This window comes from Bidens hawaiensis, unplaced genomic scaffold, assembly GCF_021521415.1.
Source record: "Bidens hawaiensis isolate Kalapana, Puna unplaced genomic scaffold, B.hawaiensis_p1.1 tig00008968_1, whole genome shotgun sequence".
NCBI lineage: Eukaryota > Viridiplantae > Streptophyta > Magnoliopsida > Asterales > Asteraceae > Bidens > Bidens hawaiensis.
In genome coordinates, this window is record NW_027491654.1 from 245924 (window position 1) to 318012 (window position 72089).

The 72089-nt window shown below is 36.8% G+C and overlaps 3 protein-coding genes across 3 annotated transcripts; 1 reads left to right on the top strand and 2 right to left on the bottom strand.

Annotated features, from left to right (window-relative positions):
• Nucleotides 1–29565: 29565 nt before the first annotated feature.
• Nucleotides 29566–30027, top strand: LOC143530645 (uncharacterized). The gene has a single exon (XM_077026125.1). It carries the CDS (start codon nt 29566–29568, stop codon nt 30025–30027), a length of 462 nt encoding a protein of 153 aa, XP_076882240.1.
• A 5022-nt stretch (nt 30028–35049) lies between these two features.
• Nucleotides 35050–35559, bottom strand: LOC143530646 (uncharacterized). Its single transcript, XM_077026126.1, has one exon. It carries the CDS (start codon nt 35557–35559, stop codon nt 35050–35052), a length of 510 nt encoding a protein of 169 aa, XP_076882241.1.
• Nucleotides 35560–37829: 2270 nt separating this feature from the next.
• LOC143530651 (uncharacterized) lies at nt 37830–44147 on the bottom strand. The gene is made up of 6 exons (XM_077026130.1): nt 43866–44147; nt 43707–43771; nt 41229–42010; nt 40380–40521; nt 38349–38749; nt 37830–38270 (listed from the first exon to the last, which is right to left on the bottom strand). Exons 1-6 carry the CDS (start codon nt 44143–44145, stop codon nt 38150–38152), a joined length of 1791 nt encoding a protein of 596 aa, XP_076882245.1. The 5' UTR covers nt 44146–44147; the 3' UTR covers nt 37830–38149.
• Between the last annotated feature and the right edge of the window lie 27942 nt (nt 44148–72089).

Genomic DNA, 72089 nt, shown 5'->3' on the forward strand with positions numbered 1-72089 from the left:
GTAATCTATAAACTTTGGAAATCTATGAACATGGGGAAAACCCATTAACTCATGGAGATCTAAGAACATTGGAAATCAATGAGTATGGGAAATTCTGTGAACATTGACATCATGGGAACGGGAATCAAATTCATATCATCATAGTCATTGTGTCAGCATGGAAATCTAGAGATCAAAACATCATGAGTTGAATTGGACGCGAGAGTCTATTCTACTCTCGGTAGAACTCACGACCATGAGTGGCATTCTATTCTCGGTGGCACTCGTAACTCATGGGATTTCATACTAGTCTCGGTGAAATCCATAACTCTTGAGGACCTATACTATTCTCGGTAGGGACCAAGGGAACCCAGGATTCTTTGGGGTGTCTATCCTACTCTCGGTAGAACCTAGCTGAGTCCTGGATGGCAAGAACGAGGTAGTCTTGGTTTAAGTCTTGCGTGAGTTCAATCAAGTCTTGTGTGATCATTGGGTTTCATCATCATTCATCATCATCATCATTTGTTCACCATCATCTTGGATACTAGTAAACAATGGGATTTTGGTGTTGGTTTATCTAGTAAACTTAGCATGCTCAAATCTATATGTCCTTGTTTATGCTTAACTGTTATGTGCTACATGTACCGTTGGGAGACCGCAAATCTTTGAGTAATCTTATCACATACGACTCTAATGGGAGATTGATAAGCCCGTTGAGAGCCCAGGAGAACATTTCATGTTTGACTTACTACAAAAACCTCTGTGGGAAAACCAAGAGATCTTTTCTTACAAACCATTTTAAAAACTGGGAATTATACCCAAACATAGTAGTATAAGTTGTAGGAGTGGTGGGTTAGCCGCAGGTACACCCTATATATAAACCCCTACAACCTATACTAGTATGTTTGTGTATAAAACTCTTTTCTTTAAACCTATGAATTCACTCATCTACTTTATGTAGTTGACAGTTTGTTACATGTTTTCAGGAAATAATGCAGCAAGAAATCCCTAGCAAGTTTAGAGGCCTTAGAAAGATGAAGGCTAGACTAGGAGTTGTTGGAAACTTGATATTTTGTATTAAAACAATTTGTTTCATGTTACCTGGTTGATGTAATATTTGACATTTTGGTTATGTTTATGCATTTAGACTTTTATACTATTGTGCTCAACAATCACGACTTAGTCGCCGCACCTCGATTTTTCCGCCATCACGATCGGGGTGTGACAGATTGGTATCAGAGCCAATGGTTATAGGGAATTAGGAAACCGACCTAGACTATAACCTAGGATCCTTGACTCTAGATAGCTCATGCATCACAATCACATGTCTACACTTATATACGTGCTACGTGCTTATGTGTTGCATATTAACTGTTAATCTCTTGAGTCATGTCATTATGTGTTCTTGGTATAATCTATGTCCTCTATTCATAATCTTTGGCGTGTCATTGATTCTATTTAACGCTCGTTTTTCGTTTTGGCGAAGAATGCCTCCCAGACGTGCACCCGCTTCCATGGACTCCGCTGAATTAGCCAACCTTATAGCCCAGCAGATCGCGGCTGTGTTACCAGGCATGGTAACAACCATCAGCCAAGGGCTGAGGCAAGAAGGAACCTCTGGGGCCAACCAAATTCCAGCTCAGAACGCAAATGAACCAGCTAATAAGCCATACAAGGATTTCATGGTTACCAAACCCACCAGCTTCAGCGGCACAGAAGGCGCCGTTGGTCTCCTCCAGTGGATCGAAAAGATGGAGGCAGCCTTTGTTATTAGCTCGTGCCCTGAGACACTGAAAGTCACGCACGCGGCAAGCATGTTGTCTAAACGCGCGCTGACCTGGTGGAACAACGAGATAAGAACCCGTGGGCGTGAGGCTGCCTTGGCCATGACCTGGTCGGAATTTGTAGCATTGGCTACCCGCGAGTTCGTACCTCGCAGTGAGGTGCAGAAACTTGAAGCTGAGTTTTGGGTACACAAAATGAAGGGCGCCGATCACCAAGGGTACACGGAGCGTTTTCACGAGCTCTCCCTTCTCGTACCACACTTGGTCACCCCTCCCTCCCGGGCTATTGAGCTTTACATCAATGGCCTACCTGACACTGTCCGTGGAATCGTTATCGGGGCTGACCCATCAACCCTACAAGCGGCCATTGAACTAGCTGCCCGACTGACCCAGGACCAGGTTAAGACTGGGGTCCTAGCCAAAGGTACGGGCAAGGCCGCTGAAGGCTCATCCAAAAAGATCAACCGCATCAAAAAGCGTAAGGCTAGCAGTTACGCGATGGTTACTCCCGCAACCCCAATCAGCTCTGTCGCTCCTGCTCCCACCCCTTCAGGAAGGCCAAAGAGGGAGTACACTGGGGTTCACCCCAAGTGCGGCACTTGCCAATTTCATCATCCTGCCGGAACCCCGTGCTGGAAATGCACGAACTGTGGACGTTTGGGGCACCTAGCGGAACGCTGCAGATTTCAAGGTAATCAACTGGCGATACAGAGCAGCAGTTCCCAACCCAGCAACTCTCGAAGCTGTTTCGAGTGTGGAGCCATGGACCATTTCAGGAGCAGGTGTCCTCGTCTTGCAAATCTTCCTCCGGCCCGAGGCCGAGCCTTTACTATTGGCGCTGCTGAAGCTCGCCAAAATCCTGACGTCATTACTGGTACGTTCATCCTTAACAATCTCTGGGTTTCTATTCTATTTGACACGGGTGCAGATAGGAGTTTTATTTCTAGCGAGTTGGTCCCATTGCTTAATCTAGGAACCTCTGTCTTAGACCCCGCTTTCTCTGTCGAAATGGCAAACGGAGAGTCTACCCAAGTGAACAAAATCGTTCGCAATTGCACGCTTACGTTTGATCGGACGTCTCTTAACATTGACCTCATCCCTATGCATTTAGGAAGTTTCGATGTAATTGTTGGGATGGATTGGTTGTCCATCAACCACGCGGAAGTGGTGTGTGCTGAGAAGCTCATTCGCGTTCCTTGTTCTTCTGGCGAGTCCATAATTATTCAAGGAGAAAGATCAGGCAGATGTCTGAAATTAATCTCCTGCTTTAAAGCTCGGCGATGCCTTCGAAAGAAGTGTCTCGCCTTCCTAGCTCATGTCTCCATCAGGAAATCTTTGGGGAAGAAGCTCTCTGATGTCCCCGTCGTGCGTGAATTTCCAGACGTTTTTCCTAAAGACTTACCCGGACTTCCTCCTAGCCGACAAGTCAAATTCCACATCGAGTTAGTTCCCGGTGCAACCCCCGTGGCAAAATCTCCGTATCGTTTGGCTCCGTCTGAAATGCAGGAATTATCGAGCCAGCTGCAGGAACTACTGGACAAGGGTTTTATTCGCCCTAGTTCGTCTCCATGGGGAGCTCCAGTCCTCTTCGTCAAGAAGAAGGACGGATCTTTCCGGATGTGCATAGACTATCGTGAGCTTAACAAACTCACAGTCAAGAATCGGTATCCATTACCGAGGATTGACGATCTTTTCGACCAGCTGCAAGGAGCCACCTACTTTTCCAAGATCGACCTACGCTCAGGTTATCACCAAGTGCGTGTCATGGAGGACGACATCGCGAAAACCGCTTTCAGAACTCGATATGGACACTACGAGTTCCTAGTCATGCCTTTTGGTTTGACGAATGCCCCTGCAGTGTTCATGGATCTCATGAATCGCATTTGTCGTCCATACCTGGACCAGTTTGTTATCGTCTTCATTGACGATATTCTCGTTTATTCCCGCTCTAAAGCCGACCATGAGCTTCATCTCAGGCTTACCTTGGATCTGCTGAGGAAAGAGCAACTCTACGCCAAATTCTCCAAATGCGAATTCTGGCTAAGGGAAGTTCAATTCTTAGGTCACATCATTAACAAGGAAGGCATTCATGTCGACCCTGCCAAGATTGAAGCCATAAAAAAATTGGGGAGCGCCTACAACGCCAACCGAAATTCGTTCATTTCTTGGTTTGGCTGGGTACTACCGTCGATTCATCTCGAACTTTTCAAAGATCGCGTTGCCCCTCACAATGTTAACTCAAAAAGGGGAACCATTCATTTGGAACCAAGAGCAAGAAGAGGCTTTCCAAACATTGAAACATAAACTCTGCCATGCACCAATCCTGTCGCTTCCTGAGGGTAACGATGATTTTGTTGTTTATTGCGACGCCTCGAGCCAAGGTCTAGGCTGCGTCTTAATGCAACGCGGTAAGGTCGTCGCTTACGCCTCGCGTCAACTCAAGAGTCATGAGAGGAATTATGTCACTCACGACTTGGAATTGGGTGCTGTGGTCTTTGCCTTAAAAATATGGAGACACTACCTATACGGTACGAAATGTGTCATCTTCACCGACCACAAGAGCCTACAACACATCCTCAACCAAAGGGAGCTAAATATGCGACAACGTCGATGGGTTGAACTCCTAAGTGACTATGACTGCGAAATACGCTACCACCCTGGAAAGGCTAACGTAGTGGCTGACGCGTTAAGTCGCAAGGAAAGGACCCAGTTGCATGCGATCCGTATTCAGTCCAATCTTCCCTCCTTGGTTCTTGAAGCTCAAAAGCAAGCGATTGCTGGTGGTGATCTCAAAAATATGCTATCTTGCGGTGCCGAACGGAAGTTTGAAACCAAGTCTGATGGTATACTTTACTACTTAAATCGCATGTGGATTCCAAACTCTGAACCACTTCGAGAACTTATCCTGAACGAAGCGCACAAATCCAGATACTCTATTCACCCGGGCAGTGATAAAATGTATCAGAATCTCAAGTCTCATTTCTGGTGGCCGGGTATGAAGAAAGACATAGCTTTATACGTCGGTAAGTGTCTAACATGCTCGCGGATCAAGACTGAACATCAGAGACCATCTGGCCTGTTACAAAAACCGATCATACCGCAGTGGAAGTGGGACGAAGTCGCTATGGACTTCATTACCAAACTCCCGCGGACACCCAGCGGTTATGACACGATTTGGGTTATCGTGGATTACTTGACCAAGTCTGCCCACTTTCTCCCTGTCCGCGAGGACTACACTACGGAGAAGCTGGCGCGGATTTACATTCGTGAGATCGTAACCCGTCACGGTGTGCCTAAGGGCATCACGTCTGACCGTGACCCCTCTTTTGCGTCAAGGTTCTGGAAGTCATTTCAGAAAGCCTTTGGGACAAGTGTGAAACTTAGCTCTGCCTATCATCCTGAAACGGACGGACAGAGCGAAAGGACCATACAAACCCTGGAGGATATGCTCAGAGCCTGTATCCTTGAATTCGGTAGTAGCTGGGAGACTCACCTTCCTCTTGCAGAGTTCTCATACAATAACAGCTATCATGCTACCATCAAATGCGCGCCATTCGAAGCACTCTATGGCAGGAAATGTCGTTCTCCACTGTGTTGGTCCGAGACCGGAGATTCTCAAATCCTCGGCCCGGAACTGATACAGGAAACCACTGACAGTATCGCCATCATTCAGCAAAGACTTAAGGACGCCCGCTGTCGACACAAGTATTACGCTGACAAACGCCGCAAACCTCTGGAGTTCCAAATAGGCGATCACGTAATGCTCAAAGTTTCCCCCTGGAAGGGCATTGTTCGCTTCGGGAAAAAGGGAAAGTTTGCTCCAAGGTACGTAGGACCTTTCAAGATCATCGAAAAGGTCGGACCTGTAGCCTATCGCTTGGAATTGCCTCCAGAACTCAGCCGTGTTCACAACGTTTTTCATGTGTCGCAACTCAAAAAGTGCCTCGTTGACGAGACCGCTCAAATCCCGATCGACACGGTTCACATCGACGACAAACTATACTTTGTTGAGGAACCTGTCGAGATCCTAGATCGAGAAGTCAAAAAGACTAAGCGAAGCCGGATACCTATAGTCAAGGTACGTTGGAACAACCATCGTGGACCCGAGTTCACATGGGAACGAGAGGATAAGATGAAGGAGGAATACCCTCATCTGTTCGCATAGTCATCATCTTTGTAATTCTAGAAATCTTGGAGTCTATGTAATCGTAATCATGTAATCAGGGACCAATATCAATCAATGAAGTATCATGTTGTTCCTATTTGCTTATAAATATTCTCTTATTTGCATAACACCAAGTTTGGCTACCCATGACTCGTGCTGGAAAACACAAGTTGTGCATACTTAATCATGTAAACATTGGGGTAAACTATGTATCATTGAGCCAAAATTTGTCATCATTCTAGCATTCATGAAGCATGGTTGTGTGTGTGTGTGTGGTGTCGTGTCGATTTTTCTAGCCGCACACAATGGAGTTTATACATTGATACAAGGTGAACTCGTAATTATAGTCCGGAATATAATAACATCAAGTTCACAGGTGTATACGTGTATAAACAATATGCTATTGTGTAACTATGAGTCGTGAACTCAAGCTTCGTGTAGGGAATTAATCAATGAATGTTGAAGGAGTGGTGGGTTAGCCGCTGGTACACCCTATATATAAACCCCTTCGGCACAAGTTGATTATGTCTGAAGCGAGACTTGGAATTAGGGACTCATAGTTAGCGTGGCAGCTGTGAGGCGTTAAATTCAAGAGTTATTGAGGGAATTATTCATTGGAGATTGAAGGAGTGGTGGGTTAGCCGCTGGTACACCCTATATATAAACCCCTTCAATCCGAAATGAATATGTCTGATGTAAAGCTTGAAGGTGATGCCTTGTAGTGGAAAATAGTGTGTCGTCCTGTGTGTCATTGAACTAATAGGAGTCGAAAGAAACACCCAAGTGGAGTTGAGGGAGTGGTGGGTTAGCCGCTGGTACACCCTATATATAAACCCCTTCAACTTGATTTGGGTGGTATCCAAGACGAATATTAGGGGTAGTGGCGCATAGTGGTCATCATGGGATCATTTAATCTAAAACATCATTGCATCAACTATACTAAATTCTAAATTTCGGGACGAAATTCCTCTAAATTGGGGAGGATGTAACGCCCTGAAATTCGATTGGTAAACTAGGATCGTGAAATCATCGGAAACTATAGACTTTGGGATTCTGGACGATAAGTTCGGAACCCATATCATTGGAAAAAAATCTGCTTTTATCATTTAAAATGTTTATTTTATAAAACGACATTTACGCCTGAAAAATATTAATTTTTATGCTTTCGAAAAATTAAATATTCTTATTTAAAAAGATTTCAAATAATTATTCGGAAAATGGTTTTATAAAAGTTTTGCTGAAAAAGTTTTAGTTTGTTTAAAAACTTATGAACTCGACTAGTCTTGACCCGTCGGTAGCCTAAACCCGAACCCGAGTCACCCGAGTATTTAAGCGGAAAATCAAGTATTCTTACACCATCTCTTTCATTTCCACCAACACTTCCCACCCAAACACTCTCATTCTAGAGAGAGAAACTAGAGAGAGAAAGTCTTCAAACTTCAAATCCGAGTCCACAAATCTGTTTGTTGTTGTTCTTGGTAAGATCTTCTTGAAAATCATCCATTTTCATAACCATTTTTCGGCCTCAAATCGAGCAAAAACACCCATTTTCGTTTCTTGAGTTTTCGGGTCAAAAACCGTCTTGTTTTGGTGTCAAAATGCAGGCTTTTGTGTTTAAAATCACTGGGAATCGATAGTCCCTTCAATCCCGAGCATTTCCATGTCAAAAACTTCGATTTTGGGTCAAAAATCTGGAAAATCTGAAAAACCCGTAGGTTTCTCCGTCGCCCAGCTTGAAGGAGTCGAATCAGACTCATTCGATCGAATCAGTCGATCGAATCAGCCCATTCGATCGAACCAGTCGATCGAACCAGTCCGGTCGACCGAATAGGAAAGCAACCGAATGGTCTCCAACTCATTCGACCGAATGAGTTTCGTATTCGATCGAACGAGTGTCTATTCGATCGAACAAGTTCCATGTTCGACCGAACGAGTTTTCCCAACTGGTTCGACCAAATGTGTTTCTAGTTCGATCGAGTGTGCCTCAGATTCGATCGAATGTGTGTCTATTCGATCGAATGTGTGTCTATTCGATCGAATGTGTGTCTATTCGATCGAACAAGTTCCTATTCGATCGAACGTGTTCCTATTCGATCGAATCAAGCCAGAACCAAGCTGTTTTCGTCTTTAAAACCCAGTTTTTGCTCGAGGTCACGTAAGCTCGTTTTCTTAGACTTATAGCACGTTGTTAACCTTATATATATGTCCAACTCTAGGCTAAGGAGATCTATTGTAGCACCATCCTAACCCAAGATCAAGGTGAGTTCATAGCCCCTATTTAAGCTTTTCAAAACTATGGGGTGGAAACATGGTAACTTTACACGTTTGGATAAAATCATTTATGCAAACATTCTTTAAACTATAAACATTTGGATTTCTACACACGTGCGGAAATCCACGAGCTTCTTGGTAATCTATAAACTTTGGAAATCTATGAACATGGGGAAAACCCATTAACTCATGGAGATCTAAGAACATTGGAAATCAATGAGTATGGGAAATTCTGTGAACATTGACATCATGGGAACGGGAATCAAATTCATATCATCATAGTCATTGTGTCAGCATGGAAATCTAGAGATCAAAACATCATGAGTTGAATTGGACGCGAGAGTCTATTCTACTCTCGGTAGAACTCACGACCATGAGTGGCATTCTATTCTCGGTGGCACTCGTAACTCATGGGATTTCATACTAGTCTCGGTGAAATCCATAACTCTTGAGGACCTATACTATTCTCGGTAGGGACCAAGGGAACCCAGGATTCTTTGGGGTGTCTATCCTACTCTCGGTAGAACCTAGCTGAGTCCTGGATGGCAAGAACGAGGTAGTCTTGGTTTAAGTCTTGCGTGAGTTCAATCAAGTCTTGTGTGATCATTGGGTTTCATCATCATTCATCATCATCATCATTTGTTCACCATCATCTTGGATACTAGTAAACAATGGGATTTTGGTGTTGGTTTATCTAGTAAACTTAGCATGCTCAAATCTATATGTCCTTGTTTATGCTTAACTGTTATGTGCTACATGTACCGTTGGGAGACCGCAAATCTTTGAGTAATCTTATCACATACGACTCTAATGGGAGATTGATAAGCCCGTTGAGAGCCCAGGAGAACATTTCATGTTTGACTTACTACAAAAACCTCTGTGGGAAAACCAAGAGATCTTTTCTTACAAACCATTTTAAAAACTGGGAATTATACCCAAACATAGTAGTATAAGTTGTAGGAGTGGTGGGTTAGCCGCAGGTACACCCTATATATAAACCCCTACAACCTATACTAGTATGTTTGTGTATAAAACTCTTTTCTTTAAACCTATGAATTCACTCATCTACTTTATGTAGTTGACAGTTTGTTACATGTTTTCAGGAAATAATGCAGCAAGAAATCCCTAGCAAGTTTAGAGGCCTTAGAAAGATGAAGGCTAGACTAGGAGTTGTTGGAAACTTGATATTTTGTATTAAAACAATTTGTTTCATGTTACCTGGTTGATGTAATATTTGACATTTTGGTTATGTTTATGCATTTAGACTTTTATACTATTGTGCTCAACAATCACGACTTAGTCGCCGCACCTCGATTTTTCCGCCATCACGATCGGGGTGTGACAGTAGTGCTGGATAAACCTGATTCATTTATGCATGTCACGGGTTTCCATGACATGTGTTCTTAATTCTCTAAGATCGAGCATCAAGATTTTGATGACTTGGACACCGGAGATTTTGGCAACCATTTTATTCGGGTTTTTAAAATTTTGTTATTAACATAAACGGTTGAATTTGTCTCCGGTTTGCGAATGGAAGACACGTTGGACTTTGACTTCCAGATCAATTTTGATCTAGTGGCCGAATTGGGTCTCGGGGCCAAAACCGAGTTTCCATCACGCTTTTGAAACATGGCAGGCTTAGTCTGATGGGAGTTCAACCTGTCAGCCTTGTTTCTTTTCCAACCACCGTCAAAGGGCCTTGCCTTGTAATACCTTGATTTATTATAATTGAATGTTTGGAAGGTAACTCGAGGTATATTCCTCTGATTATGTTCGTAGTATGGGACATAAGGACAGTGTGGGCATTCTAGCAATGTGACTAGGAATGCCGTTTAATATAAAGATCATTGTGGTCTATTGCTGGTCTTGACATGTTGTGTGAACCAGTTTGTACAACTTTGGGCTTAACACTTGATTTATCACAATTATGAATATATGAACTTCCTTCTTAACAAACTTAGGTGATAAATGCATGTGCAAACTTTTATTTTTATCAAATTTATTTGAAACCACACCACCAGTTTTAAAAAGTTTTAGAAGAGTCAACCACCCAATTGTTTTTGCTCTTAAAAACAAAGCCCAGACAACCTTTTGTAACAACAGAATTCAAAACAGGTAAATTTAAAGAAACATTAGAATTAATGTATTTATTATTCAAATCGGTAAATCATCCTCCTCATTAGTCCATTCCTCAATAATTAATTCATATGTGCATGAAGCAAACACATTAGTATCATTCACTCTCAAGGTTGATTCAGTAGCTGTCACACCCCAACCTAAGGCGGAAATGTCGGGGCATGATCGACAACAGCCCACAAGGTTACTATCATGCAACATTATAAGTGTCAATATCTATTTAATAATTTCAAATAAACAATTATTCATTACAATATCTCAAAACAAACACAAATCAAATCATAAAATTAATTGTCTCATTGAATTTCTTATAGCATAAGTCCTTAAACGATCTTCTAACTTCAACTACATCATACGATGACCTGCATATGCGTTAAAAATAAAATAGTTTTGTCAACACGAGATTGAGTGAGTAAAACACCAGATTTTCATGATTATATAATAATAATAATAAATAAGAGAGCAGACTGTGTCAAGTGATAATCAATTTAACCAAGCATATAAACAAATCAATCAAACCATAAAGAAAGGGCTAAACCGTTGCCATGCGAATGGGCATTGGTTACTAAAAATGAGGTGTCGGTGAAACCATTGTCAATGTGTCGGACGCCGGCCACTACGACGGTCGTATGATCATACTAGACTGAGATTATGTTGGACCTCTCCGAATGCGGAAGCATATAAAGCAAGTAAGCACATAAACAAGTAAGGTATAAATTGTTAAACACAAGTGACAACAGTTGCAAGTTGAGTAGTATATAGTAATAAAATAAATAGAACGCATATGTCCCCAAAACGGTTAAAAATGAGTTAAAAAGGGGAGTGAGATACTCACCTATTCGGATGAACAAAACAAAAATGATGATGTGGGAATGATGAACCCTTCGTGATACACCGACAATGATTCCTAGTTAAATATAATGATAATATGAATTAATTATAAAAGATATACTCGAGTTAATGAATTAAGATTCCAATTAGAATTGACTTATGTTTGAGATTAGAATGTTATTGATTGAACAACTTATTTTCCATAAGAATTATTAGTGTTATTAGTCCTTTTAGTTATAAATTCAACAATAATTACCCACGACAAAATATATATAATTAAATGCTTAAATAATTTAAATAATTAAGATATAAGATATGCTTGTAATGATAAAATCTAAATAAGTAAATAATTAAATATACAAACTAAATATACTGTAATTGAACTACACATTAAAGTACTTGAATAAATAAACTATTAATATATAATAAATAGATAATCATATAATAATGTGTAATTATTAAAATACAATATGTAATAAGATATAAATAAATATTTTGTTTATATTTTAAGGAAAATCTGTTTATTACGTTTATATAATATATATATATAATAAATATAAGTAAGTTTATAAAGACGTGCAATGATGACGAAACGTGTATTAAAGTGTCGGGTTTTAAATAAAAAGAATAAGGTTTAATATTATATAAAATGCATATATATATATATATATATATATATATATGTAACCGAGAGCTTTTAATGAGATTTTAACAAAAGACATAACTTAATGATGTTGGTTCTCATAAGATATTATTTATTTACAACTAATAATTGAATTATCGTCTATTAAAATTTATTAATAAAACTGCTCAAAAAAAAATAAAAACCGAAAACCCTGGTGGCCGGAATCGAACCCGCGACCACCAGGTCCCAACAGACACACTATACCAACTGCTCTGAGTGTTCAAGTGAGTATAACATGAAAAATAAATTTTATATCCAGTATGTACAGAAACCTCCAAAACCAAGAACCCTAGATCTACAATTGATTTAACCAGTCAATGATTGATAAAACTGATTTGGGGCTTTTGTTTACAGAACAAAGACGAATCAAAAACACAAAACAATTACCAGTATCGATGATTAGTTGATGGTGAACTCTAAATTCGTAGTGACGGCCAAACTCAATCCAAAAACCATAAAAGTAGGCTACGATATTAAGATTAAATATAGGGGTTTGATTCTCGAGGTGAAGAAGAAGATATCTTCTTGTTTAATTGGGTTATAATGTTATTTAGATGGCACCACCTTGATTTTGCAAATGTCGATTTTGTAAGAATATCAAATTGTATATTACTGATCATACTTTCCTAATCAGTTGGGTCAGTTAGGCCGATTATGGTTACGAGATTAATATAAACAGATCAATTCTATATTAGATGCGAGAATTAAGGTTCAAGAAACGTATACGGGTTGCGGGTTTCATTCAAAATGGGTATATGGGTAAGGGTTGGATCTGGATAATGGGTTTGATTAAAAGATATTATAATCTTTTGAAAATGTTGCAGTTTGGTCCCTGAAATTCTAAGATGGAAACAAATTAAGGTAAAACTAAAGTCTAGGGTGTAAAATGACTATATATATCAAAGTTATATTCGATAATTAATTAAATATAATGACGATAATAATAAAAAAATAATATTAGCTCGATACCAGCGATGTGTTGTTGATTTAAATTTACCCGAAAACGAAAACGGGTCGGGTAATATGTAAATGAAAAACCCGAGTTGTTACAGTAGCTTTGACTGAACCATGTGCACCTTTGCCTTTAGCAGTCCGCATACCATACTGCATGAATAGTTCCATTGCTTCCTCTTCTTTAGTAAGAGGAAGCCCAGTGAAATTGTCATTATATGGAGGAGGAACCACATTGTACCTAATACCCTCACCCTTGTTCTCTTTCCATTTTATTGTTTTTCAATCATGGACTCAACAACAGCATTAGAGAAATCGAATTTCTTAAAATTGAATTCAGCATATTCAAATTTATTGGTTAACTTAGCAATCTTCAACTTAAAATTGTCTAACTTGGTGGTTAGCTTGGAAATTTTCTGCTTAGCATCTAAGTGGTGACAACATTTTATGTTAAAATCTGTTTGAAGTTTTGAGAAATCCTTTTGTTGTGCCTCTACTTTATCTTTTAAAGCCTTTTCGAGTTTCTTAAGGGTAAAATTTTCATGTGTTATACCCACCATTTCTCTAATCAGATTACTATTGTGAGCTCTATATAACTCTACCTTATTAATGCAAGATTGAGAACACAATTCAAAACTTACCTCGGATGAACTGGAAGAAGTGGAGGCATTAAAAGCAAACTGAAGATCCTTAACTTGCCCCTCTACATCATTTTCTTCTTCAGTGACATAAATCCGGGTAAAGTTAGCAGTCTGATTGCTGATGTTGAGTGTTGCCATCTGGTCATTCCAGTCAAACAGCTGAGCCACAATCTCCGCCCATTCTCATTTGTACCAGCTACATTCTCTCATCTAGCACTACTCACCGGAACTAATGCCCTTTCCCTATTTCCCTCCTTGGCTAGATATGTGCATTCACAAGCGAAGTGACCCGGCTCATGACAGTTATAGCACCTCAGAGTGTCTTTGTTAAATCCCACCTTCTAGTTGGCTGGCACATTCCAATTGTTTCTGCTTGTTCTTTTGGTAAATTTGTTTGCTCTAAACACTGCCATGGCTATTTGCCAAGAGATATCCATTTCCTCCACATCATCAGGATGGATTTGATCCAACTCAGCAACTACGAATGGTTGAACCAGATCTCCAGCAAGAAAAGCATTGTAGCAGTTCATGAAACCTACCATTAAGGCAATGTTTTCTTGATTCTACTTTGAAATAGCAGGAACTTAAGTGGGAGACTGACTGGAGAACCCAATAGTTGATTGAGGCTTAGTTGCAGGAGCAGGTTGTTGAAAGAACACAGGAATAGGCTATGGTGGTTGCTGTGTGAATTGACCTTGAGCGGACTTAAACATTGAAAAGTTGTTCTGAGCTTGCTATGGATGAGTATATTGACCCTGAGAGGATTTGAACATAGAAAAATTTTCTTGTTATATGAGAGCATTATTAGAAGCAACATTGTAGCCAGCCGCATTGTAGGAGTTAGCATGATTTATGGCACGTTGCTTATCATCCATGTCACAGGATTTAATGATAGCCATCACCTCTGACAAAGTTAATCTGGAAAGATCATTTGTCTTCTTGATCATTGCAACATTCATGTCCTAGCTTTGTGGCAGAGAATTGACTATATTGTTATTTGTTTCAAGAGAGGTCATATTGATGTTAGCAGATCACATTTCAGTGACCAAAGTGATAAATCTTGAAGCTGTGTATCCAAAGACTCTCCCAGAACATGATTGAACGTGTTAAACTTTTGTCGTAACAGATCTGTCGACTTCTTATCGTATCCTCATTTCCTTCATACTCTTCAATAAAGGCTTCCCATAACGCTTTTGCAGACTGTAGCTCTCTGAATCTAAGGCAATTGCAGGTGAAGGTGCCAATGTTAGAGTAGCAAAAGCCTTCTCATCCTCCTCAACTTCTCAAAATCGCGTCGGAGTACATTTCGACGGGCTTAACAACCACCTCATCAGTATTCTCTTTTTGATAAGTGATAGGTTGAGGACCACGAACAATGCTTCTCCAAATCTTTGCATCTTTCATCTTCACATGTTTCTCGAACTTGAACTTCCACTTAGCAAACCCCTCATGAGACGGTAGATGGGGTACACGAGTAGCGGTTCCCATGATGGAATCCAACTCTTTATGCAAAGCAGCATTTGATGACGTGTTACCTAATTGGACCATCCAAATCTATAGTCCAAGTAAACAGTCCAAATATATACTAGTCCAATAACTAGGCCCAATAAACCAGACCCAATAACAGATAACCCAACAGAGAGCTCAAAAGCCCGAAAACCCAATAAAAGACAGTCCAACAGAGAAATCAATAGCTAAGGCCCAACAAGAATAGGCCCAAATCCAACAAAATCCCAAGAACCCTTAAACAGTAACCGAGAACACACCAAAATTCTAGAGAACGATGAATCCTAGCCGAAATCAAACAACTTATGCCAAGAACCCTTGTTATGTTGCCCGAGAACGACCAAAAATGTCCAAGAACACACAAAAGTGGCTGAGAATGATCAGAAGATGCCGAGAACACTCAAATGTGCCCGATAACAAAGAATCTATGTCGAGAACCTTTGATTACTGCCCGAGAATGATCAGAAGTTTTATGAGAACACTTAAAGCTTGACTTGGAAAACTTGGTAATTAAATCAAATCCTAAGAATGAAAGGATTTGAATTTAAACCAAAAATCAATTCAAATCTATCCCAAAGTTATCTCAACAAACCCCGATGAACACGATGAATAACTTGTTCTTCATTTCTAGAAATCTTCAAAGATCATCAACCAAAAACACAATACGGAATCAATAATATCACCAAGTCCGATCCTAGAATATGTCTATAGGGGTTTGATTCTCGAGGTGAAGAAGAAGATATCTGCTTGTTTAATTGGGTTATAATGTTATTTAGATGGCACCACCTTGATTTAGCAAATGTCGATTTTGTAAGAATATCAAATTGTATATTACTGATCATACTTTCCTAATCAGTTGGGTCAGTTAGGCCGATTATGGTTACGAGATTAATATAAACAGATCAATTCTATATTAGATGCGAGAATTAAGGTTCAAGAAACGTATACGGGTTGCGGGTTTCATTCAAAATGGGTATATGGGTAAGGGTTGGATCTGGATAATGGGTTTGATTAAAAGATATTATAATCTTTTGAAAATGTTGCAGTTTCGTCCCTGAAATTCTAAGATGGAAACAAATTAAGGTAAAACTAAAGTCTAGGGTGTAAAATGACTATATATATCAAAGTTATATTCGATAATTAATTAAATATAATGACGATAATAATAAAAAATAATATTAGCTCGATACCAGCGATGTGTTGTTGATTTAAATTTACCCGAAAACGAAAACGGGTCGGGTAATATGTAAATGAAAAACCCGAGTTGTTACAGTAGCTTTGACTGAACCATGTGCACCTTTGCCTTTAGCAGTCCGCATACCATACTGCATGAATAGTTCCATTGCTTCCTCTTCATTAGTAAGAGGAAGCCCAGTGAAATTGTCATTATATGGAGGAGGAACCACATTGTACCTAATACCCTCACCCTTGTTCTCTTTCCATTTTATTGTTTTTCAATCATGGACTCAACAACAGCATTAGAGACATCGAATTTCTTAAAATTGAATTCAGCATATTCAAATTTATTGGTTAACTTAGCAATCTTCAACTTAAAATTGTCTAACTTGGTGGTTAGCTTGGAAATTTTCTGCTTAGCATCTAAGTGGTGACAACATTTTATGTTAAAATCTGTTTGAAGTTTTGAGAAATCCTTTTGTTGTGCCTCTACTTTATCTTTTAAAGCCTTTTCGAGTTTCTTAAGGGTAAAATTTTCATGTGTTATACCCACCATTTCTCTAATCAGATTACTATTGTGAGCTCTATATAACTCTACCTTATTAATGCAAGATTGAGAACACAATTCAAAACTTACCTCGGATGAACTGGAAGAAGTGGAGGCATTAAAAGCAAACTGAAGATCCTTAACTTGCTCCTCTACATCATTTTCTTCTTCAGTGACATAAATCCGGGTAAAGTTAGCAGTCTGATTGCTGATGTTGAGTGTTGCCATCTGGTCATTCCAGTCAAACAGCTGAGCCACAATCTCCGCCCATTCTCATTTGTACCAGCTACATTCTCTCATCTAGCACTACTCACCGGAACTAATGCCCTTTCCCTATTTCCCTCCTTGGCTAGATATGTGCATTCACAAGCGAAGTGACCCGGCTCATGACAGTTATAGCACCTCAGAGTGTCTTTGTTAAATCCCACCTTCTAGTTGGCTGGCACATTCCAATTGTTTCTGCTTGTTCTTTTGGTAAATTTGTTTGCTCTAAACACTGCCATGGCTATTTGCCAAGAGATATCCATTTCCTCCACATCATCAGGATGGATTTGATCCAACTCAGCAACTACGAATGGTTGAACCAGATCTCCAGCAAGAAAAGCATTGTAGCAGTTCATGAAACCTACCATTAAGGCAATGTTTTCTTGATTCTACTTTGAAATAGCAGGAACTTAAGTGGGAGACTGACTGGAGAACCCAATAGTTGATTGAGGCTTAGTTGCAGGAGCAGGTTGTTGAAAGAACACAGGAATAGGCTATGGTGGTTGCTGTGTGAATTGACCTTGAGCGGACTTAAACATTGAAAAGTTGTTCTGAGCTTGCTATGGATGAGTATATTGACCCTGAGAGGATTTGAACATAGAAAAATTTTCTTGTTATATGAGAGCATTATTAGAAGCAACATTGTAGCCAGCCGCATTGTAGGAGTTAGCATGATTTATGGCACGTTGCTTATCATCCATGTCACAGGATTTAATGATAGCCATCACCTCTGACAAAGTTAATCTGGAAAGATCATTTGTCTTCTTGATCATTGCAACATTCATGTCCTAGCTTTGTGGCAGAGAATTGACTATATTGTTATTTGTTTCAATAGAGGTCATATTGATGTTAGCAGATCACATTTCAGTGACCAAAGTGATAAATCTTGAAGCTGTGTATCCAAAGACTCTCCCAGAACATGATTGAACGTGTTAAACTTTTGTCGTAACAGATCTGTCGACTTCTTATCGTATCCTCATTTCCTTCATACTCTTCAATAAAGGCTTCCCATAACGCTTTTGCAGACTGTAGCTCTCTGAATCTAAGGCAATTGCAGGTGAAGGTGCCAATGTTAGAGTAGCAAAAGCCTTCTCATCCTCCTCAACTTCTCAAAATCGCGTCGGAGTACATTTCGACGGGCTTAACAACCACCTCATCAGTATTCTCTTTTTGATAAGTGATAGGTTGAGGACCACGAACAATGCTTCTCCAAATCTTTGCATCTTTCATCTTCACATGTTTCTCGAACTTGAACTTCCACTTAGCAAACCCCTCATGAGACGGTAGATGGGGTACACGAGTAGCGGTTCCCATGATGGAATCCAACTCTTTATGCAAAGCAGCATTTGATGACGTGTTACCTAATTGGACCATCCAAATCTATAGTCCAAGTAAACAGTCCAAATATATACTAGTCCAATAACTAGGCCCAATAAACCAGACCCAATAACAGATAACCCAACAGAGAGCTCAAAAGCCCGAAAACCCAATAAAAGACAGTCCAACAGAGAAATCAATAGCTAAGGCCAAACAAGAATAGGCCCAAATCCAACAAAATCCCAAGAACCCTTAAACAGTAACTGAGAACACACCAAAATTCTCGAGAACGATGAATCCTAGCCGAAATCAAACAACTTATGCCAAGAACCCTTGTTATGTTGCCCGAGAACGACCAAAAATGTCCAAGAACACACAAAAGTGGCTGAGAATGATCAGAAGATGCCGAGAACACTCAAATGTGCCCGATAACAAAGAATCTATGTCGAGAACCTTTGATTACTGCCCGAGAATGATCAGAAGTTTTATGAGAACACTTAAAGCTTGACTTGGAAAACTTGGTAATTAAATCAAATCCTAAGAATGAAAGGATTTGAATTTAAACCAAAAATCAATTCAAATCTATCCCAAAGTTATCTCAACAAACCCCGATGAACACGATGAATAACTTGTTCTTCATTTCTAGAAATCTTCAAAGATCATCAACCAAAAACACAATACGGAATCAATAATATCACCAAGTCCGAGCCTAGAATATGTCTATAGGGGTTCGATTCTCGAGGTGAAGAAGAAGATATCTGCTTGTTTAATTGGGTTATAATGTTATTTAGATGGCACCACCTTGATTTAGCAAATGTCGATTTTGTAAGAATATCAAATTGTATATTACTGATCATACTTTCCTAATCAGTTGGGTCAGTTAGGCCGATTATGGTTACGAGATTAATATAAACAGATCAATTCTATATTAGATGCGAGAATTAAGGTTCAAGAAACGTATACGGGTTGCGGGTTTCATTCAAAATGGGTATATGGGTAAGGGTTGGATCTGGATAATGGGTTTGATTAAAAGATATTATAATCTTTTGAAAATGTTGCAGTTTGGTCCCTGAAATTCTAAGATGGAAACAAATTAAGGTAAAACTAAAGTCTAGGGTGTAAAATGACTATATATATCAAAGTTATATTCGATAATTAATTAAATATAATGACGATAATAATAAAAAATAATATTAGCTCGATACCAGCGATGTGTTGTTGATTTAAATTTACCCGAAAACGAAAACGGGTCGGGTAATATGTAAATGAAAAACCCGAGTTGTTACAGTAGCTTTGACTGAACCATGTGCACCTTTGCCTTTAGCAGTCCGCATACCATACTGCATGAATAGTTCCATTGCTTCCTCTTCTTTAGTAAGAGGAAGCCCAGTGAAATTGTCATTATATGGAGGAGGAACCACATTGTACCTAATACCCTCACCCTTGTTCTCTTTCCATTTTATTGTTTTTCAATCATGGACTCAACAACAGCATTAGAGACATCGAATTTCTTAAAATTGAATTCAGCATATTCAAATTTATTGGTTAACTTAGCAATCTTCAACTTAAAATTGTCTAACTTGGTGGTTAGCTTGGAAATTTTCTGCTTAGCATCTAAGTGGTGACAACATTTTATGTTAAAATCTGTTTGAAGTTTTGAGAAATCCTTTTGTTGTGCCTCTACTTTATCTTTTAAAGCCTTTTCGAGTTTCTTAAGGGTAAAATTTTCATGTGTTATACCCACCATTTCTCTAATCAGATTACTATTGTGAGCTCTATATAACTCTACCTTATTAATGCAAGATTGAGAACACAATTCAAAACTTACCTCGGATGAACTGGAAGAAGTGGAGGCATTAAAAGCAAACTGAAGATCCTTAACTTGCTCCTCTACATCATTTTCTTCTTCAGTGACATAAATCCGGGTAAAGTTAGCAATCTGATTGCTGATGTTGAGTGTTGCCATCTGGTCATTCCAGTCAAACAGCTGAGCCACAATCTCCGCCCATTCTCATTTGTACCAGCTACATTCTCTCATCTAGCACTACTCACCGGAACTAATGCCCTTTCCCTATTTCCCTCCTTGGCTAGATATGTGCATTCACAAGCGAAGTGACCCGGCTCATGACAGTTATAGCACCTCAGAGTGTCTTTGTTAAATCCCACCTTCTAGTTGGCTGGCACATTCCAATTGTTTCTGCTTGTTCTTTTGGTAAATTTGTTTGCTCTAAACACTGCCATGGCTATTTGCCAAGAGATATCCATTTCCTCCACATCATCAGGATGGATTTGATCCAACTCAGCAACTACGAATGGTTGAACCAGATCTCCAGCAAGAAAAGCATTGTAGCAGTTCATGAAACCTACCATTAAGGCAATGTTTTCTTGATTCTACTTTGAAATAGCAGGAACTTAAGTGGGAGACTGACTGGAGAACCCAATAGTTGATTGAGGCTTAGTTGCAGGAGCAGGTTGTTGAAAGAACACAGGAATAGGCTATGGTGGTTGCTGTGTGAATTGACCTTGAGCGGACTTAAACATTGAAAAGTTGTTCTGAGCTTGCTATGGATGAGTATATTGACCCTGAGAGGATTTGAACATAGAAAAATTTTCTTGTTATATGAGAGCATTATTAGAAGCAACATTGTAGCCAGCCGCATTGTAGGAGTTAGCATGATTTATGGCACGTTGCTTATCATCCATGTCACAGGATTTAATGATAGCCATCACCTCTGACAAAGTTAATCTGGAAAGATCATTTGTCTTCTTGATCATTGCAACATTCATGTCCTAGCTTTGTGGCAGAGAATTGACTATATTGTTATTTGTTTCAAGAGAGGTCATATTGATGTTAGCAGATCACATTTCAGTGACCAAAGTGATAAATCTTGAAGCTGTGTATCCAAAGACTCTCCCAGAACATGATTGAACGTGTTAAACTTTTGTCGTAACAGATCTGTCGACTTCTTATCGTATCCTCATTTCCTTCATACTCTTCAATAAAGGCTTCCCATAACGCTTTTGCAGACTGTAGCTCTCTGAATCTAAGGCAATTGCAGGTGAAGGTGCCAATGTTAGAGTAGCAAAAGCCTTCTCATCCTCCTCAACTTCTCAAAATCGCGTCGGAGTACATTTCGACGGGCTTAACAACCACCTCATCAGTATTCTCTTTTTGATAAGTGATAGGTTGAGGACCACGAACAATGCTTCTCCAAATCTTTGCATCTTTCATCTTCACATGTTTCTCGAACTTGAACTTCCACTTAGCAAACCCCTCATGAGACGGTAGATGGGGTACACGAGTAGCGGTTCCCATGATGGAATCCAACTCTTTATGCAAAGCAGCATTTGATGACGTGTTACCTAATTGGACCATCCAAATCTATAGTCCAAGTAAACAGTCCAAATATATACTAGTCCAATAACTAGGCCCAATAAACCAGACCCAATAACAGATAACCCAACAGAGAGCTCAAAAGCCCGAAAACCCAATAAAAGACAGTCCAACAGAGAAATCAATAGCTAAGGCCCAACAAGAATAGGCCCAAATCCAACAAAATCCCAAGAACCCTTAAACAGTAACCGAGAACACACCAAAATTCTAGAGAACGATGAATCCTAGCCGAAATCAAACAACTTATGCCAAGAACCCTTGTTATGTTGCCCGAGAACGACCAAAAATGTCCAAGAACACACAAAAGTGGCTGAGAATGATCAGAAGATGCCGAGAACACTCAAATGTGCCCGATAACAAAGAATCTATGTCGAGAACCTTTGATTACTGCCCGAGAATGATCAGAAGTTTTATGAGAACACTTAAAGCTTGACTTGGAAAACTTGGTAATTAAATCAAATCCTAAGAATGAAAGGATTTGAATTTAAACCAAAAATCAATTCAAATCTATCCCAAAGTTATCTCAACAAACCCCGATGAACACGATGAATAACTTGTTCTTCATTTCTAGAAATCTTCAAAGATCATCAACCAAAAACACAATACGGAATCAATAATATCACCAAGTCCGAGCCTAGAATATGTCTATAGGCTCCGATACCAATTGTAAGTCCCAATGAAGGATCTTTCAATGTGATATCACGTAAACCAGTTGTTAGGAGGAATCTAACAACTGATTTATTCAATATTAACACGAACAAACACAAGAAAAAAACACGAGATGGCTTCAAAAAACACGTTATATTCAACGTCGGGTGCTTAAGCCCTTAACAGTGATAACAAAGTAAATGATAAACAATACGCTCGTCTCTCACTGTTCTATGAACGACCAACCAAAACAACCTAGTTACATCATGTATATATAGCACACAATAACCCTAAGCCCAATCCGTACACTAAGCCCACCAAAATACAATATAGCCCAAAACAAGCTCAAATACATTAAGCATAAACCTTTAGGCATAGCCCAACAGTAGTTATCTTCAATCTCTTCGGTAGTTTGCATCTGTTGTTTGTAGTCATCAATTTGGGATCAATATCATTCTTTTTAATGGATAACAATTGATTTTAGATTAGTTGTTTGATTTCTGGCTTCGCAATCCTTTCCATGTTGGACAGTTTTCTCCAAAAATGGTGGTTTCATGCCATGTTTGTAGTTCAAATTTTAATGCCATGTTCTCTTTTAAGTTTTTTTTTCTATAACTATGTAATAAATTTTATACGCTTTCCGCAAAACAATCACATATATTTAAATTGGAATGAGTTTTCGTGAAAAGGCAACTTCATAAGTTGGGTAAAGCTAAAATACAAATGGAGACAAAAATAAAAAGTGTGAGAATGATTTGTAGCTATACAAAAAACACCTTAAAAAATTAAAAAAAAATCATCACTCAATATATAAATAAAAAACAATAAAAATTTAAAAATCAATGTTTCCCCCGTCATTTCCATTCCAAAAAATGACGAAAAAACACAATGTCGGTAAAAAAGGCACAATGATGAAAATTAACAAAAGACCCAATTATAAATAAATAAAGACATAATATATCGCAAAATATAACACAATCCGAACAAAATATAACACAGTGTTGAAGAATATAACACAATATAAAAGAAACACAATGTTAAGAAAAAAAGACACAATTAACACGAAAATAAACAAAAAACACATTGACAAACAAAAGACACGATGATCTTTTTTCCTCAACATTGTGTCTTTTTTCTAACAAGAAATACGGGAGAAGCATTATTGTTTTTTTTACTTTTTATTTTTTTTTTTAATTTTGAGTTATGATTTTTTTATTTTTTTTTTTTTGCCACGAATTCATTTCATTCTTCTAATTTTTGTTCCCCTTTATATAATAACCGGACTCTCATAAGTTTTACGATTTTATTTACTCTCATTTTAAAAATCTTAAATCCAAACAAATTAACCTAACGCATCTAGTCACGTCATGTTTATTAATTTAAAAGGAAAAATTGAAGGACAGGAAATTCAAATTCTGTATTAAGACGGGCCACTCTAGCTATAAACAGATAGCGACACAAAGTGAGATTGATCTAGTAACTTGGTAATTGTATTAGAGCATGACAACAAGAGTCCGGCCCTCATGCCTGAATGAGATGGCAGCCTACGAACAAGGATGAAAAAGACTTCATTGTTGCCAGGGGCAGATCTACGCTATAAACGGGTGGTTTCTCGGAACCACCCGAGTTTTGAAATAATAGTGTATTTATATATAGAAAATAATAAAGGAATCACCTTATAAATTAGGAAGGAACCACCTTATAACCATTTCAAGCGCTTCCCCAGCTAGTAACTTGTTGGTTTTGATACCCGGAGGTCGCAGGTACGATTCCCACTTTCAAAACGTTTTTTTACTAACTCACTGTAATATTATTTAGGGTTTTATAAATTTCCCCTCCCTAATACAATCAAATTACAGCTCAACCTTGAGAACCAAGACACACAGCTCTTCTCTTCAGCTCTCAAATTCTTCAGTTCTTTGTTCGATCATAGGTAATTCATGTGGTACAGGTCATCGATTCTTTTTTTTTTGTGTGCGTGTTCTTTTTCAATTTAGGGTTTTATTGAGTAATCTGTTTGTTTTCTATGCATCCATTTATTTTATTAGTATCCGTTTTGATATTTAATTCCGTCTATGATGATTGGAACTTTCTTATGAAAGTAACAGTACGGATTTTGAACCCTCACATCCCCTTCATGTGATTTGAGGAGAAATTACATCCGCCATGTTTAGAATAATTTGTGGTTCCCAATTTTGCATCTGCCATGTTTTTCTAGGCTAAAAATTATCACTCAAGCATGGAGAAGTAGTTAGAATAATTTGTTTAGAGAGAGGTAATGCAACGATTATGGACTGTGATGTATTTTTATTATTATGGAGAAGTAATGCAACGATTTCAAAATATGAGACTCGTAAGGAATAACTATATGTATTTTATTTAATCCGTAAAGACTATTTTATCTATATTATGTGTTTTTTAATTTCTAATGACGGTGTTTCTTATATTATTTTATCGTATTTTTATTATGTAATGAACTTTGCCCAAACCATTGAACCGACCCGAACCTCAAACCGACCTGGAATTTTTTATACCCGACTCTATGAAATTAAAACATCTAAAAGTAGTGCACCACCTGAAAAAATTTCCTGGTTCCGCCACTATTTGTTGCGGGCATCAATCAAGTCCACTGGCCACGTCCCCCGCAAACATGGGAACAAAAGCACCAGGGCCTGCCTAGCGAGCAGGGTAGCCTCCTCTACCCCTCAACTTTTTGTCCCAAGTGCAAATTTTATTTATGTGTTGATAGTTTTTATATTTCGTTATCTCTAAAAAATATAATGTTAACCCTCGCTAATAGTAAAACACCGGATGCTACCAAAGTTTAGTTAAAAGCTCGAGCAAAATAAAGCATAAACTAATTAAAAGCCCACACCTACTCTAATTAGAAGCCTAAACTAATTCAAAAGTCAACTGACACACTATTTGTTCATTGTTTTTTAAAGGCCCGACAATCAAAACAACACAACAACAATCTCCACTATTAGAGGAACCATTGAAACACATGCGCACCCTATTCTACCCTCCGACCTCCACTGCCGCAACCATTGCTCTGGCCTCTGATATTCCGACTTTCACAGTTAAAATTAGATATTTTTTCGCTTCTATTAAAAAATGTAAAGGTTTATTTGTTTTTATAAATTGTTAATTTAGAATTATTTACAGGAGTGATTATAGTTTACATTGGATATTAGATAATGGTTTATGTGAAATTGTGAAAATTGGAATTGATTAGGGATTTAGGGTTTGTGTGTAATCGTAATTGAATAGGGATTCATGGTTTATGTGGAAATTTGAATTGATTATTGATTTATAGTTCAAAGTTTGCTTCTTTTAAAATTAAGGAACTTGGAAGATGAAAAAAATAGTCTTATTAACATCTTTTTAACAAGAACTAAAAAAATGATGATATCCGCCCAAACGGTTGAAATATGCTTTTATAAAATGAAGCTTATCAAGACGATTTGTGCAATCAAGCTTGCAAAGGCCGAAGAGGTGAAATCAATAAGGTATGTGTTTAAATTTATTTATTATCGTGTTTCGTTTTACATTGCATGAAATACGGTAAAAAAAATATTGAACGTTACCCCTGAAATTTTGTTCTAGATCCGCCACTATAAAGCCCCACTCCCCGCTCATATATATATATATATGGGATGGTTCAAGAGAGAAATGAAATTATTGCAAGAAATATAAGAAATGAATATGTACCACTAGTTTTGTTTTAAGTTTTAAATGTTTAAAGCTAAATAAAGAAACTATTAATTATTCTCTTTCTTCAATTAATATAACTAATAAACCATAATACTTATTTATTTAATTAATATAACTAATTAAATTATTATAATTAGAAAATATTAAGAACGCATTTATTTTTATAACTTACCTTTTGTTTCTTTAATTTTTCTACACAAGTATAATTTATTCATACATTAAAATTTCTTTCTACCCAAAAGTAATTTCTTCCAACTCAATATATTAATATCCATCAACACATACTTACATTATGATGAATAATACCAAAAAACAATTTTACATATGTTTGCATTAGATATCAACAAAAAACATACAACCTACACAAAAGCGTATAATCTACACTTGTGCGTTCTAAGAATAAGACAACATATAACCTACACACGAAAAACATTTAACCTACACACAAAATTCATCATCAATAAAATACACACGCACACGAAAACATATAACCTATACACAAAAAACATATAATCTACACACGAAAATTTTATCTTACACAAATACAATTTATTCATACATTAATTTCTTTTCAAAACCAATTTATTAAAATTCAACATATCAATATCCATCAACACGTAGTTACATTGTGATGAATAATAAAAAAAACTATCTTACACATGGTTGCATTAAATGTCAATAAAAAATATACAACCTACACAAAACATATAACCTACACTTGTTCTAAGAATAAGAGAACATATAGCTTACATACGAAAAAACATATGACCTACGCATGTGTAGGGTATGTCTATCTTTGTGTAGTTTATATAATTGTTGATGTAGAATTACATATGTAAGTTATATGCTTTTGTATGTTGTACGTTTTTATTGCTCAAAACAAGTATAAGTTATATAACTTTGTGTAGGTTGTATATTTATTGAACTTAAATACGTTGATATATACTAATATATTGAGTGGAAATTATTTTTTTAATATAAAGAAATAGTATTATATGAATAAATTGTATTTATGTTGAATAAAATGAAGAATGTGTAAATAAAAAATAAAACTAAAGTAGTGTTTTTATCTTTTTAATTATTACAGTTAAATATATTAATTAAATATATTTATTATGGTTATATTAGTTGTATTAATTGGAGAGAGATGGTGAATTTATTGTTGCATTTATATCTTTTTTATTTATTTTTAAATATTTAAAACCTTAAAGAAAACTAGTGGCTCATATTCATTTCTCTCATTTCTTGCAATAATTTGATTTCTTTCTTGAACTTAAACCTATATATATATATATATATATATATATATTTATAGTGTAAGGATCATAAGAGACCCTTTGCAAATTGAGAACTTTGAGAACCATTTTGGGCCTCTAAAAACACCTATAAAAAAATATTTAAAAAAATCATAAAACAAAAAGTAATAAAAAATTTAAAAAGGTAAAAAAACCAAAATTCTTATATTTCATTCTGGTTTCATTAAAAAAATAAAAAATAATAAAAAAACGTCGTAATATACACATATGTATAATTTTATATAATCTTTAGTTACGTAATATACACATATGTACAGTATCATTTATCTTAAATTATACACATGTGTACAAAAAAACATGTAAATGTACATATATGTATATATTATACATATGTGTATATAATTTAGCTTAACCGAGTTTTATTATTATTTTTTTTATGAACCGGGATGATAAAATAAGAATTTTGGTTTTTTTACTTTTTTGATTTTTGTGTTTTTTTTATTTTACGATTTTTTTTTATTTTTGGGTTTTTTGTGGTCCAAAATGGTTCTCATAATTCTCAATTTCAAAAAGATTCTCTCATGATCTTAATCCTCTATATATATAACCTACACTACATCAACACACAATTATCAAGCTCCATCTAAGATTCCAAACATTCTTCTAAAGACCATTTTTTTCTACCACAACGATACTCTTCATATTCCATTAAAAAGTTATTAAATTATATATATATATTCATATTCCATTAAAAAGTTATTAAATTATATATATAATTTAATAACTTTTTAATGGAATATGAAGAGTATTGTTGTGATAGAAAAAAATGGTCTTTAGAAGAATGTTTGGAATCTTAGATGGAGCTTGATAATTGTGTGTTGATGTAGTGTAGGTGCTCTTATGTCCATGAGGTGTGAGAGGATAGAAGAGTTGTGACTTGTGATTGCAAGGCAAAATAACCATTCCTATAACCCCACACCGTATGCACGTGGACCACGAGCTAAGTGGGTTGGCGTGAGATTAGTTGGCATGGCACACAACAAACTAATTTTTTTATATAAAAATAAGTGTCATTTTAGCAACTTTGGTTTGTCCAGTTACACAATTTTAATACCGATTTTAAATTTATTATAAGTGGCTATCTCATTTTTTTTAAAACTTGCAATTTTAGTACATTTTTTAAATTTAGTACCCACTTGTAGAACCTACAAATCACCACGAAACAATGACAACAACCCAGCAACCACCAATCCACCATAGCCACCGCCGGACTGACGCCACTAACCCTAGCACCGTCCACTAGACCTGCCGCCACCAACCCCAACCCTAACCCTAACCTTACCTCTAAAAATATCTTATGAGAAAGCACAAAAACCTTCAGGTGTACTTTCAATATGCAACCTTAAGAACAAATTTGGGTTTGGATTTTGGGATTTTAGGTTTGCTTGGATGTAGGGATAAGAGTAAAAAGGGGGAAGATGGGGTTGAATACGGGAAGAGAAAATAGAGAAGGAAAAAAAACAAGAAAAATGATGAAGGAAATAATGAAATTACCAAACTAACCCTGACTTAACGGAAACATTAGACGAGGTTAAAAAAAGTACTAAAATTACAAGTTTTAGAAAAGAGAGGTAACCATTTGCAATAAATTCAAAATCGGTACTAAAGTTGCGTAAGTGGACAGACCACGGGTACTAAAATGGCACTTAACTCTTTTTTATATTAACAATAATAATTTAGTTACTGATTATTTTATTTTAGTTTATTTAATTTGTGCTAGTTTAACCTTTTAAAAAAATCTACACATATTTGTTTAATTTTTTGTCAGTTTAAAAAGAAGTTTTTTTTTATGAGCGGCTTGACCTTGTTTATCAATAACTTTGATGGAACATATTTATGCAACAATGACGAGAACAATACTTTCTTTACTTGATTTTTTGTTATTTTTGTTTTTCTTTATTTTTGTATTTAAGGTTTTTCTTTTTATTGGCATGTGTTGTAGATCTTTTATCTTGTGACTAAAAATTATTATCAAACCAGATTTTTACAGGAAGGGAGTGATTTACGGGTTATTCCATTGTGAATATTCGGTCAAAATTGTGATTGAGTTTCCTAATTCTTGTACTTAATTATAGGCTAGTTTTTCTCTTTTATTTTGTATAAATGTATGACATACAATTGGAATATATCATAACCTTTTGTGATATCAAAATCTTATATGGTATCAGAGCGTGGTTACTAATCCGCTCAAACAAAAAAAAACCTCAAAACCCTAGCACAGCCGCTATTCGTTCATCACAATGGCCGGCAGCGACTCGAAACAAACAAACAACAGCAACCCTGCTGCCGATCACACTTCCCCATATTATCTTAACCCTTCAGACTACACAAGGCAAATGCACGTGAACGAAGCCTTGAATGATAACAACTACCTCGACAGTGTTCAAGAGATGGAGAATTTCCTATTCGCTAAAAATAAGGTAGGATTCATTGATGGAACTTTGAAGAAGCCTGATCCTAATCATATGGCGTGGTTACGCTGCGATGCTATGATTAAGGGATGGCTGAACACAGCCATGGAAAAAGAAATAAGAACTAGTGTGAAATACGCTACTTCTGCCCAAGAAATATGGAGCGACTTGCAAGATCGCTTCGGAAAGGAAAGCGCCCCCAGGGCGTATGAATTGAAACAACTTCTGTCGATGACTAAACAAGAGGGAACATATGTGTCCGCCTATTTCACGAGGCTGAGGGCATTATAGGAGGAGATAACGTCTGTTTTCCCGATCCCAAGATGTTCATGCGCCGGCTGTTCGTGTGAAATAAGCAAGAAAATGTCCGATTCAAGAGACAAAGAAAGGTTATATGAGTTTCTTCTTGGACTCGATCGTGAGTACTCAACCATCAGAACCCAGATACTTGCCATGAAACCTATTCCTACCTTATTAGAGGCGTATCGCCTCGTCTTTGAAGATGAAGAACAAAGGGCGGTGACCACTGGGAAGCAAACGAGCACCGATTCCGCTGCGTTTCAAGCTTTTATGAAGCAAGATGGGGCTGTTGCTGCTGCTACACAAAGCCAAACAGGTTCCAAAGCCTACAAGAAACTCAATAGCGACAAGATAGGGCACTGTGACTTTTGCGGAAAAGACGAGCACAACCGTGACGTGTGTTTCAAGTGCGTAGGATATCCAGAATGGTGGCCCGGGAAAGGAAAGCCGGAAAAGGGGAGAGCAAAAGCGGCGCATGTAGAAACAGGCTCTAAAGTTAATGAAGCGTCCCAGAATGAATCAAGCCCGATAACGGGTTTGAACAATGAACAATATAAGCAGTTCATCAACATGTTCACTGTGAACAATTCATCCAATGTTGAAGTAAACCATCCTATGGCAAACATGGCAAGTAGATTGTATGAAGGTAACAAATAGGTTGTAGACTCGGGTTGCACCGAAAATATAACTCACAATTTTGATTTGTTTCATGGGAACATGGAAGCAACACGTGAACTGCCCATTACCATACCTAACGGTGACTCTATACCCGTTAAGGGAAAAGGCTTTTGCACCTTGCCGAACGGAACTAAAATTCGAAATGTCTTATATGTTCCGGAATTTACTTGCAATTTACTATCCGTCAGTCGTTAACCCAAGATCTTCGTTGTGTAACGTTTTTCCCCGATTTTTTTGTCATGCAGGACTTGAGTTCGAGGAAATTGATTGGAACGGGTAAATGTCAACAAGGTCTATACCGGATGAGGATGGTGGGATGTGAAAGAATGGCTATGGCGGTTACTAATGACATGTGGCATCAACGTTTGGGACATGCTTCACACAGTAAACTTTCAATTTTATATTTCGTTTCTTTAAAAACAAATAATGATGTTTGTGATTCATGTATGAAGGCAAAGTTTACTAGATTACCTTTTATCACCGGTTTCATTAAGACAAATAAGTGTTTTGAACTTTTACATTGCGATATATGGGGAAGGTATCGCACACCCTCCTTGACTAGGGCAAACTATTTCTTAACTATAGTCGACGATTTTAGTCGATCCGTTTGGGTTTTTCTTTTGAAGCATAAGTCGGATGCTAGTGATATTTTAATTGCCTTCCATAAAATGATCAAAACACAATTTGGTAAAAATGTCAAAAGGGTTCGATGTGACAACGGTGGGGAGTTCACTTCGAACCGAATGGCCACTTTCTATAGTGAAGAAGGGATCTTGCTTGAAACCACATGTCCCCACACCCCGGAACAAAATGGTGTCGTAGAGCGAAAACAACGACACCTACTCGAAACCGCAAGGACATTAATTTTGAAGCAAATTTACCATCAACCTTTTTAGGGGAGTGCATTCTAACCGCCGCATACATAATAAACAGGTTACCATCTAAATCCATTAACAACATGACGCCTTATGAACTCGTTTATAACCAAAAGCCAAATTATGATCACATGAAAATATTTGGTTGTCTTGCTTACTCCCGAAGCACCGAAACGAAAGGCGACAAGTTCCAAGAAAGAGGGAGACCAGGAATATTTTTAGGCTACCCACATGGGACAAAGGGGTATAAGGTGTTTGATATTAAAAGCAAAAAGATGGTAGTGTCAAGAGATGTGAAATTCGTTGAGACAGTGTTCCCACATGAAAAGATAAATTTTCACATCAATGATGAAGAACCCGAAATCTTTGATTTACCACCTTGGTTTCACATCACCCACCTAGAACCAATTACAAACAAACATCACAATAATGAAAATGAGCCAAACAGTGGTCATAAAGAGGCTGAAGATGTCCCAACTAATGACCACAACTCAAATGATACTGAGTCCAACTCAAATGATACTCCTAATGGGCCAAGTGACCATGGCCCAACTGAGTCCAATCCATCCCAACTTGAAACTCAAACAATAAATGACCAGGCTGAAGTAGAAACAGAAGTGTCTCATGAAACGGAACCGGTAAGAGAAAGAAGACATAGATCTCGACCAGGTCATCTCAACGATTACATCCTTAATCTCCCACCATCCATAGACCAGACGTTACCTGTTTCCAATCAAGATTCCTCTACGGTACACTCGATTGCTAATTTTATCACTTATAAAAACTTCACTAATTCTCATAAAGTTTTATTGGCGGCCATCGACTCAAACGATGAGCCCAAGACTTTTAATCAAGCCATACAGGATGCAAATTGGAGAGAGGCAATGAAGAAAGAAATTTGTGCTCTCGAGCAAAACGGTACATGGAGCCTTGAAGATTTGCCTGAAGGCAAACATGCTATAGGGTCGAAATGGATTTACAAGATAAAGTATAAGCCAAACGGAGAAATCGAGAGATACAAGGCAAGGTTGGTAGCAAAGGGGTTCACACAAATGGAAGGGATCGACTTCCATGATACGTTTGCCCCCGTAGCAAAACTGGTTACGGTCAGAACGCTTCTCACAGTGGCAGTAAAAAGGAATTGGGTCATAAACCAACTCGACGTCAACAATGCTTTCTTACATGGAGAATTAGACGAAGAAGTTTACATGAAGATCCCACAAGGATTCAAAAAGGGAAAGGAAAACAAAGTGTGCCGACTCAGAAAATCACTTTACGGCTTAAAGCAGGCGTCAAGAAATTGGTATCAAAAGTTCACATCATCCCTACAACAAATCGGTTTTAATCAGTCTCAAGCCGATCATTCCTTACTCATATTCAAGACCGATAGATCCTTTGTCGCAGCTCTCATATACGTTGACGATGTCATTCTTGTGGGAAACAACGTTCATAAAATCAAAGAAACAAAGATTTTTCTCAATGAGGAGTTTAGCATTAAAGACCTTGGGCCTCTAAAATATTTCTTGCGTATAGAAGTGACCCGTACCCGATAAGGAATGGTCTTAAATCAGCGAAAGTACGTCCTCGACATCCTTGAGACAGCGGCATAATGGGCTGCCGACCGAGTGCCTTTCCTATGGATCAAAATACTAAACTTGCAAAGGATGATGAAGAAGTTAGAACTGATGCAAGCAAGTATCGAAGACTCGTGGGGAGGTTACTGTACTTGCAAGCAACTAGACCAGACATTACATACTCGGTTAATGTCCTAAGTTAATTTGTAGGCGATCCGCGTGCAAACCACATGGAGGCAGCCATACGAGTTTTAAGGTACCTAAAGGCAACTCCGGGTCAAGGTATACTGCTGCCAAAGGAAGAAGGAGTAAATTTGATAGGATACACGGACTCCGATTGTCTTGGATGTCCCTACACGAGAAGATCAAGGAGTGGCTATCTACTACTCTTATGAGGAGCACCCGTGTCTTGGAAGTCAAGGAAACAGTCAGTTGTATCACGTTCCTCGGCGGAAGTCGAATACCGCGCGATGGCCACCATAGTGAGTGAGATTCTTTGGTTACGATGGCTTTTGAAGGAATTGGACATTGAACAAAATAACCCTACACAACTATTTTGTGACAACTTAGCTGTTAAACACATTGCCAATAACCCGGTATTCCATGAAAGAACCAAACACGTAGAGATGGATTGTTACTTTGTAAGAGAACGAGTCGAGTCTAAAGACATAATGCCGTTGCACGTTGATACAAAGCTTCAAATTGCCGACCTGTTCACGAAGCCTTTGGGAGCACGGCAACTACAAGTATTGCTTGACAAGTTAGGCATTCTTAACCTTCATGCTCCAACTTGAGAGGGAGTATAGGAAGGGAGTGATTTACGGGTTATTCCATTGTGAATATTCGGTCATAATTGTGATTGAGTTTCCTAATTCTTGTACTTAATAATAGGCTAGTTTTTCTCTTTTATTTTGTATAAATGTATGACATACAATTGGAATAGATCATAACCTTTTGTGATATCAAAATCTTATAATTTTAGACCTGTGCGTTGCGCTGGGATTTGAGGAGGTATGTGTAAGCATAGGCATTGCATTATAAGTTACAATGGTTTTGTTACAAAAAAGAGTTAAATGAGTACATAAGATTCTAGTCCTATAAACCTAGTAGCAACATCGTAATTAGCTGAACTGTAACAAACACGCCCACTACATCTCACAATTTCCCGGCTTCATTCAAGAAACTTATTGTAAATACTTTTAATTCTTCATATCTACATTAGCTTGCTGCTTCTCATAATTTCCCGACTTCATTCAAGAAATTTATTTAGCTACTCTTAGCTTCCTCATATCTACATTAGCCAAAAACTGCCTTAATAATATAAGTTATTAGTTAGGAACTATCTGAACTACAAAATAATAATCTGAAGGGATAAAAATAACATGTACAGCTCGAAGAACAAAAGCACGGCGCGAGTACGCTTCCAATAGTGACGAATCAGAGTGAGAACCAAACATAAAAACACGTACACGTTTGAATATGATAACGCCACTTAAAACATACATGAAAACAAATAATATATAACCAAACTATAAAAAAAACTCGAAACGTGATATGTGGCTTGATTCAGTGGCGAATCCAGAAAATTTAGCCAGTGGGTGCAAAAAAAAGTTCAACCTAGAACTCGTCAATTCAAAGTAAAACAAGCCAAACCAAAATGGGTCGCGTCAAATCATAACGGGTCGAGTAAAAGAATTACATTAAACAAACTACGTATAGAAATGTAAACAATAAATTTCATTAAAGATAAAAAATACATATTACAATTGATCTCTACGAGATTTTTTCTTTTAAAAAAGGTTAGTTACATCTTCATTCGTAACACTTAAAAGTGCTTTTTTTTCAACACTACAAATTACACAAGCATTCAAAAAATCTTTACCAATTCAATTACCTAAATTTGTCTTTATGATCTTCATTGCCAAAAAACATCTCTCAACCGTTGTTACGGTTGCAATATGCAAAATTAATGTTAGCTTTAATAATTGATAAACCAAATGAAAAGATATATGTTTCCTTGTTTCCACCATTACTCTAGCAAGATTCGCAAGACCTTTCAGATTAGTAAATCTTTCATCTTTTAGCACACTATCAATGTACAAGCTCTGTTGAGATGCATGAACAATTTTGTCCCCATTATCAAAATCATATGGATAGAACTCACACAGTCTCATTAACTTTGATACGTCAAAATTGAAAAATGAATCATACGGATTGAAAACCAACATGTTATGAAGTAAATCCGAGTTAATCTCGTTAAAACAATCACCAAATTCTTGAATTTTCATATCGACAACACTGTTGAAACAATAAAAACTATAATGATGTTGATTGGTGATTGTGTACCTTTGTTTTTTTGGTCTATAACCAGTTTCATCGACACAGTTTTCTACCATGTTCAAAATTTGAATACTATATTTTCCACAAAATGAATGTACTTTCTCTAAAAGCTGATCATATCCTATATTCTTGAAACTGTCCTTTAGTCGTTTCCACCAACAAACAACTTCCAAAATATCTTGTTCTATTCTTTGTAGAGCTCGTGATAATACATTTGTGAGCCCTAAAATGTGTAACATCAATAGAAAATTAAAAACAAATTCATATGAGTTTAAATAGGCTAACATCTTGATTGCTTGATTTTAAGAAGAAGGATTACTGCATTCATCTCTACACATATAATTTAAAAAGTTAAGTTTGGGGCATTAAAAAAATTATAAATGGGTCACTAAATTTTTTTTGTATGGGTCACTAAATTTTTTTGGATGGGTCACTTGGGTCTTTGGACATAATATATTACAAATTTGTAAAGAAAACTATGGACTTGAGTAGGTGCAAACTCTCTCCCTGACTGAACACTAGATTCGTCCCTGGCTTGATTCCCCTTTTTGGTTGCAACATACGTTGTCGTTCAAAATTCAAGCAACAAATGAAGAAGAACATACAATTGAGGGTCTAGAATCAAAGGAGTATGAACAATGAAACCCCCACGGCCCATATATGAATCCAAAGGAAATTCACCCGAAATAGGAGCAAAATTGGAAGTTGCAGTCCAAAGACATAGTATGTTACCAATCTTGAAATCACTCGATCATCAAATAAAGTATCATACATTCAAACTTGGCACCAATCTTTAAGTTGCCACCTTTAAACACCTCATTTGCTGCAAAGAAATTCAAGAGTTGACAACATCACCAAAACCCCATATCAAATTGAGCACAAAACTCCAAGATTCAAGAAACCCATGACGTCAAATTACGAAAAGTATAAGGGTTGAGATTTCAAAAAACCCCTCACCAAAAATTTCAAAAAAATAATTAAAAAATTATAACTCGAAATATAAATCAAAAACTTAAAAAGTAAAAATACTAAAATGTTTTCTCCGTTTTTCTCGTTTCATAAAAAAAATCCAAGAAATGTCAACTCGTTTTAATCATTTTCTTTTTTTAGTTTGACCAATTCTGACTCATTATATACATTCAACCCATTCAAAAACTTAAATTTTGTATTTTATATTTTATTATGTTTTGTAAAGGGTATTATACTATTATATTTTTCAGTACTAAAGAGAGTACCGTTAGCGTTTATTTTATTATTATATTTTAATAAAAAATGAACATGGTTCTTACATAAACTTCATACACACAAAATAAATTGTATTGGGCACGTAAGCCGAGCCGCCAAAAATACATCTTTTTTACGTGTTGAAACCAAGACAGCAACCCGTTAAAACTTGAAACTTTTTGTATTTAACTTTTTGAACTAAAATTATAAATTTACAATAAAAAAATATGAATATGTATAAAAATAATTATTTTAAAATGCTCAAAAAAATTATATCGTTTATTTTTTTATTTGTATTTTTTAATAAAACACTGATTTACGAAAGTAAAAAAGGAAAACACATTAACGTTTGAAACAATGAATACGACCACTTTAGCTAAGCAATTCGGCCTAAAATTGAATAGCACCAAATTAGACTTTGAGCTAAGCCAACAATAGCAATACCGGTTCAAATAAAACGGGATAGAAATATGGCTCGTTGGATACTACATACAGGGCGCACCAGCAAACAAACAAACGATAGGTCTACGATATTCATTTGATTTAAAGAATAAAGGCGGCAACATGGAAGAATCAGTTCAAATGCCCTAAGCCCACAAAGATGGAAAGAATATCATCAAAACCAATAAACTATAACAGGGCCAGGCCAACAATTGTTTTAAAGTTGTACCACCTCCCTATCTCCGTCCCACATACACAAACACGATGTCTTTCAGGATACAAGCAAGTAGTAACGACGCAACCACAAGGGTAAGGAAGGGTATCTACAAGTAGAAAGACGGGAATCCAAGCCATCCGAAATGAATTTTCCGACATTCTGATTCAGATATATCAGCTTTAAACCAATTCCCGCAATGAAACATTATTTGTTGAACCCACCCATGGTCTAGTTTAGAAACAACTCATTGCTTAATCTATCTTCAGATTTGTTCTATCAAATATCGAGAAACTCATGCCCATTGCCCAAATTTGTTCAAATGCTAGTCAAATAAGTAAGGAGGCCCTGCCACATCAACGCATTTTTGTACCAAGGTAGCGAGACAGTCACCTCACGTGTAATCAATCTCGCTAGTACAATTGTATTTTCAATGGCAATTTGATAGAGGTTATTCTTGCCTTCTCTATGTTCAGATTTTGGTTTTAAAAGGCATGAGGAGGCATTTAGACCCCAAAATCATCTTAATAAGCCATAAATAAATAATCATCCAACACGCGTTATCATTTCTCTAATAGTCATGACATTTAGAAATCATCTGGTATTCATTCTACATAGAAGCACGACCAACTACTCTACTCGTCCACAAATATTTTAAAACATCAAATTTAGTTGTAAACAAAGATTGAACTCTTGATAAGTCAAACATCAACTTTTTCTTGGCGGTAAATAAAGAAATATTCACATTCACAATTACCTGTCGCTTTTTACTTTGGGGAAGTCAGTTTAGTTTCATCAGAATCATGCTTCATCGATGAATCCCCACCGCCCATCAGTTCCCCAAACGCTTCCACTTTCACAGGCGGAGCTCTAACCAGACTCATATTCCTACATCCAAACATAACTAATTCAGTATTTTTATCGAAATAATATACTTCAATTATTGAAATAAAAACTGTTGCTTACGGTGAATGGGCTTGCGGTTGGAGCTGGGGGATTTGAACAGAAGCCATGGGTCGAAATTGATTGTTGGATTGAGATTGAAAGGATGAGATGGAAGCGAATTGCTGCTGGCGCATATGCATTTGGGAGTTCCTGTAGTTTAATGTTGAAAAGGTGGTGGGATTGTTGTCCATAGGAAACTCGGGTGGGTTTTCAAGTTTGACTTCAACCATTGACCTTTGGCTTTGAGTTTGACTGTCATTATCCATATTAATGTGACTGCCCATGTTCATGACGGGGCGAGTGGTGACAGGTTGGCGCCTTCGCATTCGCTCCCACTGCTGCTGTTGTTGCAAAGTGTGAACAATTTGCTGTTGTTGCTGTTGTGGCGCATGAACCATCTGGTTGTGCATTTGCCTTGGAAACTATAACAGTAAACAAAATGGTCAAAAGGGTCGGATTGAACTTTGACTTTAACTCTCATTTGGGCAATTTCCGGCTTGTAAACGACCAAACTAACACAAACCGGACATGCTCGTGTTCGTTCTTTCAACTTTAATTGAACAAACGATTGAACAGGATCAGTTAAAAGAACGAGGCTTTCTTGTTCAAGTCCGTTCGTTAGGAAAACGAAAGTCATCATGTTCGTTTATATTCATTTGTTAATAGTATAAACGAACGGTTCTTGAACCGAAACGAACTTAAACAAACTAATGTAACTAAACATAGATGAATAAACACAAATAAAAAGTAAATTTAAAAATCAATATGTTGGACCAAAAAAATAATAAACTACGGTAATATTTGATTGTCATAAATCTACAATAAATTGTAATAGACCCAAAAAATTCGAATGAATACATAAAAATAACAAAAATACATGAACACAAATGAACGAACATAAACGAATGTACTATATATGAGTGAACGTTCACGAACAAACAACATATGTTTTCATGTTCGTCCGTTTATTAAATAAACGTGCATAAACGAACTTCCCGCCGAATGGTTCACTAACCATTCACTGAATGTTTGGTTCGTTAACACGCCATAGACTTCACGTAACCAATAAAAATGTAAATTTAAGCGATGTGTGATTAATGATTTTCTGCATTATGATGAAAATAACCAGGGGCAACTTTGTAAAATATCTTGAAAAAGAGGATGAACAAGTAGAATTAAGTGTGTAAACGAGCCTAGCTGCTCGCAAGCTACTCGGGATCGGCACGCTAAAAAGCTCAATCAAGCCGAGCTTAAACGAGCCCGAGCTTCCCTTATCGAGCTCAAACCGGCTCGCGACCCTAAACGAGCATGTCATTAATATAATTTTTATAATATATATTTAATAATTATTAATTAATCTATATAGTGTTATGAATAAATAGCTAAATAATATATTTTTATGTTATATATAAAACTATAATAGAATACTATATATAAAAATAATTATAAATATTCTCATCGTACTCGGTATATATCCCACCAATAGCAAAGCTATGGTAGGGTCTGAGGAGGGTGAGATGTAGACAGCCTTACCTCTACCCTTTAGGAATAGAGAGGCTGCTTCCGGTGAGACCCCCGGCTCGATAGTAGTTTTGTATCAAGCCTTGGACATAAGGCACATAACACTCAACCATCGGGACACCGCAGATTGGTGCATGTACCCTTGTCTTTCGGCTATCAACGCCACCACATGATGCCTGATTAACCTTCCGCCACTTTGAACGTTATTTTCACGAAATTAGTAAAATAACGTCAAAATAATTATAAATATACAAAACATAATTAAGAAATAGTAAACAAGTTGAGTTCAAGCTTTAAAAACTACTCACAAGCCGAGTTCGAGCTTGAAAAACTACTCTCGAGTCGAGCTTGAGCTTTAAAAATAGAGATTGAAACTAGCCAAGCTCAAGTTGTGTGTAAGTTAAACGAGCCGAGCTCGAGCTGTGTGTAAGTTAAACGAGCCAAGTTGTGTATATGTTAAACGAGCTTAGTCGAGCTCAGGCTCGGCTCGGCTTGTTTTCACAATTGCCCCCCTTGTAGAATTTAACTAACCTGGTGTGGTAGCCTAACACTTGTTTGATTTGGCAACTGTAACTGACTATGCATCGCATGAACGTGTTGCATTTGTGCCGGTTGTTGTTGTACAGTGTTCTTAGTACTATCTTTAACAACCTCAGCAAAAGCCGTAAGATTCCTAGAATAAAATAAAAACATAACAGAACAAAAAACAATCAACATGTGGCTTCAAAAAACAAACAAACTTGAAACTTACCTTGGCTTCTAAACTAACCGAACTAACACAAATAGAGCATCTTCATGTTCGTTCGTTTAACTTTACGCGAACAAACGATTGAGAACAGGAACATTAAAACGAACAAGGTTTTCTTGTCCGCGTTCGCTCGTTAAGAAAATGAACATGTTCGTGTTCATTTGTATTCGTTCGTTAACACTGAACAATATAAACGAACAGTTCACAAATGTAAGCGAACAAACAAAACTAAACATAATGTGATAAACAATGTGTTAAGCTTAAAACATTATTAAAACTAGACTAAGTTATAATGGGCCAAAAAGATTTAAATAAATATATTCTTTGTTTGAAACAGCTACAAAAATTTTAAATGAATATATTAACCAACGTAAACTATCAAACATACATGAACACAAAAGAACAAGAAAAATTTTAATTGAACGAACGTACACGAACATTCACAAACATGCATGAATGAACTAGACACGTGTTCATGTTCGTTTATTTAACTAAATGAATATTTTTTTTGTTCATGTTCGTTCGTTCAACTAAATGAACATATTTTTTTAACATGTTCTTCATTTACTAAATAAATGACCACAAGCCAACTGTTCACTCAACGTTCAGTTCGTTTACATGCTTAAACGTACCCGTGTCCAATTGTTTGAAGAAACATCCTCAACAATTCAATTGCAGAGCACTCTTTCTTATAACCATCAGAAAGCACTTTCAAAATCTGGCCCAATTTACACACATGAGACCCAAATAACTGCCCAAATATATCCAACGGCCCGTTAGAAGCCCGATCAAATCCCACATCCATTAACAAACGCGACACCACTTTTCGCGACAGCTCAGCCGCTTGTTCTGAACTTAAACTATTCTTCATTCCCGAGGATCCGCTTTTTACACGGTCATGATTCCCGGTTTGTTCCATGTTAAGATACTCGGGTCGTATACCGAGTCTCTCTAACATTATCGGGCTTTTGGTCATTATTGGTGGTAAATTATCTAAAACTCCGTTACATTTAACGTTTTGAACAGTATCCATTTGATTTGAAGTCGGTAAAGCACTATCGGGTACCGAGTTTGCTATAAATGTTATCTCAGGAAAAAATAAACTTTCATCGTCGACATCTAAATTAGAAGATATTCTGGCTAAACTGTTATCGAACATGGGACCAGCGTTTTGGTCTTCCATAAAGACTGCTCGGCTTCTTTTATGTTTTTCTACAATTTTAAGGTAGTTGGACATTTGTTCGGGTGCGCGTTTTTCGGATTCAAGGTCGCCTGAAGGTAATCTGTATGGTTTGATGGATCTGTATTTTTCAATGAACTGAGTGTACCATGATTCAGGGATTCTTTGGGACATGTTATCATCTTCGTGTACACCATACCGCGATCCAACACCAAAACTTGGTTTTGATTGAACCTGTAAAATAAAATGTGGTTTACAACAATTATTTCTAGGTAAAAGTGGACTATGTTTTAATGCATAAAAAATGGAACAGTAATAAGCTTGTAGCTTTGTTCCTACAATTAACAATAATAGCATATGTGAATGTTAAATCCACAAGTAACCAGAAATTGATATTGCTTATCACATTCATCTGTAGAAATGTGTGGTCACAGGTTAGCAAAAATATAACAAGGGCTAGAAGTCATGACCCATCATTATAATGTCATATAATAATGAACTTCTGTTTACTAAGTTATCACAACTAATACAAGCTTACAGATAATAACAAGAAGTACAAAATAGTTTGTTAACAACTAAACAATAGAAACTCTAGTGTAAATTAACATTTTCCTCCATGGCATGGGATCCTGAATATGAACTTTTTTGCTAGTATTAATAGCACCTACAAATCCTAAAAAAGTAAATGTTCTTCTGTAGTGTGAAAATAATTTAAGAGCAAAAAGTCATATAAGGTGAAAGTGATAAAGTCAAAGTAGTCAAAGTCCCAGGTAGCTCCTTGAAGCTTGCTTTGCATATAGAACTTTTGAGTCATAGTAGTCGAAGTCCCGACGCAAGGCGAATAAAGTGCATGTCTGGGGCAATGTAGTGCACTAATAGAAATATATATTAAATTTTGAAAAACTAATACCATTCTCACATAGAAAAATACAATGTAAAGATATAAAAACTTCAAAAATAATGACAATTTAAAAATTCAAAATCTAATCAACTTAAAGTCTTAAACATAACCAGTTAACTTTCTTAGAGTTGTTACAACACGTCAACTTTGGAGTAGCCCATAGTTGTCATTAGCAAATAGCGGACGATAGCGACGACCTACCTATACGCTACATAGCGATAGCAATGAAATAGCGAGCACTATTTTGTGTTTAGCGATAGACTAAAGAAGATTTTGGAAATATTTTACATGTATATTTTATAAAAAGGCTCCATTTTCATTCTCCATAGATATTTATCCCCAGAAAAAAATAAAAAAAAATAAAGTACCGATATTTCCTGCTATTATGTCGCTAAATCAATTTAGCGGGAAACTGGTGATACGCTACGCTAAACGCTATATCAGGTGCTATGAGCGCTATTGACAACTATGGAGTAACCTCCTAAACCTCCATCTCCTCTGTCCCATCCATTTACATTAAAATGGGAAAAAAATATGTTTCCATGTGAAAAAGAAAAGCTGTTTCCATTGTTACATACCAGTTTGCCTGAAATTTGCAGAATTTTGCTTAAATTTTCAGGATCTGGCAATAATAATCTGACCAGAATCTCGCCCTAAGGTTGCAGGGGGCGTCTGGATCGCAGCAAGGTGCTTTGTCAACTCACTTGAGAGCCTAGGCCTAGGCGTGCACCCAAATAGCCCTTCCAGCACGTGCCTAGGCCCTCAGGCGAGGCGCAGGTAAAACATCTTGCTGCTGTCCATGTCCTCTGGAGACCTTTGAGCAAAGATTCCTGTCAAACTCAAGTAAATATTCCTGCAAAATTCTGACATAACTCTGCAAATTCCGAGCAAACTAATCCGAAACATAAAAAAATCAGCCTAAAATAGCGCTCTAAAAAAGCCAAAAAGGTAACAAGAAAGAGTGAGGAATTAATAATGATATCATTTCATTCCACAGAGAGTTGATAATAAAGAGAGAGAGAGAGAGGCCTTAGAAGGCGGTGGTGTAGGAGTGTCGAAAGTATAATAAATATCATCCCCGTGCAGCTGAAGATCTGGAAACAACAGAAGAAGAAGAAGAAGAATATTATAATAATAATATCAGTCAGTTTCTAGTTAGAATTGGAATGATTGAAATGGACAACTTACAATTGGGATTGAGCTTGGCGTTAGAATGAATAGTGGATCCTCGAGGGAAGAGTGAGACGCAAGCCTTGTTGAACAAGAGGGCGCGTGCACGGAGCTGAAGGTGAATAAGAGCCCTAGATTTATTAGAGTCCATCAAGGAGTCCCAAGTAGAAGGCGAAGACAGGTAAGGAACGAAGAGGGAGTAGAGAGAGTCGTCTCCCAGCCACCTTCTCCACACGCCTTCAGATTCCAGCTTCCGGGCCAGCTCGTACCCTCGACCGTCCTCCCCCAGTAACGCCATCCAATCCTATTCAAGGAGGAACCATAACTCACTCTATATATATATTTATAACATTATTTTCATTTAATAATCTAATAAATTTATCACATAACCATTATATGCCCGGTGTTGTATGTAGGGATAGGTTAGTACTGAACCGATACCATGCATATACCATGTTTTAAGGAAAATCAGGATCGGGGTTTGTTATAGTAAACCCATAAAAGATAAATACTTGGAGGATATATGGGAATTTCAACTTTAAATATGTCGTTTCATTATTAGCTTAATAAAAAAATATTAATATATAGTGCAATTACAATGCCATCCCTTGAACTATTTATAACACCTGAAAAATTTTCAAGACAAAAATATCAACTTTTAAAAAATGAAGGATAAAAATATAAATATTCAGTATGGTTGTTTCATGATATAGATCATTTCGAATTATATTCGAAATCTTATTACTTGAACGCTTAGTAGAAGAAACATTCATTCAAGATATGAGATATTTCAACAGACATTTAAATTATCAAACAAGCATAAGAGTTTAACATAAATAACAAGTCAATTATCACTTATTAATATATATATACACTAAGTGCCGCGATGTGGTCGCTCCCCCATTTTTTGGAGTCACCAGATTTGCTTGATTTTTAAATGGAGGCTTCTCATGCATTTGACCCGAATTCATGGGTATGGGTCTTACCAAACCCAAATATTCCTTAAACGGGTTATAAAATCTCATTAAATTAAAAATTATTCTCACCAAATTATTGATGTAAAAATCCCATAAAATAGGATCCACTAAAAGTTAATATCTTATTTATTTTTAAAAAGATATATATTATTTAAATTAAAAAACCAATTTGATAGTAAAAAAATAAACGGGTCATGGGTCTCATCAAACCATAAGTATATTATTAACTTTCATAAATATTATTTATAATTAAAAAAACAATTTTATAGTAAAAGAAATAACCGGGTCTTGGGTCTAATTAAAACCATATAGCTTTTAAATCGGTTTATAACATCTCATTTATTTGTCAAACAATTTATCATCAAACTATAAATATATTAATAACTTTCATACAATAAAAAAATATAAATGTAAAAAATAAATAAGTATTAGAACAAATAATATATATAAAACATCCCCCATAATATGGAGACAAAAACTAGTATAATCATATACTAAAATATGTTATAATCATTTTACTAATTAGATGTCATACGTTTTAAAAAAGGAATAATATAAAGAAAACTAAATGAAAATATTATCCAGAATTTAAGATATGGGGCGTACTTAAAGAATTTCACAAAAATATCATACTTCTATTTCGTTCTAAGTACGTTAAATTACATTATAAATACTATGATAATATCAAATAATAAAGGGATAACATGATGAGAAGCTATATTAAATAACAAATACTATATACAAGAAGACTAATTTACATATTATGATAACAAATTATAATACGTGTGTATATCTCAATTAAGTATCTTAATACCAGAGGGGAAAACCAACACCCACTTCAAATTTAATTAGATATATCAAATTCATATCATGTATTAAGCGAATCAAATTGGTTTTATGTTAGGGTGGTCCACTACGGAGTCATATCATGTATTAAGTGAACCAAATTGGTTTCATGCCAGGGTGGTTTACTATGGAGGCAATTCACATCCTAAGAAGATTAATAAAAAAATATAGAGAGAAGAAGCGTGACTTGCACATGGTGTTCATTGGCCTAGATAAAACTTACGATAGTGTGCCACGTCGAGTACTCTAGGAATGCCTCGAGTATATAGAGGTCCCAAGAAAATACATACAGATAATTATGGATTGTATGCAAACAGTGCAACAAGCATTTGTACGCCCGTGGGAGATACTGAATTCTTCCCAGTGGAGGTAGGCCTTCATCAGGGGTCAGCGTTAACCCCATTTCTTTTTTGCAGTAGTCTTGGACGTGTTGTCAAAGTCGATTCAGGAGACAGTCTCATGGTGCATGATGTTTGTAACAACTCGGATTTTTCCAATTTATATTATCCGACCCGCTTTTATATTTGGGTAATTTTAAATGATAAAATATCGCGTCTAACGAGTATTTAATACTTTATTAATAATTGTTTGTTATATTTATTTATTAAATATAAATTAACTTTGAAACATATTCAAATTATATCCTAAACTATACATTAACCTATTTTTGAATCCATACTTATAGTTGAGGGACCAAACTGCAAACTATTTAAAAGAAATTATATACTAATAACCCAATTACCCATATACCCGTAACTCATGAACCCATGACCCGTTTACGTTCCTTAAACCATAATCTTCGTAATAACTTGGAAATCGAATCAACAACTTGATAATACTTGCCTAAACGGCATTGTCGACAATATTAATTGGGAAACCAGATCAATTAAGATACGTATTGGCATAATTCGTTAACCGCCATATAACCCGTTTACTAATATGCACTAAACAACAATAATAACACAATTAATCTCTTCTGAAGCGGATTCGTGACCTTGTTTTAAGCCGTCACTGCCTGAGCTAAATAATCCTCTGTTCCTCGTCGTTTGAGGTAGTTGAATATATGGTTTTGCTCGTCGTTAATTGCTGTACAAGAGCCCTAACGTTAATTGGATTAACAGTTAACGGATTAAACGATTGAATTTTTTTAGGGTTTAAGGATGAACTATTAATTGTATATAATATATCGATCTTATCCTTTAACCAACGGATCTTGTAGCATAGCTGGTTGCTATGTGTGCGTATCATTCATTGAACCTCTGGCGTCACTGCCTGAGCTAAATAATCCTCTGGCGCGGTTCGAGTCCCTACCACCCGTTTTTACTCTTTTTATTTTTGAATCAATTTTTTTATTAACTATTAATCAATCCTGTTAAATCATTGAGCAGTTTTGTTTTATAATATAACTAGTTTTTAGCCCGCGTGTTACGCGTGTTTTTTAATATATTATTTTAAATATAAAATTTTTCATGTTAATTTAATTATTGGGTTGAGCTTTTAAATGTTTCGTTTATATGAATGCTGCTTCCAGTGTCAGTGTCATTTCAGCTATAGTTTTTTTTAACCAATATGGGCTATATTATTGTTGGGCCGAGTTTAATTTCAACTATACGTAATGGTTGTTTTTGTTTATCATGTTTATTGCTTTGTTCTCTATAGTCGAGGTGGTTTAATATTAATTTAATTAACCTACATAGATTATGAATGGGCTAGTATAATTTGTTTTTGTTGGTTGCATCATGTTTACAATTTTGTTATCTAGAGTCGAGATGGTTTAATGTTTGATGTTTTTGTTTGTCCGTTTTACATCTTATCCATAGTTTGATGTTATTAATTGTTTAATAATTTTTGAGCTATTGATAATTTTTATTTTTATTGTGTTTTAGTTTTGGTTAAATATGTAGGGATTTTGATTATGATGTGTTTAGGTTTCAACTTAAACATAAATTTAATGTGTAAATTAACCGGTTTTGTGAATAGCGTTTAAGGAATTTTGTAAAACAGGTCGGAGCGAGATAAAGAAAAAAGAAACCCAGTCATACAGTTAATAGAACCGAGTTCATAAGTTCTGGTATGAAATTAAAACAAAACAAAACATAAGTTCTGGTATGAAATTAAAACAAAACATATAAGATGGAGCTAATCAATTTATACCCATAATTTCGGGAAATTTTTAATATATGATTCGTGTTTATTCTTCGTGAAATTGTGGTTGACTCATGTAACATGATTCCGAAATAATTAATCGTTTAACATGCTTGTCTTGTGTTTGGGGATGTTAATTTTAAAGTTTTGAAAAGTATTATATTTGCACTCGTCGTCCTTAGGCCCATTGCGATTAAACCTGGTTGGCATCAAATTCAAAGTTGAGATCTTGCAACCACTTAGCCTAAATCGTAACTTCCCCTCCAATACCAATTAAGTTAAAAGTCATTGGCACATTTTAAATTAAGCTAAAAGTCATTGGCACATTTTAAAAGTATTATATTTTAAAGTCTTGAAAAGGAATTATAAAGTCTTAAAAAAAAAGAAACATATATTAACTTTTTTGACAATAAATAGAACAAAATTCCTTGTTCATGTTTGCTCGTTTATTAAACAAACTTCAAACCAAATATTTCACGAACAGTTCAATGAATCTTCGGTTCATTTGCAACCCTAAGATCAAATTTTAAATTTGTTACAAATACCTAAGGTGACACGGAATCCGAAGCCACCCGAACCTGAATTAAAGAATTCCTGAAAAAACCAAACCAAAAAAATCAAAGCCTTTAATAGGTCGGTTATCATAGACCATCAAAGACTTTGATGGTTATGTTTCTGAAACAATTTGTTTCTTTGGAGTCTTTACCATAGACATTATTCATTGAATTAATTTTAATACTTAATGTCAAACCATATGCATTATAGAAATTTGTACATATAGTGAATGATACAGAAAAATAATATTATTACAAAAGTCATCTAGTTGAATAAAAACAATTTAGGAAGTTTGATGCATTTAAAAAATACGTGCTTTGGATGACATTCAACCCATACAAAAATCTAATGAAAGAGGAACTGCTTGAAAAATAAAGGATCTGTTATTCGTCTGTAAATCAAGAAATATATAAACATCAGCTACGAGGATCTGACCATACAACCAAGCATCAACTGGTTTGCAACAATAAACTACAACTTTGAAATTACATATGTGCAAAATGTTAATACCTTTAGAAGAATGTGATTTCGGGCGGCAATTACTGGTGATAGAACCACATTCCAAGCTTCGACCACTAATTTTGAAGAATGTCCGAGCATATGCTTCCATCTGCATAAACTGGCGAATAAAAAGAAAGTCCATTTGGATCATAGTAATAATAATGGATCAAAAGGTTAGAACTTCAACTGTTAGATGAAAAGAAAGCCGGGAGCGGTTTAGAAATCAACAAAACTTTACATGAGTGTTTGCAATCATCACAACTTTAATAATAGTTTGTATAATCATTTTAACCATCATAATATTTATAAAATTCACTCGCAGACAAAACCCTACGTGCATATACTAACAACAGCACTATAGTTTCTATTAGTGTCGTTTCAAACAATTTGAATAATTAAATACATTGACTAATAATCATAATAAGGAAATCAGAAAACCTAAAATCTTACATAAGATGCAGCAGCAGATCCATCGGTAGTCTGTTCAGATGAAGAATCAAAAGAACAGAGCGTTTAACCATAACCTGGTGCGCTTAATAGTAAATACCTTTAGTATGTTTGATTCCAGTTGACTTGAAAAGCTGAGGCGTCTTAATGGTAACTCAACCAATTCATGAATCTGAGCCACTTGTTTATGAAACCCACCTACATCATCATAACCAATCTCATCTAATCGGTCCTTGTAATCCCGTTTAATTGGTTCACTTTCACATAAGATTTAAGTGTCAGGATCCAGATCTATCCACGATAGAAAGCGAATTATTCAAAACATATAAACTAATTTAGGGTGAACATACCTTTGATTGGGATGATCATCCTGAATGAGAAATCACATTGAATCGCGAGACATGGGGGCGAATTACGGTTTCCAAAACGTGGAGACTGGTTTCGGAATGAAACATATGGTGTTGAAGAATGGGTTATTTAAAATCCGGATCGACGGGTTTTCTAACCCGTGATTTTTAAAAGGGTCAAATGAATTCCATGGATAAAAAGTGATTTAACAAATTATAATAAAAAGATACAATCTTGCAGGCACTAACAAAAATATAATCTTGCATGATTAAAATGGTTGGATTGCCATAACTTCACTTGAATATCCATAAATAAGAACATATAACTACAAAAGCGTAAAAAAGGTAAAAACTCGTTAAAAGATTCGTGGATAAAGACTGATTAAACCAATTATTGTAAGATACAAATCGGGCACAACTTGAGCATTTTTCCACAATCGCAACATGTCTGCAAAAATATAAACGTGCCAAAACCGGTCAAGTTAGATCGACCCCCGGTAACGGGTCATCTTTCAAGAATTCTTTAGTAAAAAGAAGTGTCATTCACATTAAAGCTTTGTATGTATGTATATATATATTTTAAAATTTTCAATGTTGAATTAATGGGGCATACCTGATGTCCACAGCCAAAGGAAAATGGGGCATAGATGTAATGTAACAGAAAATATCAACTAATATTACTCACTTTTAGTATAAAATAACAAAACCAAAGCTGATTTTCTTATGTAGAAGTTGGGATAGGCGGCGACTTAACCGAATCAAAACCCACGAAAATTGAAAGCGAATACCTGCGCCGTGCAACCCATCACTTGATTCACAAGGTTTTAATCGATTCAACAACCTCCGGAAAAAACTTCGACCCGTTTGGTTGAATTGGATGTGAGAATTTGAATCTTTGGTGTTGATGATGGTGGTTTGACGTGGATGACGAAACAATAGAGTCGATCTACTGTTTGTAGAAACACGAATTGACGAATGATTGAAATCGGTTTTGAAGAAGGTGAAAGAGGGTTTCACAAAAGGGTTAATTACCTTCAAATTGTTCCTCAAAGAACACCTAATTTGAGGGATGGAGATTGCCATTGCAAACTCAGCTCTACAGCCTCGTCAATCAAACCTAACGGAAAGAATCAAAAAAATATACACACACCAATTAACAAAATCTAATTAACGAAATAAAAATCAAATGCTACCGTGATTGTGAACACGAATAACGAAATCGAATCCGCAGAATACAGAATCAATCAATGAGAGAAAGGTACGGTTAGTTAGATTTTGGGTTATTAGGACAGGGGAAAGGGTTAAAAGAGATTTTATGACCCGTAAGGGCTATCCGGGTTACATCTTACCCATTACCCACGTAAATTGGTTAAATTAACGAGAGCTCTTCATTCATAAATCAAGTAATCTGGTGGCTTTATAGAGGGTGGGGAGCGATGTGAGAGCGACATGTAGGATTTTATGGTAGACAATTATATAGATAGTTAGATCAGTAATTAATATTATAATGTTATAAAATTAGTAATTAAACAATTTTGTTTTATATAAAAACCGACATATTAATCGATCACCTTTCCGAACTTTGGTTAAAAATCGTATATATATGTATGTATATATATATATATAGAAAATGGTTCAAATAAAAAGAAGTAGTTTCCTATGAATGGTAAGAACCAATAGTATTTTGACATTTGGCATTAAAACCTATGGTGAAAGAATAATTTTAGAAAACTATGTCGGTTATAATGATGAAAGAGTAATTCTAGGAAACTATGACGGTTTTTGGTAATTTTAAATCTTAACCATTGATTGATATGATCCAATGACTATGATTTATTCTTAGTCTTCTTAGAAAACTACTTGTTTTTAGGTTAACCCTCCCATATATATATATATATATATATATATATATATATATATATATATATATATATAGTAAGGTTAAAATAAGAAGTAGATTTTTCCTAAGAAGTGTAGAAAGTGTGTTTTCGCCATTAGATTTAATAAAATACACCGCACAATAAACACACAGCAACTAAAATAAAACACATTGCACAATAAACACACCTTTCATATTCATCATCAGATCAACATATCTAACGCACCAGATTACTAATTACACTTCTTAAACAAACTCCACTTTTTATTTTAACCCCACCCTATATATATATATACTAGTTTTTATCCCCCCTATTACGGGGGTTGTTTTATATTGTTTGTTCTAATATTTATTTATTTGAATTTATATTTTTTTATTGTATGAAAGTTAATAATATACTTATGGTTTGATGATAAATTGTTTCACAAATAAACGAGATGTTATAACCCGGTTTAAAAGCTATATGGTTTTGATGAGATCCAAGACCCGTTTATTTTTTTTACTATAAAATTGGTTTTTTAATTATAAATAATATTTATGAAAGTTAATAATATACTTATGGTTTGATGAGACCCAAGACCCGTTTATTTTTTTTACTATAAAATTGGTTTTTTAATTTAAATATATATATATATATATATATATATATATATATATATATATATCTTTTTTTTAAAATAAATAAGATATTAATTTTTATTATATCCTATTTTATAGGATTTTTACATCAATGATTTGGTGAGAAAAATTTTTAATTTAATGAGATGTTATAACCCGTTTAGAGAATATCTGGGTTTGGTAAGACCCATACCCATGAATTCGGTTCAAATGCATGAAAAGCCTCCATTTAAAAAACAAGCAAATCTGGTGACTCCAAAAAAAGGGGAAGCGACCACATCGCGACACGTAGGATTTTTATGTCTTCGTTTATATATTATATATATATATATATATATATGTAAATTAGATTGTTAAAAATTGATAAAGGGTTAATATATATTTTATAAAAGTTTTAATAATAAGGATTTTTATTTGGTTAATTTAAGACACATGATATAATCTTGCTAACTAATGTATTTAAAAATATAGTTTAAGAATATTATAAAAGATCATATATTATATAAATATAATTATTTATTAATTATACTGTATTATCTACAATATTTATTTAACAGAAGTATTTATTAATAATAAAAAATACGTATTAAAAGTGTTTTAGTTTAAAATAAATATGTTGAAAACAAATCTCTTTAAATAATCTATCCAAATTTTATAAATATTTATTTTATGTATTTTTGTATAAATAAATCATATCACTTATGATAAAACTTTGATAATAAAATTAAGAATAAATCTAAGTAATATTTAAATTGCGTAAAAATATACCCGATCATCAAATCTCGAGTTTTTATTGAGTTATAGGATCCATCCTTCAATTAGTATTTATATTCCTCAATTATTGTTATTTAGGATTCCTCGTCGGTAATTCTCGAATAGCGTGATTTATCTCTTTCTTATTTAATCTTCCCGATTTGCTTAATTGCTAAGGTGAGTAATCACTCCCCTTTTTCCTTATTTTAAATCTTTTGGGTACATATGCGTACTTTATCTATTTACGTATTATTTAATACTCAACTTGCAGCTGTTTATCTTGTGTGTGTAACGATTTTGGCCTAACGTTTTATATGCTTATATGCTTTGCTTGAATACATGTCGGAGAGGTCCAGCATATTCTCAGTCTAGTATGACCATACGTCCATCATGTTAGCCATTGTTCAGTTCATCTGACATCATGCTTACCGACATAATTATTTACTTGCTCATTGGTTAAATTGCTTATCTCACTTGACACAGTTTGCATTTATCTTTATTTATTATATATTATATTATATCTCACTTAAATGGTGTTTTACTCACTCAATATGTGCTGTTGACAAACCTTTCTATTTTATACGCATATGCAAGTTATCGTAGGAATTTAATGCAAGTTGGTGAATACTTAGTGAAGAACTAAGTTAGAAGAATATTTTAATCAAGATCATTAGATATATAAATTTGTATTGTTGTATTTATGGATTATGTACTTGTTTGTAACTGATTTATTTGAAAATTGAATTTAATTAATAGATATTGTCATTTAAATATTGCATGATAGTACCTTGAGAGCTGTGAGCAATCAGCTCACGCCGCGACATTTCCGCCGTAGGTTAGGGTGTGACAATGTTCGCATATGATATTGTGTTAGTTGCTGAGAGAAAACAAGATCTGGACATGAGGTTAGGGGCAGGGATGAGCATTTGGTACCGGGTACCGGTACCAAGTATTTACAAAATTCGGGATCGGGAAAATCGGTACCGGTTTTTTTAGTAGTACCGGTTGAGTACCGAAATGTTATACTATATTCAGTTTAATAGTTTATATATGTATAAACTTTATACATATATCACCCTCACCAACTCAGTTAGCTTAACAAAGACACCACGCTCATACACCACCTCCTGTGCCTCCTTTTGGCTGTTAACACCCAATCGCCAACCTTCCCACGACTTTTGGCATTGTCGGCATCACCTCAATTCCCTAATTTTTCACCTGTAAGTTGCATTAAAACCCTGGTTTATATGTTAATTTCAAGTTATCTCTAAAAAGTGTTGAGTGTTGTTGGTCATTTACAGATTGGTCACGGTTAGGGATGGCATCTTCTTCTACTTTGAATGAACCCCCTCATTCTCAAGTAAGTTTGTTTGTTGGTTTTTCAAATTACCTTTGTAATTTTGTATAAGGCTTAGTGTTTTATGTGGTTTATACTTTGTAGGATGATGATGATGATGATGATGATGAAACATATGTAGCTGAAGACCTTCAAGATGACCATGTTGACCTTAGTGATGATTCAAAATCAAGTAAAGAGGTGGAACCAAAATCAAGTAAAGAGGTGAAACCAAAATCGAGTCGCAAGATAAAACAACCTACAAAGAAAAAAGTTTTCTAGAAAAGAAACCTAAAACAGGAAGCGAGATATCTGTGTATTAGAAACCTTATGATGTTGTTTATTTAAAAGAGAAGGATGGTGTGAGTCGGAACTACGGAAAGTGCAAGTGGTGCAAAGATCATATTAGAGCCTATCCACATCGAAATGGTACGTCGGGTCTTAAAAATCACACTCCGGTTTGTGTCAAAAATCCCGATGTAGTCAATAAGCAAACTAACTTAGTGTTTCAAAAGGAACTTAGTGGGTAAGGTAGCGTGACAATTTGGAAACATGACGATTCTAGAATCATGAAAGCTTTACTACATCTGTTTATAGCTGCCGAGTTACCGTTTAAGCTTGTGGAGCATCCGACTTTTATTGAATACACCAATGCTTTGAATGGAAAGTTCGTTTTGCCATCAAGACATAAATTGTCTAAAGATATTGCAAAGTATTATATTGAGGAAAGGAACAAATTGTTAGAATATGTAAGTAAACCTATCAACACCGTACACTTGACCACTGACACATGGACATCCTCATGTCAACAGGTTAACTACATGGTTCTGACTACATACTTCATTGATGATGATTGGGTAATGCATAAACGAATAATAAATTTTAGACCCATTCATAATCGTAAAGGGGAAGATATTGGTCAAGAGTTATTGCAATGTATTCATGGTTGGGGTATTAAAAATGTTTATGACTGTTGACAATGCGTCAAGTAATGATAAGGCGATTGCTTATTTGTTGAGCAAATTGCCGAATTTGTATGATGAGGGGAGACATTTTCATATTAGGTGTTTGGAACACATACTAAACCTAATTGTTAAAGATGGTTTAACAGAAAAAATTTATCATGTTGAGTGTATACAAAAAGCAGTCAGGTATATTCTAAACTCAACACAAAGGATAACCAAGTTCAAAAAGTGCATAGAAGAGTCAAATGTTCAACCAAGTAGGTTTTTATGTGGAGATATGCCTACTAGTGGAATTCCACATATGAGATGTAGAAAACGGCGGTGGATTTAAGGGAGGTATTTTTCTGTTATGAAGTTTAAGATAATAGCTATAATCATGATTTAGAAAGACTACCTGAACATTCGGACTTTGGTGCTTGCGAAAAGTTGGTTGAATCTTTGAAAAAGTTCAAGACTAAAACAGAAATTGAATCGGCCACATCAAAGCCACTGGCCCACATATTTGTTAGAGAAATCCTAGATGTTGACGAACATCTACGGATGTGGGATTGTGATCCAAGTTTTTCCACAATGGTTAGTTCAATGCATAAGAAATATGACAAGTATTGAGGGTCGTTTGACAAACTTAATGACTACATGTATTTTGCTATTATCTTGGATCCCACCCTGAAATTACGTTTTATTGGACATTGTTATGAAGATATGATAATCTCTAACAAATCAAAGGACGATAATTGGAGTGCGGACGACATTAAAAAGATGGTATCGGTGAAGAAGATTGAGCTTGTAAGTAGGTTAAATGAGCTATTTCAAACATACAAAGAAATACTTGAAAAGCTTTATCACAATTCAACAATCCAAGAAACACGTAATGACGATGCCGTTGTATGTGATGATGGCAATGAATTCTTTATGAAGTTCCTAAATAAGGGTGGAAGTCAATCAGCTAGTAAGGACACTGAGTAACAAAGGTACTTGAACGAGCAAATAGTGGATTTTAGTATGGGATTTGACATACTTAAGTGGTGGAAACAAAATGCAATTAGATTCTCAGTTGTATCTCGGATGGCTCGAGGTAAATTGATTTACCTTTTATCATTATTTGTTATATTATAGCTTATTAAGTTTGTATAATTCTTAGATATGTTGGCAATTTAAATTTCCACGGTCGCATCCGAATCGGCGTTTAGCACCGGCGGTCGTGTACTAGATGATTACAGAACAAGGTTGTCAACTAGCATTGTTGAAGCTTTGATTTGCACCCAAGATTGGGTGAGAAAGTCAAGAAAACCGATTGTGGATGACGTGGATGATATATTAAAGGATGACGATGTTGCCATACGTAATACTAGACTACTATTTTTTTATTGATTTCTTTATATCATAAGTTATATTGGTTTTATAATGGGGTATTAACTTTATTCAATTCTTGTTAATTCTATAGAGATTGAAGATGCGCTACGAAAGCAAAATGAAAAGAGGAAATGGATGGCACATGACAAGGCTTAAGCAAACTCAAGGAAATGGACCTTAGTGATCATATTTATTTTTTTGATCATATTTGACTTTTGATCACGTGGAGTTAAACTTGTTTTTTTATCATATTTGACCTCAGTGTCTTTTGGTATGAGCTATTTCCCGGTTTGGTAGGGTGATAGGTTTATGCTTGAAACATTTGAAACAAATTATGTGTTTTGGTATAAGCCTTTAGATTTTTATATGTTTGCTTGTTTTAATTTTTATGTGTTTGCTTGTGTGTTTATTCATGACATGAACGATGCATGCGGCGATTATATTTGTTAAGCGAGCTGACTGTAGCTGTTATTGCGGTGACAATAACAATTCAACTGTTGCAGTTGACTTTTTTCAGGTCAACTTAATATTTGTAGCAACAATTTACCTATTTCTAAGGCTGTTAATGTGGTGGCAGCAACAATACAATTGTAGTTGACCTTTTTCTGGTCAACTAAATATATGCAACAACATTTTACCTATGTTTGAGGCTATTGATGCAGTGGAAGCAGTGAATATTTGAGGCTATTGATGCAGTACCCAGTGCCCACTGCCCACGTTATGCACATTATGATTTGGTCAGGGGTAGATTTGGTATTGTCTCTTGAACTCATCTATCATAGTTTCATACTATAATAATTATTATTATTTTATTTAATGATGAAATTTAAATAATCAAGTGTGGGAATGCAGGCAGTGGAGGAAGTGTATCCATGTGTGGTGCAGTTTTAAGTGATCATGACCAGAAGTAATTGTTAAGGTGCTTTGTTAACTAATATGGCGAATCACTTCGATTGTCTGTTTAGTTAATGTTAAACGGTGCTGGTTTGATTCATGTCATGTCTACATACAATTATTTAAAACAAAAATCTATCAAATTAATGAGTTCATATGGTCTAAATATGTAATGCAGAGCCGTTTGTACCACGAAATCCAAAGTGTTTGTGGGCCCGTCACGATCACCAAAGAACATCTTACCCAACTGCCATACTAACACCTTATTTTGGCTCGGTATTGATCCATAAATGTTTTCCTTAACGGTTTTCAGCCAAATCTCTAGGGATGGCAATGGGTCGGGTTTAGGTATTCCCAAACCCATACCCGGTTATGAAAGTCCATCCCAAACCCGTCGGGTTTTAATCGGGTAATTACCCGTCGGGTTTCGAGTTTTCCCATTGGGTTTCGGGTTTCTTATCGGGTTTTGATAAAATACTCGTCGGGTATACCCAACTCAAAACCTGTAGGTTCCCAGCCGGATCTACACAGGAGTATCTCGTAACACGAGGGTGCGGAATCCCCACATAATACGATACGGGCGTAACATATAAAATATGTTGAGACCATACCCAAACACACGTTACAATACTAATAAACACGTTTGTATTGCAACACCTAAACACATGATTTCAATTATCACAAATACACGTTCTTTAAAAACTCTTTGAAAACAAGCCGAAGTTGAGGTTTATATAACCTCAACAACTTCGCCTAACATACTAGGCGAAGTTGTCATAACTTCGCTTGACTACAAATTCGCCTACATCCCAGGCGAACTTGTGTAAAACCATATTCAAACCCAAAACAAATAATCTAACACGATTACAGACACATACAAAATACAAGATACTGAACTACTGACACTATGCACCAACAGACTCCCCTTGGCAGTAGCTTCATATCTCTATCTTCATTCTCGTGTCTAGTAATCCCAAAAATCTCGTGTCACCCGTCTTCAAGCATGAACGCCCTCTCTTACACAGACAGAGACCACCCTCTGGTACTTCTTGGCTTCATCTTTCCATGCAGGAATATAGAATATCTTCTTATCGTTTAGCACTTGCAAGTCAGCTTGAGACAAATTTACCAAGTGCATGGGATCATACACTCTCAGAACTTCTTGTTCATCTTCATCTTCCATAACCGCTTCAGCTGTTTGGCTATCAACGTACCACCACTTGAGACTCTTTAAAACATCCTTGGGCATTGTCTTCATCGGCACTTCTTTCAAACACCGAACCGGCTTATATTTCATCACCATCCAAGGTTTGCCATTAGCTCGCATTCCTCTTTCCTTATCTTCAACTAGCTTCCCTTTCTGAGGCTTTAACAGCTCAAACTTCTTCTCTTTCACACTTTCTTTCCACACAATCTTCTCAATTATTCTGGCCATATTGTCATCACTCCTATTAATCAGTCCCAACTTGGCCAAATCCTTCACCTCACACTCAGGCAAGGTATTGAGAGATCTCAACATCCTCTTAAAATACTGAATCCCATCAAAGCGTTTAATCACAAACAACTTCAACTGCTCATCATACAGCCAACAAATAATACCCTTCTTCGACTCAGCATACCCTTTGATATTGTAACTCTTTTTGAACATTGTAGGAACCGCTGGCTTCTTTGTCTTCACAAACCATTGAGCGTAGCCTTCTTTCCATCTCGGCTGCTCTTCCTACTTAGACTCATCTAACACATCCACATCTTGACTCACATTCACCTTATCAACGTCTGGAATATCATGTTCTACACTGTCATCCACAATCTCTCCTTCTTCTATCTCACTATCAATCTCAATCTGTTCTCCTATCTTTTCAATCTCCTCAACAGTTAACACATCATCATCACCCACATCATCATCATCCAACATTTCCTCATCATCCACAACCACAACATTCTCACCACCTGATCCACCTGAAGTACCAGCTGACTCCCCCTGAGATGTGGAAGTCCCAAGAGTTTGTTCAGTTCTTGGCAACTCACCACCTGCACCTTTCGATGTATTGGGATCATCGTCTCTATCATGACTCTTCTTTGTTCTCAACTCGTCGCCCTTGCAGCTCGTCTCCCCCTGAGATGCTAAGAACTGTTTTAGAGCATCAAAAAGTTTACCATGCTCAACAAGGAGGGACGATTGGATCTGATTTTCTGCAACAAGGCGCTGGATAGCTTGAGTCTGAATTAGATTGATTCTTGAATGTTCAGCAACCACCCTTTCAAGAGCCGCTATCCTTTCAGAATCGGATAAGGTAGCATCAAAATCAAAACGCATGTGAGAAACGTCTTGAGCATACGGTGGAGGTATTCCCAAACTGGCTGAAGTATCAGAAGCAGGCTGAATAGTAACCGCGGGTGGTATTGTGACAGATAACCCCGCAGTTGCAACCAACGTTGACTCAACAAATCTTGCTACAACCTCCGATGGAGTAACAGTAAGAGGTGGCAAGGAAACTATCTCTGGAGTCGAAAACTGAAACGTGGTTGGTGGAATACCAAATGATGATGACGTTGTCACTACGGGAACACTGGAGGTTATCGGTACTGTCACAGACACAGAAGCAGGAACCATAGTCATACCAGATAACGAGGGTGGAGAGAAACAAACCACCCTTGAGCTTTCACCCGCTCCCGAACCCTCACCAGTTCTGACTCTCTTCGAACGTCATATCAACTGGTCTAACTCCTCCTCGAAGTCAGATTCACTGTCATCCGAGTCTTTCTTTCTCTTGCCATGTATTCTTTCTTGTCTGACCAGAATCTGTTGGCTTCAGCGATATCATCAGCGGAGGAGTCAGAGTCGGTTCTCTCAGAATCTGCTACAGACGTAGCTACCATTGAAACATTCACACTCGATGCCTCAGCTTCTAGGGCTCGAACCTCAGCAGCTGGATCAATTTGTTCCATATCAAAGAACCCTTGGCCACCAAAGGCAGCTTCAAGATCGACATGTTCCTCCGGAGCTGCAACAGGATCAGCAGGCAGTGCTTGCTGTACCACAGGTGGAGGTGGTTGAGGAACATTTACCTGTTGCGGTGCCGGGTCTCGAAATTCATCTCCTTGAAGAGCAATATAATCAGGGTTCACCAAATAACCGAACAATGCAGTGTGCCGCGGACGAAGCTCTGGTTTGCTGCGAGCACTTGACGACCTGCATTGCGCAAAGATTCTTTTACTTACACCCTCAACATAACGGATAGGACGTCGTTGAGGTAGCGTAGGTGCTACATGATTCAATTTCATGTAAAAATCTCGGGGACATTAAAAATCTTTCCCTGGTGACCGCGCGTCTCTGACGATCAATTTCATAAAACACCATTTGACTAAAGCTGTAGGGCTTGTTGTAAGCCAGGGCTGTCATAGCAGATTGCATCGTTGCCCCCATACCGTCAGTACCAGCTTTACGACCCGACATGCACACAATCATTACGTGCATCAGAAAACGCCATTGATCCAATAAAAATCCCCTTCGCCTTTGAATGTCACCCAATGGACCCGAATAGCCCATGCGTAGAAACGCACCATCTCTGAATGGAGCTGGAAAATCTGTTGGATCAACTGTAGTTTCAGCCCCGAACTGCAACGCGACCCTTATTTGATTTGTCGAGAACTGTACGACCTGATTGTTTACTGTAGCGCGCATAACCGGAGGATCAACTCTACAGTCATATTCTACCGTTCGCCAGAAATCTTCAATATTCGGTAGAGAAATGGGGAGAGTTGTAGTGATGGCGTGAAAAATACGTGAGCGAACGAGGAAGGAGATGATCTCGCGATAGTCGTCGACACCACTAGCATCCGGATCCAGAGTGATATACATGTTGTGACCCGGAAAGAACTGTCGGTTGTTGTCACCACCTTCGTCACCACCAGCACCACCAGCGCCTGCTACAGCAGCCATATCTGCACAGCAAACGGTCCAAGTTAGGACATCGACGTAGCAGATCATAACGTCGCCTATTACCAAGAGCGAAGTTATGATAACATGTAGTGTGCAGGCGAAGTTAGCCATATGGCGAAGTTGAGTACAACTTCGCCCTAAACATTAACTTCGTCTGAGAACAGACCAGTACTTGTAAAATAATATAAGGTTGAGCAGGCGAAGTTAAACCTAAGGCGAAGTTGAGTATAACTTCGCCTAGCACTAACTTCGCCTGAGAACAAACCAGAACACCTGATTAAAGTAATCTTGAACAGGCGAAGTTATAACTAAGGCGAAGTTGAGAATAACTTCGCCTAAACCATAACTTCGCCTGAATCTGAAGCGACATATTATTATTAACTGATTAAGGTTTAGTTTGAAGTATTTGAGAAACCGAACATGAAGGGATAGTCCAATCGAGATCTTAGAGGACCAAATGGGTTACAAACATCGTAAAAACAAATAGTTTATCGAGTGTTTAAAGGTTAGCACAAACGATGTCACAAATCGGATCACCAAGACCTCTGATTATCACCATTAGTATGAATTACATGTTATACCAAGCCTACACACCTTTATCACGGATTGGAAACAGATAATATTGAGGTTCGATTCGAGTTTTAAGTTCGCCGAGGGTTATTTGTGATATAAGTTCGCTGGGTGTTTGAAAATTTGTAAAGTGTTTGACCAAGATGACACCTTATATAGGGTTGAAAATACTTAGGCAAAGTTAAGGTTAACTTCGCTTACCCTTAACTTCGCCCCTGAACAACTTCGCTCTTTTACTTTACCAGTAACTTCGCCTATTTTATTTACAAAACAGGCCCTTATAATTTGATCAAAATGCAATAGTCTTTTAAAATTCTCCGATAAAGATTTAAACTTTATGATCAAAGATCCAAGTAACCAAGTTTTAAACCATAAAACAAAATATGCAATGAAAATGTTAGTAATTAACTAAACGGGATCAAATTTCAGTCTTGACGAGAACCTGCATGTTTTAGAAAAGATCCGACCAGTAATCATACTAATTAAGTGGCTGTCACATAGATCCATGTTCAGCGGTATTATGACATAAAGAAACAGGTTGTAAGCAGGTATAAAACTTAGTATGGTTTTCATCGCTTCTGTGATACGGATTAGGTTCAATTAAGCTCAAAATTTATATGGACATCACATGAGAGATTGTGATGCCTCCTATCTATTCTCAAAGCTTATTTGGATTTCCCCAAGTCACCCCGAGTTGACCTCGACCCGTAGTGTCTGATTAAACAGTAAGTATATATCGATCTTTAGATTCTTCTTCCCGTTCTCTTTCTTGCCTCTTGATTGATATTGGACACAACATAAGCTTCAGAAGGCTTAACAACACACATTTTTTTTAATAATAAAGATATTAATACAACTTCAAATAGTAGACAACTGCATGTCCCGAATCTGGATCACTGCAGGAACTTGACACACCATCTTCTCGGGAATCAGAACACTCACGGGCTCGTGTATGACTGGGTAATCACTTTTCTGCCTATCATTCGGAAAGATGTATATGGAGACATGCACAACTCAGAATGATTCTCCACATTAAATCGATGAGATTTAGTTTGTATCACTTCTACTTTTACGCACCATATAAAGCTACCATAACTTACAATGGCTGTTCTAGAGTCTTTTAGGCCTAATAACTTCACCAGTTAGGCACACAGAATTAGTTTTTCTATCACTTTCCAAGGTTGGATCAATTTTCTTTTAAACATAGTATTGACATTTCTTACGAAGTTATAGACTTGAAAAATTATATCATCTCCCAAAAAATTTTTTAAATTCTATCGCCCCGATCAAGTCAAAGTCTTCAGGTAAACGGCTATCCTGACGATCCAATGGATCAGCTGGACCAACCACATACGAGTACGTGTCCTTCTAACTAAGTATGAACGACTATTTTTCAGCGAAAGAATAAAAACCCATCATAAACCGCCTCGGTCACTTTCAGTCAGCTGGTTAATGGCTATCCTCATAATCTACTAGTAGAAGTAAGGACCAAACATATCGGAAGATGTGTCATTCAAACTGAAGTAACCGACATAATTCTAAGCGATAGTGATGTTTTTTTTTTAAACAAAACGAAAAACAAGGTTACTCGAGATTGATTATCCCATTAAGTTCAACAAGGTTTTGAAAACGGGATCGGTCAAACGCTTTAGTAAAAAGATCGGCGAAATTATCGAAAGAATCAACCTTTTCAAGCACAATTAATTTCTTCTCAGCACAATCCCGTATAAAATGATGACGAATGTCAATATGTTTAGTTTTGCTGTGTTTGACGGGATTGTTAGTTACTGAGATTGCAGCAGTTTTATCAATGCAAATAGGAGTTTGAGTGAAATTCAGACCGTAATCGCGCAATTGCTGTTGTATCCAAAGAACCTGGGAGCAGCAGTTCGATGCTGCCATGTACTCTGCTTCGCAGGTGGAAATGGCTACAGAGGTCTGCTTTTTGCACTACCACGACACCAATCTTCCTCCCAGAAACTGACATCCACCGGTTGTTGACTTCCTGTTCTGATTGCAACCTCCATAGTCAGAATCTGTGTAAGCTACCAAATCCAGTTCTCCCCCTTTCGTGTACCACAATCCCAACTTAGGCTTGCCTTTGAGATACCGCAATATTCTCTTTACTCCCTTCATGTGAGATTCCTTCGGGCTTGCCTGAAAACGAGCACAAAGACAAACTGCAAACATAATATCAGGTCTAGATGCAGTTAAATACATTAAAGAACCTATGATTGCTCGATATTGGCTGGGATCCACGTCTTCATCACTGTCAGAATCAGCACCCAGTTTGTGGTTGATGCAAATTGGTGTATCAAATGGGGTGCTATCTTCAATCTTGAAGCGCTTGAGCACATTATGGACATATTTTGTTTGATGAATAAACATCCCATCTTTCTTCTGATCTACCTGCAATCCCAAAAAGAAAGTTAATCGCCCATGGCGCTCATTTCAAACCTCTTTTTCATGACCGCTTCAAATTCCTGACACATGGCGACTTTTGATGCTGCAAAAATGATGTCGTCCACATAGACTTGAACTAGTAGAAAATCTCCCCCTTTTCTCTTGACAAACAGCGTGCTATCGATCTTTCCTCTTTCGAACACATTCTCAAGCAAGTAATCGGACAAGGTTGCGTACCAGGCTCGAGGTGCCTGATGTAGCCCATATAAAGCTTTACTCAGTTTGTACACATGATCAAGAAAATCAGGGTCAGGGAATCCCGGAGGTTGTTTAACATACACCACATCATCGACTTTACCATTAAGAAAGGCACTTTTCACATCTAACTGGAACACTTTCATCTCTTTGTGTGCAGCAAGTGCCAAAAATAGTTGAATTGCCTCCAATCTTGCCACAGGAGCAAACACTTCGTTGTAGTCGATTCCTTCTTGCTGATTAAACCCTTTTACTACCAGCCTTGCCTTGTTCCGTTTGATTATCCCCTTCTCATCTCTCTTACATTTAAAAACCCACTTTGTACCAATAGCATTTACATTCTTTGGTTTTTCAACTAATTTCCATACTTCCATCTTCTCGAATTGTGCTAACTCTTCTTGCATGGCTTCGACCCACGAGCTATCCTTTAGAGCCATTTGATAATTCTTCGGTTCAATCTGGCTGATGAAGCAGGTGTACAAGCATTCATTTATGATACCCGTGTCTTTAATGCTTGCGTAAACACTTGTGTGTTCATCCAAACTTCTTCTTGTTTGAACACCGTCAGACAGATTACCTATCATGTTCTCCAAAGGGTGATTTTTGTGAATTTCAGTAGTCTGAACCGGACCGACTTCCAGATTGTTTTTTAAATTCGAAGAGAGTTCATCAATGGGTGATTGATGTTGAGAGTGAAATGGATTGTAGAATTCTTCCTCACTAGAGGCAGCAGGAGTATCAATGGCACTTGACGAGGAAGGTTGACTTTCACCGTATCGCGGACGTTGTACAATATTTTCCTCCTCGTCATACAGAATCTGTGAAGCAATTTTCTCATCAACATCTGCAAAATCCAAGTAAGGCATATTAAAAGATTTGAACAGTTTATCATAGTCGAAAGCTTCAGCGGGTCCCATGCTAGGCTTTGGTGATTTGTAACTCGTAATGTCAGTTTTACATACCACCTCAACCTTGCTGTTCGATAAATTAAAGACTCTTCTGTTGGGTGTCCCAACAACATATCCGACTAAGATACCTTCGTCGGCTTTTTCACCAAATTTTGAGTTTGTCTTTAATATCGTACATGGGGACCCGAAAGGTTCAAGACCATTCAGGTTTGGCTTTCTACCATGCATGAGTTCATAACAAGTTTTATTTAATCTTTTAACAGTTAAAACACGATTAAGGATATAACAGGCTGTGGCAACAGCTTCAGCCCAGAACACCACGGGAAGTTTAGCATCTGCCAGCATGGTTCTGGCTCCTTCGATTAGCGTTCTATTCTTCCTCTCAGCTACCCCATTTTGTTTCGGAGTATACGGGGCGCTGTACTGATGTTCTATCCCTTTCTGTAAGCTGAACAACTCCATCGGATAGTTCTTGAACTCCGTATCATTATCACTCCTGATGTACTTAACCTTTCTCCCAACAATATTTTCAACCTTGGTAATCAAGTTAACTACCAACTAAACTGTCTCATCTTTTGCCTTCAGAAAGTATACCCAAGAGTATCGAGAGTAATCATCAGTTACAACCAAGCAGTATGACTTTCCACCTAGACTCTTTACACTCACGGGACCAAAGGTCTAGGATACTAACAATTGAGTTAACCTTCTTGGAGTGATGAGGTTTTTTGTGTTGCTTTCCCTTCTTGCACGACAAGCATTGATCTTCAAAGTTAAAATTCTTCAAGGGAACGCCAAGCACCAGCCCATTCTTGACAATGTAATTCATTTTGCGAAGATGTATATGTCCCATTCTTCGATGCCATAACTCTGACTCAGACTCAGTTGCCTTTGACAGAAGACATGATTCTTCTGTTGTCGTCTCAGTTGACCTCATATCTATTACATACGTGTTCTTTTCTCTTGGAGCTCTCAATACCACCCATGCCTCTGGTATCTTGAAACCAGGATAAAGGACGATTGCCTCGTTTTTAGTAAAATGCACCGTGTATTCTTTGTCACAAATCTGAGATACACTCAGCAAGTTATGCTTTAGCTCTTCCACAAAATTCACCTTTTCTAACTTCATTCTTCCATTTGTCACTGTTCCTATACCACTGATTCTACCTCCACTTTCTCCAGCAAAACTAACCCTTCCTCCTTGAACAGGTTCCAGTCACGTAACAAATTCTTGTTACCAGTCATGTGCCGGGAACAGCCACTATCCACAACCCACAGATTGTTTACAGCCCTGTTCGACTGTTCCTGCACAATTGAAGAAAAAGATTAAAATCTGGGGACCCAAGACCTACTGATCTTGGGTTGATTAAATCTGTTGACCGGCATCCAGTACTTTGGTTGCCCAAAGTCAGTATAAGGATGATTTCTGTAAGTTCTGAAAGGAAACCTTCTCGAGGATTGACTACGAGGCCATCCAAACCTTAGTGAATTAACTGAATTATAATTGTTGGTTTAGTAGTTAACTGAGGAAAGATGAGACCGATTTCTTTGAAATCTTGGATTAGTCTAATGTCTGAAATTTGGTGATTTCGCATTCTTACCAGTATCATAATTAATATTCCTTTTATTCTCAGTTTTCGGAGGCCTCATACCTCTAAATTTTCTCTGGTTTAGAGGACAAATAGCAATAAGGTGTCCTACTTGATTGCATCTGAAACAACTTCTGTGTTCAACTTTCGTCTCAACAGTTGTTGCAGATGTTGAGGTTGCATTACTACCCGTTTGTCTAACATATGGTGGGACGAACGGGTTTAGGGAGGAATTCTTTTCATCAGACTTATATTCCTCCCCACGTTTTAGTAACACTACCTCTTCTTTTATCTCACCCGATTCGGATGACTTGTCCGAATTTGATGAGACAGAGCTAGGGACAGAAATCTCAACCTTAGAAATTGACTTACTCGTTTCGCTCTTATTAACTTCAGGTTCTTTAGTCGAAATTTTGACTGGAACTGTCTGACTAATCTCAACATTAGCAGATTGCTGATTACTAGGATTATAAGTATAGTTATTGTTATACGGTGGTGGAACTTCAGAAAATTCAATTCCCCCTTTGTTAACTGGGGAACGTTGAACACTTATGATGTGATCAAGCATTGTTGAAGAATTTCTAAATTGTTCAATTTTTCTGTTTAGTTCCACCACTTTTACTTGGTAATTAGCTATCTGTTTCTCTTTTTCAGCAATTAGTTTGGTTTTTTCTTCTAACACTTCATAACTAAGATCAATTACTTGTATTTTATCAGCTAGACTGGCTTTAAGACTTCTGATATCCTTTTAACTAGCTTTTATTTTTACCGAGTAACTGTTTTCTCTAGTTTTAGTATAGTGATGATCTTCTTTTAACGTGTTAAATTGTGCGTCCAAACTAACAAACTGATCAGTTATTGTTTTCAATTGTTCAGACAGATTTTCACATTTTATACAATGAAGTTCAGAACTTACCTCGGAGAGCTGATCGTTCACTTCTGCCATATATGCTTGATTTTCTCCCGTCTCCCTCTCACTTCCTCCAGTTTCGATGTTTACCAAATTAGCCTGTTCGAACACTTCCTCAACTTGTATATTCCAGTTGTATCCACCATTCTGTCTAGATACCATAGCCCTATTCTCCCTACCTCCCCCATTCTGTTGAGCAGGCCTGTTCTGACTTCGTTCGACTCTCTCATTTGTACATTCCTTAGCAAAGTGACCATTCTGTTGACAGTTGTAACATCGAACCTTTGACTTATCAAACCCTGGTCTTTCTCCAACGAACTTTCTACCCGTTTTCTTCATGAATCTCTTTACCCTTCTTACTATCATAGCCATCTACCACTGCAGGTCCATCTCTTCCAAATCATCAGCATCGATCTGATCATAGTCTTCATCCAAAGTTGCAGGGTCGACTATTTTACCTTTGATGTAGTTCTCATAAGATGCAATGAAGGATGCATATAGAGCAAACCGCTGTTCAGCTGATTTAACACTCATGGGCATCTGTGAGTAGTTGTAGCTTGGAACATTTGACGAGAAATTTCCAGTTGTGGCTTGAGATTTTGAAGGATTACTACCTCCAGCTACGAAACACACGTCGCCATCCATATTGAGAATCACATGACCATCCCGAGTTGAGTTTGAGTTTGATTCTCCCTTTGAGTAGTAGGCAGAGGATTCTGATTTTGAACTTGGAGTGACTTTCGCACCATACATTCTCGGATCCTGAACCTGATCAGTTGGTGTCTCCTTCCTAACCATGTTAAGTTCAAAATTTCGTAACTTATTGACTGTTGTTTCCAAATCAATATTGGCAAAGTCTTTATCCTCTCTCATCAAAACCGTGTACATTTCCCACTTCGGTGGAAGATCATCAAGAAGTTTCTCTACTATCTCTTCTTCTTTGTATTCAATGGAGTAATTACTAAGTTCGGTCATCAGGTGATAATATCTTGTGATGATATCGTCAAGTGATTCATTTTTCAAATACTTGAATACAGAGAATTGGGTTTTTAGTAGCTTTGTCTTGGAAGCACGTATCCCCACATTACCTTCATATCTATTTTCTAGGGCTTCTCATAGCTCTCTAGCAGTTTTGTACTTCTTGAAGGTATGAAGAATCTCTTGTGGAAGAGCCATTGTTATTGCTGCATGAGCTTTACTCTCTGCCTCATACATTTTCTTTTCCTCCTCTTCCATCTTATTGTACTTCTTAATTCGGTCACGACCTTCAAACAAGGATGTTAGTGGAATGTATCCATCTTGAATGCAAACCCACATCTTAGCATCTTGATATTTCACATACTGTTCAAACCGGTCGTTCCATGCAACGAAATCGGTACCCTTAAGCATTTTTGGAGCTTTGGTTGCGGAACCGGCTTCAACCTCCATTTTTACTAGTTCTGTAATGTTTATTAATGTCATAGTTGAGAGAAACACGACTCGAAATACAAAGAAAGTTTTTTTTTATTTATAAACAGTGACCAGGTAGCGAAGTTATATTAACTTCGCTTGATCGTAACTTCGCTTGATCTTAACTTCGCTTGATCTTAACTTCGCTTATTCTCAACTTCGCTTGCACTATAACTTCGCTTAACCCTTATAAATTCGCTTAAACCCTACAAACGATGACGGCAACTTCGCCTGATGAACACAAGGTTTTTGCAGTTTTTAATTGGACGTATTGCGTGGTATGCGAAGGTGTAATGGGTTAAATTTGATGGTGGGAGATGGGCAAGGCACAAAAACTAGGTATTTCAACGTAAACTCGTTCCGCGAATAGTCGAACGGAACGATCTTAACACCCGTGTGATAATCCCGAACCACACAATCACGAGCAAAAGCTCTGATACCAATTGTAGGTTCCCAGCCGGATCTACACAGGAGTATCTCGTAACACGAGGGTGTGGAATCCCTACGTAATACGATACGAGCGTAAGATATAAAATACGTTGAGACCATACACAAACACACGTTACAATACTAATAAACACGTTTGTATTGCAACACCTAAACACGTGATTTCAATTATCACAAATACACGTTCTTTAAAAATTCTTTGAAAACAAGCCGAAGTTGAGGTTTATATAACCTCGACAACTTCGCCTAACATACTAGGCGAAGTTGTCATAACTTCGCTTGACTACAAGTTCGCCTACATCCCAGGCGAACTTGTGTAAAACCATATTCAAACCTAAAACAAACAATCTAACACGATTACAGACACATACAAAATACAAGATACTGAACTACTGACACTATGCACCAACAAAACCCGCTAGGTTTCTACCGGGTTTAGACAAAATATAACTAATCGATTACAAAGATGGTTACCATAAACAAATTCCGACAAATAATATATTTGGAATATAGTTAGTATATATATATATAATAAGCTATATCGGGTACATAGGGTATATAATCGGGTAAATGGGTTTATGTTATCGGGTCAAGTAATCGGGTATATTAGAAATCCCAAACCCGCGAAAAAAATTTCAAAACTAATCCCAAACCCGTCCCAAACCCTAATGGGTCGGGTATTACCCGTCCCATTTATATCGGGTTTCGGGTTTTATTGCCATCCCTACATCTCAACCCGAATGACCATAAAGCTTGGATCTTTATGGATAAGGTGTTCAAAACTAGATCTAGGGTTTCCATAAACGAGCCGTACATAGCCGTAGGTTCGTTAAGTCCATTTTAACATCAAGTTTGCTACTTTATTTTATGGTTTGTTTATACCTGATCTACTCTACGTTAAAGTTTCAAGGCAAACCATTCATAAAAACGTAAACTTTAAAGATCAAGAACATACCTTTACTCGTTATTAGGTTATGGTTTGCTTGGTGATGAACTTAAATATTGTATCTTGCTTGTAGGGTTAAGATTTACTAAGATTTAGGCTAGGTTCGATCTCGGATCTTCTTCTTCTTCTCACGGCCGTATAGAGAGGTTTATATGTGTGTGTTTTGAATGTGTAGATGTAGGTTCCCAGCCGGATCTACACAAGATATCTCGTTCTACGTAGGTGCGGAATCCCTACGTAAGACGTTACGAGCGTAGAAGACGATACGATTAAACACAATCGAACACACGTTACAATAAACAAATACTCGTTATATTGCAACCTTAAACACGTGATATCAATCACTGATTACAGGACTCTCTGACTCGTAAACTCGAATTACAAAACTCCTTAATGTATGTTGTTATTGATTAAGCCGTAACCTAATCAATATATAACACGACAACTTCGCCTGGCATGTTCAGGCGAAGTTGTCCCTAACTTCGCTTGTCTAACAAGTTCGCCTATATCAGCGAACTTGTTAGCTAACTTCGCTTACATCAAATACAAAACATTACAAACTCAATTACAGACACTAGACACTGAACTACTGACATCATGCACCAACAGACTCCCCCTTGGCAGTAGCTTCATCTCTTTATCTTCAAGCACGTGTCTTGTAATCTTCAACAATCTTGAATCTTCATCTTTAAGCATTCACTCCTTCTCGTACACATACCGACACAACTCTTTGATATTTCCTCGCTTCGTCTTTCCAAGCAGGAATATAAAAGATTTTCTTCTCATTCAACACCTGCAGATCAGCTCGAGACAGGTTCACTAGATGCATCGGATCATAGACTCTCAGCAACTCTTGTTCATCTTCATCTTCCATCACTGCTTCAGCTGTCTCACAATCTACATACCACCACTTCAACTCTTAGAGCACATCCTTGGGCATTTGTTTCATCGGCACTTCTTTCAAACACCGGATCGGTTTATACTTCATAATCATCCAAGGCTTGCCATCTGCTCTCAACCCTCTATCTTTATCTTTGATAAGTTTACCCTTCTGTGGTTTCAGCAGCTCGAACTTCTTTTCCTTTATACTCTCCTTCCATACTATCTTCCCGATGACCCTAGCCATATTATCATCACTTCGATTTATCAATCCCAATCTGGCTAAGTCTTTCACTTCACATTCTGGCAGTGTGTTCAACGATCTCAACA

Bases quoted from the DNA above. Each gene is read 5' to 3' on its own strand.
- LOC143530645 (XM_077026125.1), top strand. From the start codon at position 29,566: ATGGCCGGCAGCGACTCGAAACAAACAAACAACAGCAACCCTGCTGCC.
- LOC143530646 (XM_077026126.1), bottom strand. From the start codon at position 35,559: ATGGTAGAAAACTGTGTCGATGAAACTGGTTATAGACCAAAAAAACAA.
- LOC143530651 (XM_077026130.1), bottom strand. From the start codon at position 44,145: ATGGCGTTACTGGGGGAGGACGGTCGAGGGTACGAGCTGGCCCGGAAG. The intron at 42,011-43,706 runs GCCTCTCTCTCT...TTTATTTTACAG, and splicing joins CTACACCACCGCCTTCTAAG to GTTCAATCAAAACCAAGTTT. The intron at 38,271-38,348 runs GTAAGCAACAGT...GTTTGGATGTAG, and splicing joins CAACCGCAAGCCCATTCACC to GAATATGAGTCTGGTTAGAG.